The sequence below is a fragment of the Salarias fasciatus genome, chromosome 5 (assembly GCF_902148845.1).
Source record: "Salarias fasciatus chromosome 5, fSalaFa1.1, whole genome shotgun sequence".
Taxonomy (NCBI): Eukaryota; Metazoa; Chordata; class Actinopteri; order Blenniiformes; family Blenniidae; genus Salarias; species Salarias fasciatus.
In genome coordinates this window covers 30,921,659-30,976,658 of record NC_043749.1, presented here as the reverse complement: position 1 = coordinate 30,976,658, position 55,000 = coordinate 30,921,659, and the positions used below count along the sequence as shown (strand labels likewise).

The window sequence follows — 55,000 nt, the reverse complement described above, 5'->3', positions numbered from 1 at the left end:
CTCAAACATCCAGTGTCTCATCACATCACTGGATGAAGATGAAGATGAACCTGGACCAAGAACAAACAGACATGTTGAAGGATCAGTTTTCTCATCTCTGGCACTTTCTTTCCCACAAATTGAGAAGGGACGGTGACAGCTTTGGGATGGTTATTATGAGAGAAGCTCGGAAGTTGGAATCACACTGAATTTGCATGTCGATCAAACATTTAAAGAATGTGCCACAAACTCCCAATCCGATCTGGACGTCATACAAAACCTGCTGGTGATTTGGATTCACTCGACACTCACCGGGTGAAACGAGGAATTTCTGTTGCTTATGACAGACATTTTTCGTGCCTGATTAGCAAAAGCGTCTCTCAGTTCAGGAATCATTTTATTGTCAGTCGTGAAGCAAAAACACCGCTGATCGAGGAAACTCCAACTTCAAAAAGACTGACATGCAGAAGGTTTCCAAACATCTGCAGCAGCTCGACGGCTTTTTGGAGACACAACAAGATGATAAAATGTGAAAATTTGCAAGTTTTTTTTTTTTTTTTTTTTGAGAAAGCGGTCATTGTTTCAACAGATCTCCAGGCAGAATGGGAGAAATGCAGCAGCTGCAGGAAGAAGACCACAGTCCTGATGGAGGCTCGGCTCTTATTTCTGATGCAAACTGTTGAAGACTCGAAATGTTTCCAGATATTTTGCCGTCACGGGTTCTGCTTGCCGTTCGACGTGAGGCGGCGGTTGAAGTGGCGGAGTTGGGGCACGGTGGGAGGTGTCATGTGTCTGACTGAGTGTTTGCAGGAAGCACGGCAGCATCGGACCAGAGGAAGAACTCTGATCCCTTCACCTGAACGCAGGATGACGTTCCTGCACAAAAGAACAATCTGCAGTTCTTGTGGAGTCGAACCATATTTTAGTCCCCCTGATAAATGCAAGCTCATTATCCACCTTCATTTCACCAGCTTGTGTTTTTTTTGTTTTTTTTTTTTTCTTCCAGCAGCTCCAGGGAGAAATCAGTGTCTTTTGCAGCTAAACGCTCTCCAGCCTGCAGTCTGTCGCCGAGCAGGTAAGACGGAGCGGCTTGTCAGATCCTTTTAACGGCGAGCAGCTGCCTGCTGGGCTGAAAGCAGCGAAACAAAACACCAACGTTTCAGGCCAGACAGCCAAACAATAAGCTGCAAACTGGCTGAAGCGGAGAGAAGCTGCTGCAGATTCAGGTGATAATTCTCCGCTTCGGTCACTTACTGAACGGACGGGGCCCCGGAGGGTCGGGGGGGGGGCCCTCACCTGCTGCTGCTGTGTTTTCACTGGTTCAGACGCAAAACTCCAACTGACGAGCTGAACTGGAAAAGACAACCCTGACCAACACAAGCAGGGGTGCAAAACATAGGGTCCAGGGACCAGGACATGGGACCTTTAGGTAGGGGATCGCTCTTTTCAGCCTGAGCAGTCAGCATGTAGGACCACTCTAAGTATGATCAGAGAGCCGTTGTCATGGAAACGGACACCCAAACCGCCAGGAGAGTTTTGACTGTTCACTTTAAAAATGTTGTCGTGTAAACAGAGCTGAGTCCTGGGCGTAAAATAAGAGAAAGACAATCAGCGCTAGCATATGGACCAGACTGTGGGGGTCGGTTTGTGAAAGCATGAACGCTGCTAAATGATGCAGCCTGAAAGGACACAGAACAGCAAACGGCGATTTGAGAGAGTGGCTGTTGGATGTTTCACTGTAACTTGCACAGGAAGCATTGTTAAAAACCATAGTTAAATGAAATCGCTGTCATGAGGGACGTGCACCAGTGACATGGAAAACATTCTCATTTTTTAGAATTGATCATGCAGCAAACTCAACATCAGTTGACACCCTATGAGCCCATTTCACTGCAAGAAGCCTCAAACTTCTTTTTAAAGTTTGCAATCAGTTAGAATTCCTGTATTTCATCAAACTAATAACGTCAATTTAGTGAGAATTAACATGACGTTTCAAAGCTTTCGTAGAGTCTTGTGAGTCAGTTTACATGAAAACGGTGCTTGGAACTGAAAATGGAACTTTTGGGAGGAACTTTTTGAAAATGCTCTGTCTCCATGGAAACAGTGCAAAACTTAACTTTTCTGCACAGTCATCGTAAATAGTTCCTCCGTACAACAGCGGGATCTTAGTCGTTCTGTCCTCTCAGTGAGAATCTGACTCCTGACTGATCTTCTGGAAGTTTCCATGTTCTTCCTGAGCGTATGAGTTTTTCACTCCAAAAAGATACATTGAATTGCTTTTCTTCTAAAAACTGTCCCAGATGTGTCCTGCCTTCAGCCACGTTCGGCCTGCGACCTCCAGTCTTGAGTGATTTCATCCACTGCATTTCTATCTTCCACAGCATTTCTGAGGCGTGTGATTAAAGTCACGTCAGCTGACTCTCAAACAGGAGCAATAATGGATGTTTCTGTTGCTGGAAGTTGGTCTCCAGCCTCAGTGAGTCAGTCCCGACTCCGACTTGACATCAGTTTGAACCCGTTTGGACTCGACTCTCCGTCTCTCGCTGGTATCGAGTGTTATGAAAGAGACTGTCATAGAACGCTGCTGCATGTTGGACAACGCTGAAATAAAGCAAGGTCACTGCAAGCCCCAGTATTTAGGCTGAGTGTGATCTGCTTCCTGGTTTGCTAAGTTTTTTTTTTTTTTTTTTTGTGTGATTTTTCTCTGCACCCTCCCCACCTCTCCCTCCCGGTTCCCTCATCCTCTCCTTCTCTTTGTTTACAACACAATCTCTTCTCGACAGAGGACATTTTTAATAGTCTGCTGCGTCTAGCCTCAAACGGGGGTGGGGAGCGAGGGGGCAGGGGAGGGGGGGTGTAGACAGAGGGGAGAGTGAGGCGGGGGGAGACAGGGAGGTAAAGGTGGGGGGCAGACAGAAAGACAGACAGAGGGTGAGATAATGAGATAGAAAAAGGATGAGAGAGGGAGAAGTGGATTTGTTATTCTTGCAGGGTGTTGCACAGACACAGACACAGACAGACATTACCTCACAGAGCTGCTGCAGCGAGAGGGTGACAGTGTGTGTGTGTGTGTGTGTGTGTGTGTGTGTGTGTGTGTGTGTGCGTGTGTGCGCAGCCAGGCGGGAACCTGTTTATAATATCCTGAAGCACAGATTTTTAGTCAAATGTCAAGCCTTTATCGCAGAGTTTATTCTCAGAGAACAGAGATTTCATTTCAACACAACTTCTTATTTTCACAGCTTCGTTCTGTTCTCTTTTTGTGCCGAACAATAAAAAAATGTACCCAATATTTTTCTTAAAAAAAAAAAAAACAAAAAAAAAAAAACAACAACCCAAAAGAGACTCAGTAATGCAAAGAAAGCCAAAGTTTTGGGCTTGTGTTGTTAAAATGTGGAAGTGAGTGTGTGAACAGTGATGGATGTTTTAAAGGTGCTGTAGGCAGGATTCCACATCTCCGCCATCTTGCTTAGGGTTACCTAAGCAAGATGGCGATTTGACCCATCTAAGATGGCGATTTGAAACCCAGCACAGCCAATCCTGTCCTGTTTTCTCTGACATCACGCCCTTACGCAAGTTAAGCCCCTCCCACAAGAACGTGAACGCCCCTCGACCAATCAGGGTTAGAGCCTCAGGGGCTCTTCTTATTGGTCAAAGATACCTGGAGCTGTGGAGATTCCTTTTCAGCTCAAAACAGAGACAGATGGAAACACTGCGCCCTCGCGGTAGTGCAATTATGCTACACTCCTAAAGGATTATCAATGGATACTCTAACATTTAATCCAAAGAAAACACAGAAAAATTAGCATTGAGTAGCAAAATCCTGCCTACAGCAGCTTTAAAGCTCGTGTCCGGAGTTTTGAAAGAGAGAGGTTTTTTTTTTAATCCAACATCTCAGGTTCCGCCCTCCCTCTGCTTTCATGAGCGACCAAGCCACGCCCCTTTAATTGTGCACGCTATTATCCGTCGGGTGAAAATGAGAGCCTCCGAGTCCTACAGCATCCTCCATGTTGAGCTGTTTACGGTGGATGTTCAGCAGACAGTGGATATATCCGAGGTAAGCGGGCCGGCTGCTGCGTTGCTAACTCTCCTCTGCCTGGGCGAGCGGCCGTGCTCTCTGGCTGCTCCACACGTTGATTGACAACACGAGAATGCGGAAGCTCGAAGTCTATTGGCTGAAGCTGACCGGCGCTTTTTCGGATAACATGGGGGTCTATGAGACGAAGGCGGAGCTCATAAATAAATTTTTATATTGCTTTATGCTAATATTATATTGTAGTATCGAACCAGACTGACACATTTAAGCTCTGTTGAAAAATTATACATACGTTGGAAACGAACGGAAACTCCGGACACCAGCTTTAAGGGATTTGTGTGAAAACCTGTTTTCGCTCTCTGCTGCTCACTGACATTACTGGGGGAGGTTTCGGAAAGCTTTCAGGTTCACACAGCACCGTTTTGAAAATGATGTCCGTTTATACTGGTGAAGGCGTGGTTAGCACGCCGGGCCACTGGTGGGTGCTGTTGTTTATTTTTTATAATGAAACAACAGACAAGCAAGCTTTATTCCAGGTGACGGTCAGTTCTAAAAACCTCCAGCTCCAGGAAAATGTGGACGGGGAGTCATGAAACTCTGTCCATCTACTGAGCACGTGCAGAAGAACGAGTTACGTCGGCCGCGATGCTCACGGACAATCACAGCGCTCAGAAACTGTAATCGCTCGTCTACAGGAGCATTTTCAAAAAGTTCCACCAAGGGAGCTATGGTTGCATTTACAGTGGCTCCGATCGCTGCTGCGGTGTAAACTTTCTGAAACAAAAAATGTCAAAATGGTGCATTTTCACTTGAAACCTGGCAAAAATCAAAGTAACGTGAGGCATAAAGGACAAAATTAGAGACGATGATGAAAATATGACCACAACTTTCTGTGGTTTGCATACTGATTGTTGTTGATGGATCAGAAAAGGATGGGTCGGGCAGCGTCGACGTCCTTGATATTACAGAGAATTTCTTATTTTTGCTGTGAAAAAGAGAGAACTTTAAGTTTGTGAGATCAAACTAAACCAGACAGTTTGAAGATGTGATTTCTATTTCACTCTGTCTGGAGAAGCAGCGAAGATTAAACTCACACACACACACACACACACACACACACACACACACACACACACACACACACACACACACACACACACACACACACACACACACACACACACACACTCCTGTTTTGTTGTGTCCTGTCTGCTTCCACTCGCTCCATAACAGCGCCGTGTTATGTCTGTCTGTCTCGTTTAGCACAAGTGGTTATTTTGCAAGAATGCATCCCACACGGTTTTGTCATCCGTCCTGTGTCGCCTTCATATTAACAAAAAAGAGAAATATAACCTAGAAGACATGAAAAACAGACATGTAAATAGATCTTCTATATGTACTCTTTTGAAAAGTTCCAAACCCTTCTATGTCCACATTTACGATTCTGAGCGATTGCAAAGTGGGATGGAAACACCTGATCAACCCTTGAGGTGATTCTGGAGGCGAACTGAGATGCTCGAGACCCCCCCTACCTTTGACTCGTCCTCGTGACTGATAAACACTCGTGCACCTGCAGAGCCTTCAGTCTCCGGCGGTGAAGCAGGATATGAGCGTGGATGAAGGGCACCTGCACTTTAGCGTGGAGCGGGGCTCGGCGCATGAATTAAAAAAGGAACAAAAACAGGCTCCAGGCCTTCAAGAAGGCTTCAAGCCGCAGATGCTCCATTGAAAAAATGAGAACGCAGACACCTTGAAAAGGAGACAGAAATCATTATCTGATCAGATGTTCCTGTCAGCGTGGCGGATCCTATTCAGAGGCCGACACGGGAAAAGCTTGCTGGTCAACAGTTCAAACATTCTGACTAGGAAATGGGATAAAAACCACATGTCAGAGCCAGACGTGTCCACCCCGATGAAAACCGCTTTAAAAGGGCTACATTTACGTTGTCTGACGGCTGCAGCTCACGCACTGCTGCCATTTCCAGCTCCTTTTCTTCACATTCTGAAGTGAGTTTTTTTGTTCATCGTGGTTAATGAAAAGCAAATGTTGTCTGGTAATGTGGAAAATAAATACACTGCTATGTTATAATTATCATTTTCTTCCCACCTGGCATCCGAGACACCGCAGTCATTATTCGCAGGGCAGCCTGAGGTCTGATCACCGAGACATGAGGATCATTTAGTGGAGAAATCTCAGTGTTGTTCTTTCTGTGTGTAACGTCATCTGAGGCGAGGTATCCAAACCAGCAAAACACACTTTTATTAGTTTATATTCAGAAACACGTACAAAAAATACATATTGAAATACCCAACTATTACATGAGAATGACTAAATGCAGCTGATGTAATTCATACGTCTATTCACTACCAGATCTGATAGCTTTTGTTTCATAGTAGCCTGATCAGATTCTTTAAGCCTTTTTTTTGTATTAATGGTTTTGATTCTTATAATCAGGCCAGTGATTTCAAGTGACACTTCTGAAGAAGGCAGCAGCTTGGCAGCTGAAACATGTAAAGGTAGGCAAGAAATCACTGGCCTGATTACCAGAATCAAAACCATGAATAGCTTTTGTTTCAATTTGTCCTAGTTAAATCACATAATTAAAAGTAGAGGAAGGTGCTCTATGATCTGGATGTTAGAGGAGGAAGATGCTCTACAATCTGAATAACTAAATGACAGCTCTAATCTGAACATGGACGTGGCAGCAGAGGTCTCTGGTAAAATGTGACATATTATTAAAGTTTAATCACGGCGGCTACTGAATGTGGCTTCATGCTAATGTTAATTACAGCAGAACTTTTACTTTAACCTGGTAAAGTCAAGCTGTTTTCACATGTTAAGCCAAGACATAAAAGCCTGACCTGCACCCAAATTGCTAGTGTGGTGTTAATCCTGCACCCTAATCCCAGACGCCCCCCTCCCCCGTTACATTACCGGTGGATTGTCCTTCCTTTATGCTGTCCTTTGAGCAGGTTTGGTTCCATGCCGTCGTGGAAGAGCGGGATTGCTCAAGCTTGTCGTTTTTCAGTGCAGGGCTAAAGTCAGATTAGTGCTAGTCTGTCTGCCTGCTTTCACGGAGAAACATGTTTAATCCCTGTTTAATCCCACCTGCAGCAGGATTGGCCGCCGCCTAAAACTGCGACAGCTATTACCCAGAACACAAGACATCAGACACAGACTGCTGCACACCTGCACCGAGACAGACGGATACACACACACACACACAGGCACACACACACACACACACACACACACACACACACACACACACACACACACACCCCTGGTTGTTTGCCTCCGTCTTGGCAATTCTGCTGCTTTCCCTGCATGTCGAATTGAATTCAGAAAGAAGCTGAGAGGCAGGAGGATGAGTGGAACCAAATCTGCAAAGTGGGAGACATGAGAGGAAAGTGAGAGAAAGAAAACACTCTCAAAGAAAAGAAAACGTGTGGTAAGAAAAAAATGCGCAAACTATCCGTCCATCTATTAATCCATCAATCCATCAATCCATCCATCCATCCATCCATCCATCTATACATCCATCCATCCCGGACATTTTTATGAGAACATTGTTGCCGTCATACACACTCCAGCCACTAGGGGTCACCGTTACAGCTGGCCATTCCTGGTCCTAGACATCTGCAGTCCTGCAGGTTTTCAGAGTTTCTCTGCTTTTGAGTTTGAGTCAGTATAATAATGATAATATTAAAGTTTGTGGTACACTTTGTGCTGGAGACAAAGTGTCATCTGCCTTCAAAAATATAATTTTGAAGAAAACATTTCAAGTCACAGTGCGGTTCAGTTAGACTTTTAAGGAAGTCCCAGCAGGTGCTGTGACTCCTCCTCCAACCAAACTACTAAAGCTGGACTTCATGCACAACCAAGAAGTGAGGGGTGGGGTGGGGGTGAAGAACCTGTTCAGACAGCATGTTGTAGAGCAGGGCTACTCAACCCTGGTCCTGGAGGGTTTGAACACACCTGACTGCAATGAGGGCTCGTTACTGGGCTTTTTATCAAACATCACAGAGACATCAGCGTCAGATTGAGGTGAGCGAGAGAGTGGGGGAGAGAGCTGAAACATGCAGGATTATGGAGAAGCTGAAGCTGGAAGAGAGCTATATATTTCCATTTCTTTAATATCACCTATTTTTTACCAGGTTATTAACCTGGCAAAAGCCATATTGACATGTGCAGCAACGAATAGCTTCACATGTCAATCTGGGATTTCAATCCGTTCGGGGAAGGAGGGACTTGCTGTAGAACTCTTTGCGCTCATTAGACGGAAGGACACAGTGCGCCCGCCTAACCATGTTTGGTTTAAGCCAATCACCGCAAAGAAAAAACTTCTTGCTGATCGTTTTTCAAAGACGCAATTGAGGATTCATCCAAAACAGATTTAATCGCTGTCGGGACATCTATTGTTTTCGCTAGCCATGCTAATATTATGAGCAGTCCGTCGCTTCCTGCTTCCATCAAAGCTTCATTTCCCACCCTAAACGACAAGTGATTAGTCCGACAGAAAAAGATCCGAGCCCGAGCGCATAGGCGCGAGCGGTGCTAGATGGATTCTCGTGGTGTGTGTGACCAAACACCGTGAGAGTTCAGCTTGCCGGCAGGGTTATCAGGTTATTTGACCACCTGTTTTATGGTGACTTGCTGGCCAACAGGTGGCAATGAGGCATGAAGAGAAACAGAAACAAATGTATGAACAATAAAACAGAATCATCCATCCATCCATCCATCCATCTTCAACCGGTTATCCGGGGCCGGGTCGCGGGGCAGCAGTCTCAGCAGAGATGCCCAGACTTCCTGTACCCAGACACTTCCTCCAGCTCCTCTGGGAGGATCCCAAGGCGTTCCCAGGCCAGCCGAGAGACATAGTCTCTCCAGCGTGTCCTCGGTCTTCCCCGAGGTCTCCTCCCGGTGGGGCATGCCCGGAAAACCTCCTCAGGGAGGCATCCAGGAGGCATCCTAACCAGATGCCCGAGCCACCTCAGCTGGCCCCTCTCGATGTGGAGGAGAAGCGGCTCTACTCCGAGCTCCTCCCTGGTGACTGAGCTCCTCCCCCTGTCTCTAAGGGAGCGACCAGCCACCCTACGGAGGAAGCTCATTTCAGCCGCTTGTATCCGGGATCTTGTCCTTTTGGTCATGACCCAAAGCTCATGACCATAGGTGAGGGTGGGAACGTAGATTGACTGGTAAATCGAGAGATTCGCCTTTCGGCTCAGCTCCCTCTTCACCACAACAGACCGACACAACGACTGCATCACTGCAGACGCTGCACCGATCCACCTGTCAATCTCACCTCCATCCGTCCCCCACTCGTGAACAAGACCCCAAGATACTTAAACTCCTCCACCTGGGCCAGAGTCTCTCCACCGACCTGGAGCGGGCAAGCCACCTTGTTCCGGTGGAGGACCATAGCCTCAGATTTGGAGGTGCTGATCCTCATTCCTGTCGCTTCACACTGGGCTGCGAACCGCCCCAGTGCATGCTGTAGGTCTGGGTTCAATGAAGCCAACAGGACAACATCATCTGCAAAAAGCAGAGATGAAATCCTGTGGTCCCCGAACCGGACCCCCTCCGGCCCCTGGCTGCACCTAGAAATTCTGTCCATAAAATTAATGAACAGAACCGGTGACCAAGTTCAGCCCTGCCGGAGTCCAACATGCACCGGGAACAGGTCAGACTTACTGCCGGCAATGCGGACCAGACTCCTACTCCGGTCATACAAAGACCGGACGGCCCTTAACAAGGGGCCCCGGACTCCGTATTCCCGGAGCACCCCCCACAAGACACCACGAGGGACGTGGTCGAATGCCTTCTCCAAGTCCACAAAACACATGTGGACTGGTTGGGCAAACTCCCACGAACCCTCGAGCACCCTATGGAGGGTGTAGAGCTGGTCCACTGTTCCACGACCAGGACGAAAACCGCATTGTTCCTCCTGAATCCGAGGTTCGACTATCTGTCGGATCCTCCTCTCCAGTACCCTGGAATAGACTTTCCCGGGGAGGCTGAGGAGTGTGATCCCCCTATAGTTGGAGCACATCCTCCGGTCCCCCTTTTTAAACAGGGGGGCCACCACCCCGGTCTGCCAATGCAGAGGCACTGTCTCCGACCGCCACGCGATGTTGCAGAGACGTGTCAACCAAGACAGTCCCTGCACATCCAGAGACTTAAGATACTCAGAGCAAATCTCGTCCACCCCCGGTGCCTTGCCACCGAGGAGCTTATCAACCACCTCGGTGGCTTCGGCTTGGGTGATGGACGAGTCCACCTCTGAGACCTCAGCCTCTGCTTCCTCCACGGAAGACGTGGCGACGGGATTAAAGAAGGTCCTCGAAGTATTCCTTCCACCGTCCTATGATATCCCCAGTTGAGGTCAGCAGCTCCCCACCTCCACTGTAAACAGTGTTGGTGGAGACCTGCTTTCCCCTCCTGAGGCGCCGGACGGTTTGCCAGAATTTCTTCGAGGCCGACCGATAGTCTTTCTCCATGGCCTCCCCGAACTCCTCCCAGACCTGAGTTTTTGCCTCCACAACCACTCGGGCTGCAGTTCGCTTGGCCTGCCAGTACCTGTCAGCTGCTTCTGGAGTCCCATGAGCCAACAAGGCTCGAAAGGACTCCTTCTTCAGCTTGACGGCCGCCCTTACTTCTGGTGTCCACCACCAGGTTCGGGGGTTGCCGCCACGACAGGCACCGGAGACCTTATGACCACAGCTCCGGGCAGCTGCTTTGACAATGGAGGTGGAGAACATGGTCCACTCGGACTCAATGTCCCCAACCTCCCTCGGGACATGAGAGAAGCTCTCCCGGAGGTGGGAGATGAAAACCATGCTTACAGAGGGTTCCACCAGACGTTCCCAACAGACCCTCACAACACGTTTGGGTCTGCCAAGTCTGTCCGGTTTCGTCCTCCGCCAGCGAATCGAACTCACCACCAGGTGGTGATCGGTCGACAGCTCTGCCCGAGTGTCCAAAACATGCGGCCGGAGGTCAGATGACACAACAACAAAGTCGATCATCGACCTCCGACCTACAGTGTCCTGGTGCCAAGTGCACTTACACCCCTGTGCTCGAACATGGTGTTTGTTATGGACAAGCTGTGACTAGCACAGAAGTCCAATAACAAAACACCACTCGGGTTCAGATCAGAGAGGCCATGCGATCCAATCACCCCCTTCCAGGTCTCACTGTCACTGCCCACGTGGGCGTTGAAGTCCCCCAGTAGAACAATGGAGTCCCCAGTCGGAGCACTGTCCAGCACCCCTCCCGGGGACTCCAAGAAGGCCGGGTACTCTGCACTGCTGTTCGGCCCATAAGCCGAAACAACAGTGAGGCACCTGTCCCCGACCCGAAGGCGCAGGGATGCGACCCTCTCGTTCACTAGGGTGAACTCCAACACATGGCGGCTGAACTGTGGGGCTATAAGAAAACCCACACCAGCCCGCCGCCTCTCACCGCGGGCAACGCCAGAGAAGTGGAGAGTCCAGCCCTTCTCGAGAGGTTGGGTTCCAGAGCCCAGGCTATGTGTGGAGGTGAGCCCGATTATATCTAGCCGGTATCTCTCAACCTCCCTTACAAGCTCGGGCTCCTTACCCCCCAACGAGGTGACATTCCATGTCCCTAGAGCTAGTCTCTGTGTCTGAGGATTGGGTCACCGGGCACCCTGCCGTCGGCTGCCACCCAATCCACATTGCACCCGACCCCTACGATTCCCTCGGCGGGTGGTGGGTCCACCGGAGAGCAGAATCACATAGTCATAAAAAAGCAAAGTAATATTGACAGTATTCACTGTGATATATGCAAAGAAACAAGCGGTTAAAAGTGAGTGCAGTGATCCTTCAGTATTTGTTTCATGACTGTGGAAAGTCTGCAATTCTCCAGTCTTTTGCAGCAGAAATTTGAAATGAGGGACGACTGAAGGCGGGAATGAGCTTCAGGTATGAGCAGACGGTGAATCTACCAGAGCGCAGACCGCCGTGTGATCTGGGAAGACTGAGATCAGGCTGTGGAGTCTGTCCAGTTTATCAGGGAATCCAGGCAGAGCCGAATGGAGCTTCAGTCTGGAAGCAGAGAGCAGCATGGGAAATAACAGATCTGTAGATCACAGCTCCACAATCTGGGACTGGGAGCAGTGTGGTTTTAGTCGGACGTTGCATGTAAAGGAGGATTTCTTATTTTTTTTAAAAAAGCGATTTGGGATCCAACCTTCATGAGCAGAGCATTTATGTGAGTTTACTGTTCGATCAGAGGAGGGAATTTCACAGATGATGACTTGAGTCGACTGGAGTCTCTGTTTGATGACTTGTGGGAGCTGCAGAGGAAGAAACTGCGAGATAATTCTGTTGATAATCTCCACTTTATATGTGAAGGAGGATTATAAATGCAATATCTAACTATTTTCTAAACTGGAATTTCACTGAAAGCAGGAGAAAATAATTCAACTGATTTTCTTTTACCAGAAGCATCTGGATATGGACTCCTTTTATAAGTAAAGGTGAGAAATACGTAAATACCATTGTTTTGAATGAAATGTTCATCACGTGAAAATACCAACATTTCCTTCTGCATAATAATATTTACTCATTTAACATATCTTCCCTACTGATTTCATTTTTTATTATTCTTTTCTATTAATATCTTTTTTCTGGAGCACTGTTAAAGGTTTTGCTCTGGATTAATAAAGGTAGGACAGCCGGATGAGGTAGTAGTTAGTTCTCTCGCCTCACAACGAGAATGTCATGGGTTCAAATGCTATAAGGAGTTTGCATGTTCTCCCTCGTGTCTGTGAGTTTCCTCCCACAGTCCATACATATGTGACTTGGCCACAGTCTTGAAGAGACGTGCTGTATGTGGCATTTATGAGTTTCTTTTTTTCTGTTTAAAACTGAATGGAGACTGGAAAAAGCACGCTGGCTGCTGCTGAAGCTGTCCTATAATGAAGACAGTGCAGCAGTCAGGGAGAGACGAGGCGGATAAATAACGGTGTCGTCAGCATAGAGACGTACATGAGACTCACCTGCACCAAGGCCGATGTCAATGGAATAATAAAAATCAGCAACCATTCAGTTTGCTGCGTTCATCTCCTCAACATCATCTTACAACTGAAATCCTTTCTCGAACTCTAAACTTCTCTGATCAGATCCACTTTATTTTTCCTTCCACTTTTATCACAAATTGCTCCGTACACACAGGAATACTTAAATTCTGCCTGTTTTTCCATGATACATAACGTTATGCACAACGTGAATATATTAGCCTCTTATTATTCCCACTCTCTGAAAAACATGTTTCTGCACCATCTTTAATTGCCATTGTGCTTTCTAAGAAATGTTTGCACGACGTATGAAGGAAACCATTAAAGGCATTCCTCCTCTCCCGATGTCGGCACGGCACTGAGTTGGAGGTAAGTTGGTTAAACTTGTTTTCCTGATGAATTAAGTGACGGCGTGGAGGGAAAAGTTTCCTCTACAGGGGACCTCATCACTGGGATAAAGCAACCGAAGATTTCTGAGAGTTTCAGCTCAGTGTTTAGCCCCCGAGGTTTGTTTTCGGGTTTCTATTTTCAGTGGAAATGATCAAAAAAACCACGCTGCTGTGTGCACGACCTGCACAGCACCAAGCAACAGAAAACAGACTAAAGAGGCGACTGGATGCTGAATTCAGGGGCGTATTTTCTAAAATGAAGTTCACATTTCCATCTATGATAGATCTCAATGAGAATGAGCTGGTAGAGCGCTCAGCTCTCTCTTCCAGTTTCAGACCTCTCTGTGTGGAATTTTTCTCCAGGTAGTCAAACCGAGGCCGCGTTTACACCACAATGTTTCAAGTTTTTTGCATTTTACGTCAATAAGGAGAAGGAGTCCCAGTATTTTTGAAAAGTTTCACATTTTCTCTTGGAATTGTTGCCTTGTAAACTGAACCTGAGCTCCTCTCTGGCTTCCTCCTTTCATCCTGTTTCCTGCTGCACCCGTCCCTCTTTGGATAATTGATGTGTCCGTTGTCTTCAGGAGCAAGAGGGAAAAAACACTGCAGGCAAAATAAATAAATAAATAAATAAATAAATAAATAAATAAAAGCTGAGGCTAAAAACCAGACCAACTTAAAACATGAAAGAGTTAAAAAAAAAAGAAGAAAAAAACCCAGCAAAATTTTAAAAAAATGTGCATTAAAAAGCATAAGAAAACACACAGTGTGTGTGGATGGCTGTAACTTCTCCACCAAGCAGTGTGAACTGGTATCAACTATTATGGACCTTTTATTGATACTTTATCACTAGTCCAGATACTTTATTGATGCTTTATTACTTTTCCAGATACTTTGCTGATTCTTTTTCACTTTTACTGGAACTGGATTGATGCTTTGTTGCCATTACTGTCATTATTTTACATATTGTCGACACCCTCCCTTTCTCTGACAGTCTTACACACAATGATTAAACTATTGCTTTTTGAACCTGCTGAGCACAAAATTTTATCCAAAGTCTTGTAGTTTATTTATTATTGTTCGCTCAAACTACTGACTGTGACCTTTGAACCTGAGGACATGGTTCAGGCATCTTCTCTTTCTCTTGTCATCTGTGGAGTTTTAGGTTTCACTGAACTGACGACTGGAGCATTTAAAGATGGCTCTCATGGTGTTAAAGCTTAAGTTCTAATATATATTTTGACATGTGATCCTTTTCCTAAAAGACTATTGCTTTCTCTTTGGTGCATTCATGAAACGACGAAGCATTTGCTCATTTATCCCGAACCCGTCTTCACCGGGTGCAGCGAGCGAGGCTTCAGGCGACCTGCTTTAAGAAGCCATTATCCTCACAGAGAAAGAAAGCATCTTCTCCTGTTGAAAAGTCTTATAATTTGCACTTCTTTTGTTTCCCATGACCTCCCACCTCATGGCTTCCGTGTGTCGCCGCGGCTTTGTGCAGGCAGCAATTACTTCTGAGCAGACGACTCGCTGCCGCTGTGGTTTTCATGTCTCAGAGTTACAGCATTAACAGAACACACACAAAAAACAAAAAACCTGTGCCACGATGAGCCAAACTCAAGGATCTATTACTCAAACTGACCTTCCTGGATTGTGTTTCATCTTCTCACCAGTTCCTGAAAACACAGCCCCCCCCCCCCCCCACACACACACACACACACACACACACACACACACACACCTCTGTTTTTCAATGCATTGCCATTTTCTGTCTGAGTTTCAGAAAAGACGGTGATAAATAGACGGGCTCAGTCTCAGACGGAGTCAGGCGGGCAGAGAAAGAGCAAGTCCTCAACCCGATGATTCAGCCACTTCAGTCTTCAAAGGAAGGGTGCGATAAGGGGGGGGGGGGGGGGGGGGGGGGCACAATGGATGACCACACCTGGGTGTCCGTTGGGGTGACTCAGCCCTCCTCAGACGGTAAATTGACTCATTGCCAGTTTGATTATCGGCCTGGCGGCCGAGCCAAACCCCTCCACAGACGGCAGACGGATACAGGAGCTCTTTGTCTGGAGTGTGACTGCTTCCAGTCCAGCTCAGAGGACATGAGAGGCTTTTCATAATCGGACAGATATCGGGAAGAGGTGGTTAGCAACATTGCTTCACATGGTGGGTGGGTGGGTGGGTGGGGGGGGTGGGGGGGGGGGTGGGGGGGGGGGCATTCCTTTAGTACAGAGAGGAACCTTCTATTGTTTTCATTTTATTGGGACAGAACTTGAGTGGCTCTGGACCCCACCAGGCTTCATCTCCCCCTGACCACCAGGGGGCAGTGAAAGCCAAACTCACCGTGGAACTCTGGATGACTGATTCTCAGACTCGATGCTCTGGAAGCTCGTTTCATTTACTGGTTATCAGGCTGATATGTTTAAGTTTGATGTCTAATCTAAGATTCCACTGATTCACCTGGTTTTACTGTAGAGGTCAAACTGTGAGTTTGTCTGTCTGCTCAGTTTTTCACATTATCAGATCATTTTTAATCCATCCTGTTCGCTGTGATGAAGACATCAGCCTCCTCCCGCTCAGCCTCTCGTCTCCAAACGCAACATCACTCCTGTCTGCTCAGTCTTCCCTTTCATTATTCCTGCAATTCGCCCGGCGCACATCAGCCCTGACACCCGTCTCCACCCACCTCATCCTCTCCGGCGCGTCTTTTCTCCGCTTTTTATTGAGAATATTTTGTCATTTGGTTCAAACGACTCGATCCCCTCCAGTTGACTGTGTTCTCTCCTGAAGCTCCAGACGGCTGCAGCGTTCGTTTCTCAGAGCAGACAGATAGGAAAAGACTGTCATCTCCACCTTTTCTTCCAAACCTCTCCCTTTACGCTCTCGCAGCGATGTATTTTGCGTTATTAATTCGTTTCTGTCTGCATGATCGGTGCCTGCCTGGGAGAGTCCAGCTGGGCAGTAAAGAAACATGCAGCCGTAAACTCCAGCAGACCTCGTTAGAAAGTTGACTCAGATGAGACGCGCTGCTGCAGTCTGGCCCCATTGGTCCCCGGGGCCCGTCAGTCACACGGCTGACGCAACGCCGTCTGGCTCCACACACACACACACACACACACACACGCCCAGTCTCGTATTTCTATCCTTGTGGGGACCTTCCATTGACTCCCATTCATGTCTAGCCCCTAACCCTGACCCTTACCCTAACCCTAACCCACACCACAACAAAGCCTAACCCTAAAGAAATGTTTTTGCACTTTTACTTTTTTCAGTAACAACAACATGGTCAAGAAAACACTGTTTCTCCTACTTAGGACCGGAAAAAGGTCCCCACAAGGCACGTCGTTCCACGTTTTGCTATCCTTGTGGGGACATTTGGCCCCAACAAGGATAGAAATACGAGAACACACACACACACACACACACACACACACACACACACCACGTTTTCAGTTCAACTCGAAAAGTTCCACCTCGGAAAACGTTTCCAGGAAGCTGCGTTTTCGGAGGCTCAGAGCACCGCTGTCATGTGATCAAACACCCAGAACAAAACAATTCAGCTTAAATGAGAGGAGTTTTCACTGAGTGGTTAAAGGTGCATTAAGGAGTTTGCACGTTTTATGCGAAACAGCGGCCCCTGCAGGCCTTGGGCATAACTGCAGCTTAGTTAAACGCTATTGTCTGTGGCTTGCCTCCACGGAAGAGGGGAACTCCTTCCTCGCTCTTTTAGTGGCACTCGAGTAAAATTTAAGTTTCTTTTGCCTGGTGGGTCTGTGCTGGAGTTGTGGCAGTGCCAGAAGCCGGTCCTTTCTCACTTTCTGGAAGCTCCATCCTCAATACTGCTCGGTTGTTGCTCACTAATCATCTGGCAGAGTGACGGCGGACAAAACGAATCTTAAGGATATCAGGCCAGCCAGAGCGCGCATTACGTCACATCATTTCAAATTCTCCCCAGTGAGATAAGCTCATAAATACCTTTTTTGTGTCTGTGCGTCGACTGGCTGGCTCCCACTGTTAGCATCATAGTTAGCTTAGCTCAGCTGCTGAAGGTGAAGAGGAAACAGAGCCAGACTGACCAAAGTGGACAAAATACTCCTTCCAGTGGTCCAGGGGACGGCATATTCCAGGGGACCACTGGAAGGAGTATTTTGTCCACTTTCGTCAGTTCGGCTCTGTCTTCTCTTCACCTCCAGCAGCTGAGCTAAGCTAACTACGATGCTAACAGCTGGGAGCCAGCCAGTCGACGCACAGACACAAAAAAGGTATTTATGAGCTTATCTCACTGTGTAAATGATCGGGATAGGGCGTGGGTCCAAAATCTTCGGAGTATTCCTTTAACATCAACATTCAACACACAATCTGCATTAATTCACTGAGAAATGCATGCATGGTCCAGATTCTGGAATTCATCTGGAGTTTGCATGTTCTCCGTGAGTGTGGGGTTTTCTCAACTGAAACAAAAATCTGCTCAAGAAAGAATGGATTAAAATATTTTGATGTGATGACAAAGTACAGTTAAAATGACTGTACTCATCCTTAAAACAATGAAACCAGTAACAGACTGCAGCTCCTGAGCTGAACACACGGAGACACGTTGAAAAACTTCTTCCTTCATATCTTAAGAGTTTCTTTCTCAATAGATTGTGATTTTTTCAAGTTAGTCAAAGTAAACACCATGAAATACAATCCTTACATTTGATAAAACCGGGTTGAAATTTTACAAGTGACACATATTTATACTTGAAATTTGGACAAATTTGTACCTGAACATGCGCTCCAGTTGCCACATTAACACACAGCTCTGCAGCACTGCTGTCCACTAACATGTTTAAATCACACACACACACACACACACACACACGCACGCTCCACAGAACTCATAGTTTGGGATCTATGTCTGTAGTTGAAGTTCATTATTTGGATGTGTGGGATCAACAAACGAGGTGCAAACTGTGTTTTTGGGAGGAAAAATCAAAAGTTCATGTGTTTTTGCTTTAAAAAGTGTCTTTCATTTTCATGACTCTCAAAAATTGTAGAGATTCTGAACATCAGTGTGATATTTAACGGAACTTTTCATCAAGGATTCCATTCTGAGCCAATTGTGATCTAGGAGGTCATTTTTTTTATTGTTTTTATCTCCTTTTCAGGATGCTGAACTGCCTCAGAGGGTCTGCAGAGAAATGGGCTCTGCTGCGACACAGAGTGTTTCAAAAACCATCTTTCGTTCCACATTCTGTTGATAGTGAGCAGAAATTAAGTCGTTAGCCACGCGTTTGTCGAGTAATTCAGAGGATCAACTCAGCCTCCATAAGTAACGACAAAATAAGCAACTTGAGATCCTGATTGTTGGTTAAGAGGAACGTTTTGACATTTTGCCACTTGACTTGTTGACGCACGCAGCCAGCTTTACACGACAACGCTTCAAGAGGAAACACATCTTTTTTTAGTTTTCAAAAAGTTTCACCTTTGCACAGCAGAGATGCAGTTTTCCTGTTGGGCCACGAGTGGGCGCTGTTATTTATTTTTGGAAACATTAGCAATGGGATTTCAGGACATTCAGCTTTTTTAACCCTCTACACAGAGATTGAGCGTTTTCAGAAGGTTGCCTTTTCGCTAATTTACCCAGAAACCTTTGCTTTCCAAAAGTTCCACTTTCAGAACCGTATTCCAAAAGTTGCATGTTCAGTGGCTCTGCTCACCGTCTTCATGGTAACAAACCCTCAAAACGCAACAAAAGTTTCCTGTTTTCACTTGAAAACGTGATCCTGTAAGTTGCGTCTGAGTCAGAACGAGCTGGGGACCCACTTCTGGGTCACGACCCGCATGTTGAGCATCACTGGTGCTTTGGCCTTGTGTGTATTTCTTTTCTTCTCCCACATATATGTTCAAATTCATTCTAAAGAGAGCATGTTGGATGAAACATCAAAGCAGAGTAACTGAACTCAACGCACAAATTACACTTTTTTCCACTTTTAAGTCCAATTAGAATATTGAAAACAATTTGTTAACCGAATACCAGGAGATTTCTAGGACTGCTTTTACCTGTGATCCTGTCAGATCTCAGTGGGAGCGACAGGAAAAGCACTTGTGAAGGGGATGGAGATGAATGAAAGCGCCTGTCAGCGGGGCTTTTCGGTGCTTTCCCTCTGATCGGCGGTTTCCTCCGCGCGTCTGGACGCCTTGGCAGACCTGCGATGCGCCAAACGAGCCGGTGGAAATTGGAAATGAGGGAGACAGAAATCCCCAGAGACAGATAGAGGGAGGGAGGGAGGAGGGAGGAGGGAGGAGAGGAGAGGAGCAGACAGACTCCCCCCCGGCAGTTTAGTCGCCGGTCACTCGGCGGAAAACACGGATGCGTAAAAGCTGATTCCTCAAGGGGGGAATCGGACATCGAAACCAGCTGAAGTGCAGCTCCAGATAGATAGACAAATAGATAGATTAGATTAGATTAGATTAGATAGATAGATAGATAGATCGATAGATAGATATATTCGGGAGGAAGAGGAGGAGGAACAGACGGAGCGGAGGCTGCAGAGGGAGAGAGAGAGAGAGAGAGAGCGCAGAAAAAGGGAGGATTTTTGGCTGATCGGGGGAGTTTGCTGCGCTTCCTCTCGCTCTCCTCTCCTTCTTCCTTCCCCTCAGCTCCGGTCTTCGTCTCTTCCTTTCTTTCGGGGGCCTTTATGTCTGATTCTGGGAGACTTTAGATGTTGAACTTGATGGGTGTTTTAAACGCCACCGCCGCCAATGTCTCCTGTACTTGTAACTGCAAGCGCTACTCGTCCCTCCAGACCATGGAAATCAGTGAGTAACTTTACATTTATTCTTTTATTCCCCGCCTCTGTCTCTTTTAGTCTCTTCTCTCGGAACTTTCATGCTTCCCGGTCTGTAAATCGTGTCCGTGAAGCGGCTTTGCGGCGCATAAAGCAGCTCTTGTGTCTCCAGAAAGGAGGAAACCTCTTTAATTTCGTTTCACGCCGCTTCGTTGTCCCGTTCGTGACATTTGTGGGTCCGCAGAGCTGACAGAACGGCCCGGTTCTTGTTGTACAGTTACTTTGTGGCGTTTTTCATGGAAACGCGTCTTTTGCGCTTTGGTTTTGAACTTGAACCGCTTCTTATCGGCTCCTCTCAGCTTTTTGAACAGCAACCCTCCTCTTTTTTTTTTTTCTTTCTTTCTGATAAATCCCAGAGTCCCCGGGCTGTTTTGCTGCCTTTGCGGCCACTTTAACTCATGATACGTTTGATTTTTCGTGCGCGGACCGGAGAGGCTGCAGCGCTGCGCTTCAACTTTCCGCCCGCTCCGAGGAGGAGGCTCGAAAGTGGGATGAAAAACGGCGCAAAGCGGCGTGAAAGTGTGCGGACAGATACCGAGGAGGGCACCGGGAGCCGGGGACGGGGGGGGGGAGGCGGTGGGTCCGCCGGTGGAAACCGGAGGAAGCGGGGAGCTGGAAGTTTTTGGTCATTCGAGCAAAGCCAGACGTCTGTCTGCACGGGAGCGCGCGTACGTGCGCGCGCTTGGCGTGTGTGTGTGTGTGTGTGTGTGTGTGTGTGTGTGTGTGTGGGGTCATATTCGGAAATCCCAGTTGTTTCTATGCACATATGAGTGTGTTAATATTCATGTATGATTTTTATAAGTGTCTGCCGTGTGTGTGTGTGTGTGTGTGTGTGTGTGTGTGTGTGTGTGTGTGTGTTTGTGTGTGTGTGTCCAGTCTTTTTCCACTCAGGTCGACATTATCTGTTCACGCTGTGCTGTATTTGCGACAAACATCCGAGTTGATGGTGTTCTAATAACAGTGCTCTTTCTCTTGTCCCTAAATTTATGCTGCCTGTTTTTTTTTCCGTAAACTTGCACTTCTAGATAGTTAAACAGCATCAAAGCGACATGAAGTCACAATTCATACCTTCATAACCCTCTAATCTGGAAACATTTCCCCTCCACTCCACCATTTATTATGTTTTTCACACAGTAAATAGTAGAATTTACAGTTTTTACAGGAAAAACATGCTTGACATGCTGATATGTCCTAATTCTGTTTCTCACACCACGGGTTGGTTTCATGACAGTTCTGAAAGTTTTTAGCACCTACAACGTACAGGATGTGAAAACAGGATGTTAGGACTCTTCGCAGAACCGAAAGATGCTGTTTTAAGAGATAAGTGTCGACACTTTTGGTCTGTTTTGTTCAGTTTGTACTAATTCGATCATGTGGATTTCCCTCACATTACCTCACATCTCCATTTTGTTTTCTGTCACTAACACCTTGGAGTAGGATTTAATTCAAAGTGGAATTAGCAGCAGTCATTCTTATTACAGGTGGATTTGTGTTTCTGTCTTCTCTGGTTTTTCTCACACATATTTGAACAGAAAGGCGAGGAATTCAGTGCTTCAGTTGATGCTCTGTTTTGGAAAATGCAAGGTCAAAATCTGTCGTTTCAGTGATGAAAAAGCGTCTGAAAAGGTGTTTGGTTCCACGACATGTGAGGATTCTGTGCAAATCAACTGACATGTCATCTAAATATCAATTAATTCGACTGTTTTAAATGTCTTCTTCATAAACTGACAGAAAATGTTCCCAGAAAAAGCCGAGCATGACACGATGTCTCTGTGGTCTGACCCAGAAGCTCGCTCCTCAGAGATTAATCCCAAACGGCACTGAGATGATGACGCGACTCGCTGCCTCTTGAAAACTCCCGAGCCTTTTCAAAACCAATTTGTTACAGACTAAAAAAAAGAAGCATGATTCAGTGACTCCACAGCCCCCCCCCCCTACTAAAAATCAATTCATATTGCATCTATTTATTTTCTTGGATGGTGCAGGAGATATTCTGACGAGGGTTTTCATGGCTTTCCAGCTTTAAATGTGGAAGCAGAGATAATTGAAAAGCCGGTGAGCGACGCATTCGCCTCATCATGTGTAGGAAGAGTTCGAGCTGGTGTCGTCGGGCCTTTATTCCCCTGCACTGCCTCCTTGGCTTAACACGTCCCCCCAGCGCTGCCAAACCCATTTAAATAGGAGCAATGACTGAAGATTCACGGCCTCCACCGAGTCAGTCGAGGCAGAAGATGCAGGAGGAGGAAGTTAACTGCAGATTCAATAGTTTCACTGGAGCTGCGGGAATTAACAGCAGCCGGGACGACTCTGATAGATCCTTTCTACTGATATTCAATCTGCTGATTGTTTCTTTTGGTGAAGAGAAGAAACAGACTTCAGCACAAAATCATTTCCGCTCTGCGATCTGCTGTGATCCTCTCCTACAGTGAAGTGAACATGCGCTTCATTTCAGGACACAGAACACTTTACTGCATGACAGCGTGCAATGGATGGACTGATGGATGCACGAATGTTAAAAAAAAATAAAAAATAAAGGAAAAGGTTTGTGAAGGTATGAATGGATGAAGTGCTGATGAATGGTCTTCAGCCAAACTGGACCTGGATCATTTGGTCGTTCACCTGAGCGCATTATTCTACTGCAGATACAGACATTTCATATCAGACCTCGTAGGTATCTCGTTACTTCAGGTATCTGTCTGCACACAGGCTCACTCCTTTGGTTTCTTTCTTTCTTTATTTTTTGTCTCTCATCAAACAGCCTGATGATTATGACGACCTTCTTTCTATCAAGGTAATATGGAATCGATGGCCAGAACTTCAAGCAGTCCGTGCAACAGAGAACATTGCCTGGACTTGAAAGAGAAAGACCAGAGTAGAATGCAGACACACACACACACACACACACACACACACACACACACACACACACACACACACACACACACACACACACACACACACACACACACACACAAATCCTCTGTCTGAAAACAGACTTGATGTTTAGTCTGGAAGACAGAAGGAGGGAAACAGCGAGACCAAAGAGGGAAGCGGAGACGAGAGCGGAGAGACGGTGCAGAGAGGAGGGAGTGAGAAAAATATGTCAAAACTTTGGAAAAAGCGAACAAGGTGTCAGCGAGTCAGAGGAAGCCAAAGAGAAGAAGGAGACGGCAAAAAACACAGAGTTTCTGCGGAATTGGAGATTGTGTGGGAGTTGACAGACTGAAACTAATGATGCGTTGGTCTTTATTTAAAAAGAAAACAGGAAAAAAAAAGCCCAAGATGATGTTTAAGCTGCTTCAGCTGTACTGGGCAGTCGGCACCGGAGCGTGACAGCAGAGATGAAAGACGCCGGAGAACAAAGTTAAAACAAGATAATCCTCAAGATGTGATCAAAGGACGATGCAGACGTGATAAGAACAGAAGGGGTTCCTCTGGTTCTATTTTATTTTTTTAACCTACAAAGATCTTAAGAATAGATCTGGAGGCAAACTGTTTCTCAATGGAAACATCTGTATTCCTGCATGAGCTGAAACTCTTTTTGTTCATTGTTTCTTTCACTTTTCCGGCGTTCGCAGCTCATCATGTGTCCGAAAGGAGCCAGTTTAGCACCGAAGGAGCCTGTAAATGTGAGCGATGTAGCATCAACAGCTTGTGATTTGACACCAGCTTCAGCCGCTTCTCAGCGAACCGCGTGCCTTGCTACGGTCTTGGACAGCTTTTTCGGCATCACCTCTTGTCCTGGACTGCATGTCAAGTTAAAACGCGTCGCTTTTTCATTTTCGATCCGCGGTGGCCAAACACAACTCAAAGAGGTTGTAATTTGACATCAGCTTCGTTATATTCACAGCTCGTTGTTTACCTTAGAATGCAAGGAAAAGAGACATTTGCAACCTGTGCGAACTTCACTCAGACGTCAGATTCAGTCGTCTTGAAGGTTTTCCGGAGGTAGAAAGACAATAAAACCCCAGCTGTTGGTTCCAATTACAAAAAATTACCACATCAGACACTGTACATCTGTAATTGTAATTGAAATCTGTAAATAATTAGAACTGTCTCTCTCACAAACACGCAAACAAAAGGCTGTCTGGAAGTGAAATTAAACAGGTGCATAATGCTCCATTTGGCAACGGCGCCAACTGCCAAAAACTGCCCCCATTTCGCGGAGCTTCAAAGAACCACTTGTCAGATATCTGTACCCCGTTAGAGCCACCTGGAAATAAGTGCGTCCACAAAGAAACACAGATGGCAAAAAAACACTGTGGCAAGCTTTTTTTTTTTTTTTTTTTGAACCACAACTGAAAGGCAAACAAGGTAGCGAATGACTAACAAGCCAATTATCTTAATAACTCGGCCAATTTCTGGCTGAACTGGTAGCAGACCAAACAGAGCACTGGAATAATGCAGCATCCCTCCCTTTCACCGTATTGCAGCCAGATTTAGAGCCTCTGATCGTGAAGAGATGAGCGACTAAATAGCTACCTGACCGATCGAAAAGGCAAACTTGCCCAGAAAAAGCTAACAAACCAAACACTTTAGGAAGAAGCACCTCAAAAACACAGAGCTCTCAAATTAGTGAAGACGAACCGGCTAAAAACCCAAACTGTGAAGAAGAAACAGCGACTGGAGGCTCTGTTCTGACTGAATGAGGAGAAGATCAATCACGGGGGATGAAATAGTCGCACCAGTCCATCCGCTGCTGCTTTCACAGCTGGGTTTAAAGTCTTCACATACTTCTGCGTCTCTGATTGGAGATAAATGGAGACTTCCAGAAAGAGCTGCCAGAGACCCTGACTCACTTCTCACCATCATTTATCTCTCTCTGTGGCTCCGCTGCACATCCTTCCTTCATCTGGCTCTCACACGTTGTAATTGTAGGGTTTCATGTACCTGTTACACCCTCTGGCATATGAGAGCTTACACACACACACACACACACACACACACACACACACACACACACACACACACACACACACACACACACACACTCACTGCTGCACAATATGCAAAGCCACATCTGTTCAGAGCAGCAGACATTGCTAGTCAAAGCACATGACATCAGCATTACTCACAGGCTGGCCGCCTGCGTGTGTGCGTGTGTGTGTGTGTGTGTGTGTGTGTGTGCGCTGAAGTCATTGCCGCTATCAGTTCGCAGGAATCATTTCTCAGCGGCAGCTCGGGTTTCTCTCTCCGTACATTTGTCACTACATGTCTGGAGGTCGTAACACCGACACGTCGGCCGTCGGCCTTTACGGCCAACATAAATGTTATCTGCGGCGCATGTCTGCGTGTGTGTGTGTGTGTGTGTGTGTGAGTTCAGCTGCAGGCGAGCGCCGTGCATTTCGGTTTTTGAATTGGAGGAAAGAGGCGCAGCGTCCCGGAGTGGGCAGGAGGTGACGGCTCAGTCACATGTCGGCTTCTCGCTGAACCTCACTGAAAGCTCTTAATGATTAACGTATGAATCCTACCTGGACTTCAACATTCTCTTAAAATTAGGTTTGGGAAACACTCTTCTGAAAGTTTTTAAGTTTTTGAGATGAACCATCATTGTTCCGATCCGTTAGGACCTCTTCTCTCTTACATCTTGGTATCGTCTGCATATAGAGGTTGTCAGAAGGTGAAAACGATCCGTTTGTATTTATAGCTTCACAGAAATGTCGTTCTCAAACGTGAAGATCATCTGCGTCGGTGTCACTGTGTCATTCGGCGGCTGTCATGTGTCACTCTGTCACTTCCTGTTGAAGCTCCCATGAGACTCAGATGATGTTTATTTTAAGAGAAAACAGGAGAAAAGAGCAGCAGTTTGTGTTTGTGGTGTCAAGAACTTTGTCTTTGTCTGAGTCTGCATGAATGCTACACAAAGGGCCGTGATCATTACCACCGAGTCGCCACAGCGTCTACAGTTTCATAAATGTCAGGTATGGCCTCGGGATGTGGTGATGACAGCTATTTCAATATTTATTCTGAAAACACAGGAGTCCAAGAATCAGTCAGGATGTGAGACGAACGAACAGTGTGAACGAGTTCAGTGATCGAAGGGAAGTGTGTGAGCGGCTGAAGTGCCGAAAGTACATTTCTTATTATGTTTTCCAACACAGTTCAAAGTTATGAGGGAGCGTTTATCTTCTGCTTTGCTCTGCCTTTAACTTCTCTCTCTCTTTCTTTCACTTCCTGCCTTCCTCTCTCTCTCTCTTTCGCTCTCACTCAGTGATTCATGGAAATTAAATGATTGAGTCTGTTCTGGCTGGCCTCCTAGACTTATTATGTAAACCTCTCTGTCTGGCTGTCTCGATGTGAGTGTACGTGCGTGCGTGCGTGCGCGCGTGTGCATGCGTGTGTGTGTGCACGTGTTAGCCTCCGTTTGTCTATTAATTCCCTCTGTGCCAGTGTGTGCTTGTGAGTGTGGTCTTGTGATCATCAGCTGAGGGAGGATTGATAACGTTGATATCAATAATATCTTCCTACATCTGGTTTTCTGGCGGTGAGGAAGGAGGTCGATTCCATTCCGAGCCTGCTGGGATCTTGTGTGTGTGTGTGTGTGTGTGTGTGTGTGTGTGTGTGTGATTGACAGCTGCTGTCGTCCCAGAAACAGAAAACACTTTAACGGTGGTGTTCGATGAAGAGGCGACGCTGAACGTCCTCCCAGCTGCTTCCTCTTTGTTCAGGATGACACATGACACTGGAAGCCGCCCGGCGCAGCAACCTCGCTCCCATTTGAATAACTGGCTTGAACGCTCTTGCTGCAGGGCACGTCGGCAGAGGCGTCCGGCGCGCGCGATCGAGTCGTGCGAGTCCGACAAGTGGAAACCTGCTTCCTCTCCTTCATTCCTGACTGATCCGCTTCATCTCTGTTGTTTTAGCCGCATTGAATGAAACCGCGGCGAGGATTAGCTCGTTGTTCGATCAGCCGCCTGACAGGAAATTAATTTTTGTTTATATAGCAGCAAGTAGGCCATCGTCACCTTTTCTCTTACGGAGGAAATTCAAATATGAGCGAGGGAACTCCGTGGAGAGAAACGGTGAAAACCTCAGGAAGCATTTATTATGTTTTCCAGTCCAAACAGGAGACTTTCGTTTCCACGAGAACGCTGTCACTGACAACACAACCTTTTAAATGCGACTCCCAAGATGGAACTTTTTTTCACAAAAACACAACTTTCTGAAAACACACTCAATAATAAGTGATGGTCTAGCTCCGCCCACTGGAAGTTGTTCCATCCCAGATCTCTCTTTTTAAAAGAAAAAAATGAGGACAGATTGTTTAAAGGGAATGTTTCTTCAATGACAGGTGAAACATGGGAATAATTTGAACTAATTTTGAAGTAAATTTCTTACTTTTTGCGCTTTTAAACATGAAACTTTTCTGAAACGAAAACGCAACAATGAAGCGTTTTCTCTTCGAGCATCTTCTGAACTGCCTCAGTCTAGAGCAGCTTCTCTAGAAAATGGTTCAACTACAGATTAAAGCAAGAAAACATCAAAAAAACTGATTTAGTTCAGTTCTCATTCTAAAGTTTAACCAGTTTATTGTTTAGAAAGTGATCCGACTGAAGCACGTTCTCTCTACAGTTATTTTCGCGACGTGTTGGTGAAGAATGTGAGAACGTTTCAGCAGGTTTCTCTCCAGTGCTGCGCTCATTTCCCGACAGACGTCTGGAACCTGTATTTAACTGCAGCAAACCTGTTTCTTCAGTGAGTTTTCTTTTTTTTTTTAAATCTCACCCTGAAACAAGCGACGTGAGTGACTCCAGGACGAGATGCTCCTCAGCTGCAGCTCGTCCTCATCCTCCCTCTGGACCTTCTCCTTGTTGCGTCTCTCAGCTGCTCTTTGTTTCCTGGCCTCGACGGCGAACGCAGACGTCACCAGCGTTCTCTCATCATGCATGTATGTAGATGCATGCAGCGAGTGCGTCTGGGGGTCAAGGTCATTGACACTCCGGCGAAGGGGGTTGTGTGTGTGTGTGTGTCCTCTCTGCATATGATCTGCATAGGCGGCGGCGTTCAGCTGAGGCCCTCGTAGTCTGCTGGGTCCATATTGTCCCATTAATTAGTCTCAAGTCAGAGCCGGCTCTATGCGTCTGTCTCGCTGTGTGAATAAATCCATACAGAGACCGTCTGAGGACCGAGAGGCTGCCTCTATAAATAAAGCCAATGAATGTCTGCCTGCTATAGGCAGAGACTGTCATGCGGCAAAGTGGAAAAGATCGCCCTCTTGTTTTTCATTAATTAGTCTGAGGAAGAAAAGAAAAATTCCCCCGCCGAGCTGTCTGGTCTTCAAAACACTCGAATTGTTGTCTGTTTGTGTAGTTTGGAAAACGCTGTCTTGTCCTGCGTTAATTAGTCTGGGTCGGGGGGAGTCGGCGCAGGACCGTCTCGTCCTCTGAACGCTCACATTAACATCAGATGCACGTGTTAAAAAGAAATTAAAGGCTCTCTGGGCTTTTGTTAATTAGTCTGAGTCATGAGTCGAGCGTCTAGACTGTTAAGAGCTTCAGAATCAGCTGCTGGTGTGGAGCACATGGGGCTGTCTGTTGGCGGAGAGAAAAAACCTTAGATTACCTTAAAAAAACCTTAATTACATTAGACTGCAGTAAAGTTAGCTGTTTTTGGAAAACACCGGAGAGGGTTGTGTGTGTTAAGTGAGAGTGTGTAGCCAATTTGTGCGACTTCAGACAGTTTGTTGCTTTCCACAGATGAAATGAGAGAAACCCTACATACAGATGCTTTCTGGGATTTAACCCTTCATATGCTGCACATTGAAATTGAAAATTTCAGCCAAAGCATGTTTCTAAAGGTTAATTCAGGACTTTTAGGGACAGTAGAGATAAAAACCGAGTATTTCATGGAGAATTTTGGCTTCAAAATGTCAATTTTCACCACTTTTTAGGGACAAATTCACTTTATTGGATCATTTATCCAATAAATGGTGTAAAGAATGTCAAGTAAGCAGTGAAGCAGCATTTTAACCTCTTTCATCTTTTATTCACAGAATTCACCTTGATGTGGGGAAACGTACTTTTTTTTGTCTTTTTGTGAAAAGGCGTTTTGACAACCAACTGCACCCACTAGTGGACCGACAGGCTAACTACAGCATTTTCAATGTTTCTCTCATTTACACAAAAACAGGAGAAACATTTTGAAAACATTTTCTCATAAACTCCAAACTTTTCGGAAACGAAAAAGCAAAATCGGTGCGTTTTCACTGAAACTTTGTGGCGTAAACATTGTTAACCCGTAAATATCAGTTCGTGATTTTAAACGATGTGAGTTTGGGTTATTTTCATTTTGTTTATTTATTTTATTGATTTCCAGACAGATCTGCAGTTTGCACATGTGCAGAACGTGGCTTTCATTTGGGATTCTGATATTCAGATGAGCATGCAAATCGCCGCTGGCTGATGGTGTTTTTCTTTTGCATATGAATCCAGTGTTGGTGTGCATCTGCGGGAAAGTGAGACGGGCTCCCTCACCCCCTGTCTGTGGGGGCCAGAGGTCAAAGGGCAGGTCAGAGCAGGGAGGGAGGAGGGGTGTAAAAGGGTCATTGTCACAGTGGTGGGGGCTGGCTCTGAATCCTTTCTTGTTTTGTGATATTTCTCACTGCTTTGTGTGACGCTGCACATCCCACAAATGCATGTTACACACAGAAATATCTGGAAAATGAAGGTTTCCCTGCTCGATGTGCTCGTCTCTGAAACACATGACTGTGCTGATGGGAGAAATTCCAGGTTCGGAGTCGTACTTTCATAAAGTGTCAGAGCATCCTGACTAAACGCTGACCTGCAGCTGCTGAAGCCCCGCTGCAGGACGCTCGTCGGTGCAGCGTCTCGTATGCAAAGTGTTGCAAATATCAGTGTGAATGCAAAGCAAAGGACTTGAAAGAAGGACTTTTCCTGGTTGCATTTGCCTGCTTGTAAACACGGCGAGCGTGTTTCCTCATTTGGACGTGGTAGGTGTGTGTGTTTGTGTGTGTGAGTGTGTGTGTGTGGCGTGACGTAGTTTTCCCACGAGGTCTGCTGCGAGACGGACCGAGTCGTTAACAAGTCAGCTGGCTCTGACTGCGAGACACAGTCTAGACAATGGACACTTCAGTCTGCACACACACACCCACCAAAACACAGACGCTCATGACCGTGGGCTTGACCCCTGCACACACACACACACACACACACACACACACACACACACACACACACACACACACAGGGGCACTCAGAGATGCAGGGAGGACTGTGTCTGCCTCCTTTTGCCCTCTGGCTCATAGGAAACAGCTGGGACCACATCATTTGCATGGACACACACACACACACACACACACACACACACACACACACACACACACACACACACACACACACACACACACACACACACACACACACCACTCTGATTGCTCCTTCATGTTTGTATTCCTCATAATTATCGTTACATATTCAACTATTCTGGCTCAGTGCTCGACCTATTCTTATTATAACCCCCCCACCTCCACCACCTTTCCCTCTCCGCCTGTCACAAACACACACACATTTCCACGCAGTGAGCCGATGACAGTGTGTCTAGACAGAGCAGCACCCAGACTCTGTACTGCAGTTTGCATTAAAGACCCGATCCTGATGCGTTCAGAGCAGCAGAGGCGAGGGAAGAAACGCCAACCTGCAGATAAAACCTGATCACACTTCTGATTATCCACGTTCACATTCACTCGACTGAGACTCAGAACATTCACTTTGACCTTTGTTTCACACCGGCTGCTTGTTTTCTCAATTCCTCCATAAAATAAAACCAAAAAAAAAGAAGCAGTCTCAGTGTGTGAACGTTGGCTCGGTGTGCAGCACAGTGTTGACTGAGGAAAAGCAGAATGGAGCTGCTGCAGTCCGGGAAGGCGAGGAAACTCATGCAACACCCTCCGCTCCCAGAGAGCTGAAGCACAGGCAACCTGCAAATGAGCCGATCGGTGATCCATGAAAAGAAAGACCTGTGTCAGCAGAGCTTCTGGCAGTGTTGAGTCTCTGCTCATGTCCAGTAACGGCTGGAGGACGGAGCTGCAGACTGTCGGACAGTTACGTTGAGCAAACTGAGAAAGGTCTGAGTCGGTTGCGTCACCGTTTGCCGATAGCTCTGCCGGCGCGTCTCGCTCTGAAGCCCCGGACGCCGCATGTTGAAAAGACGTAACGCTTCCTGGATGTTGACTGAGTCGATAGAGTCTGCCGTCAATCATTCATCGGCTGAAGGAGGGGGAGACGGCCGCAGAGCGTGTGTTAGTGGGAGTCGTGGCGCTGACCTTGAGCGTGCACGAGGACCCGCGCGGGCTCAGAAAAACACGCCGCCGCGCGCAGCCTTGATCGCAGGCAGGTGTCTCGTCAAGGCCGAGGAAGGACTGCGTGTCTGGACCGCTCACAGGTGATCCAGACTGGATCAGACAGCACGGAGTCGTCTTACAGGAAGTGAAGCTTTCCTGAAACAAAGCCTGCCGTCGCACCTGAGCCCGACACATTTCTGGCTCCGTCCGAGTCGCATTGTGCCCGGCGGCCTCCCACACCTCGCCGAGCGTCGCTGCCAGCTGGCGCCGGCGCCGATACGTGAGGCCCGTATCGTTTTGTGCTCCCAGGGCAGCGAGCCAGATTCCCAGCCTGCGTCCCGTCCGGCCGGCCGGCCGGCAAACCTTCATGAAACTGAAAACAGGCGCTTCACACACAGATAGGTTATTGAAATGTGTTTGACTGATTGATCAGTTATTTAATAGACTGCAGAAACTGCAGAAATTCAAAATCTTACCAAGTTCATGAGTTTTGTGTTCAGTCAAAATGTCTCATCCTACTTGAATTAAGATGAATTTAAGACAGAGAGACTAATTTCTTGATTTAAAATTCTTATATGAAGATCCCTTTTTAAGTAAAATTGACTTGCTGCATGAACAGATAATTTCAGTAGTTTTTAGAGTAATTTTCATAAGTTAGTGTTGATATCTTGTATTTGGGCTACCCTTGTTTGCAGTGTGGACTTTGGCCATGATACCTGAAATTGTTTTTGTTCTTTCTGCAACACATTGATATGAATGTTTTAACTTCATGTCGTTTTTACTTGTTTCACTGATCTTACTTAAATATTTGGTGATAATGCAACCTTGAAATATGATAAAAACCAGTGATTGTATGGTGCTGATGAGATACGAAAACACAGGGAGACGTTTCTGAACACATTTCTGCATCTTGTTGTATTCAGAAAAGACATGGAATGCATCGATAGTATTTATCTATAGTAATGTCATAAGAAAGACAAGTTCTCATGCCTCTCAAAGGGAAACTGGGCTCTTTTCAGACAACGAGTGAACGCACTTAAACAGGATCAGGTATTGTCTGGCCTGGTGAGGAGGTTGTGGGTTTGAATCCGGTTTAGATCTGCAAAAAGTCAAAATCTTAACAAATTTTTTAAACATGTTCTGAGTGAAAATCCCTTATATTGAGGTACTTTTACTTTGAGATATGTGAAAAAATCAGTCAGTAGCAGAAGTGAAAATAGTCTTGATTTTAGAGAAGTTGTCTTAAAATAAGTGTTTTTATCTCACTGAAATATACTTTTTGAGTAGATTTATCTTAAATCCAGTAAAATGAGTCATTTAACCCATAATAAGTTTAAAATACTTGATAAAATTTTCAATAGTTTGCATGTTGTTGGCTTTTAAATTAGATTAGATTATTTCTCTGTTTGTGCCACAATGAGGAAAGTTAAGACGTTACAGCAGCCAGTAAGTATAAAAGACAATATTATCAATAAATCACAGCAACAGTAAAAAGTGTCCGATTGTTTGATTCCCTCCACAGTCGAGCCGATTCTGTTCTCTTCACTGAGTTTACATCAAGTTCAAGTCCAAAGACGCTCCCCTCTTCACGTTCTTCCACGTTCCGCCCTGTTTTCTCCTCCGGTTTTTTGCGCGACGCTTCGTTTGGGAGGCTTTGTTCCGCCGTGTGTGTTTGGGTTCCTGTGTGTGTTTGTTTAGTCTGAAGGAGAGCCGATCGCCGTCTCTCACACACACAAAGGCGGGAGGCGAGTCGAGTCGGTGCCGATCGGCGGCGACAAAGCAAGGAGCTTTTCAGGCTCTCCTGGAGGCCTGAAGCGTGAAGCTGCCGCCCTCCGCCAGGTGGGCGGGGCTCCAGCGACTCACCGCCGAGCGATAAAGACGAGGCATTAAAGGCTTCATGCCCGGCGACGGCGAACTGTCGGCGCCTCCAGCAGGTAGCGAGGACGCCTTTGTCCTCGGTGGTTCTTTTGTTCAGGGCTTTTTTTTGGAGACTGTCACACCTTTTGACCTTTAGAAATGAAAAGCAGAGCCTGAACTTTCACCTTTACATGGCAACTTTTTGAGAACGGCGTCAGTTTATACGGAAACGGCAGAAACACCGAAGACGCCACTCATTGGTTGGATCGTCCCGTTCTGTCCAAACAGGCCGTGAGCCGCCGCCGCTCTGTGAAGCCCAGTCTGAATCAACGCCTGGAGAAATGGATGTTTTCAAGAGAAATAAAATGTTTTTCTCACATCGAAATGACACATAAGCTTCTATTAACGCTCATCTAAAGAGCGTTTTAAATATTTTTCCATTTCGAAATAACCGTCAAGGTTATTCCACAGAGCAGAACGGCTTCCACGAGTAAATTTGTTTAAAATTTCCTTTCCAGCTGCCTGCAGAGCGGGAGCCGTGAGAGAAAAGCGGCTCAGATTCATCTGGAAGAACACTTTTTTTTTTTGTTCTGTGTCTCTTTTTGACTTTGTTTTTTGTGTTTTTACCCAGATTTTGACCCAATAAGGAAGATATGTGAGGGAGGTGTTTGTTATGATGAGCCTGGTTTTACTTATTATTCCTCTTCAAGATATTTTTGTCGACGCGCGACGCTGACGTCTTCGCCTTCCTGTGGTAACCCTGCCAACCGACGGCTTCTCCTCCATGGCAGGGTGACGTTCGTGCTGCAGAAGAAGGATTTTTGAAACATTTTCTTTTATATTTTGTTGATCTCATTATTATCAATTTTGTTCTTGATCCATAAAAATGACTCTTTTCTCTCTCGTGCGTCAATAATCCCCGTTAAAAAGCTCAGTTTTCACCTCTTTGACGTCAACTTTGCTCGGAGTCAGTCGGGAAAACACAACTTTCTGGAGAGCGTTGCTCTGCACATGCTCAGTAGACGGATTCAGAACAGATTCAGATTCATGAAGCGCCTGACTCTCTGATTCGACCGACGGAAATCTGGAACCGAGCGGCACATTAACACCTCGGGGAGGGTTTTAAAATCATGGAGAATAAAAAGGTTAAATGTTTGTCTTGGTTTAAACATTAAAAGCAGCCCCAGACAGCCGTCTGGCTGTGAATCAATAAATAAAGTAAATAAAAATGAAATAGAAGTCTGGCTGAGCAGCGAAATGGAACCAAAACAAAGAGGGGGGAAAGAAAGCTCTCAGACGCCATTTTCATAATGGATTAATCATTTTTCAGTGGGAAAAAAAAAAAGAGAAACGCTGTGAACGTTCACAGGTTTCTGCTTTTCAAAAGGCGATTTTCTTCTAATCATTAAAAGTTTCGAGACGCGTTTGAATCTTTGTTGAAGGGAGACGGCGTGTTTGCAGAGAGTTTCTGTGGCGTCTCCGCGTTTGCAGCCCTGACTTCCAGACGATAGAGCATCTTCCTCCGCCCGGTGAGCCGAGGTGTGATTGCAATCAGGCGGCAGATGCTGTTTGTGACGCGGCTGTTTGGAAGTGATCAGAGATTCATTGTTTGAACGGTTTTCAATCAGACCCTTTTCTCCCTCATTACTGCTCGTTTCACTCATTATTCATTAAAAATTCATTGTTGGAGCTTTCAGCCAGACTGGTTAGACAGACTGTGCAAGCAGCTTGTTGAATCTCAGGACACACACTCTGCACGTACACACACACACACACACACACACACACACACACACACACACACACACACACACACACACACACACACACACACACACACAGTTAGCTGTTAGCATTATTCACAATGACGACCTGTTTTCCACACTTTTCACTGCAGCGTGGTTTTCAGCTTTCACTTCATTATTACCATTGTTTATTAATGTGGAATCGATTTTCCTCAGATGCACACACACGTGGGCACGCACACACACACACGCACACACGTACTATGCGCACGAGCGCGGGGTCAGACGTACTTTGTTGTGTCTAGCCAGGTGTGTATCTGTGTGTGTATGTGTGTGTTTAAGGACCGGCTGAGCTGGTTTTGGTTTGACAAGGGACCGCATGTCTGTCTGGCACACACACACACACACACACACACACACACACACACACACACACACACACACACACACACACACACACACCTGCACATTCAGCATAACAGGTTTGTCCTTGAGTCGTTTTTCGCCCAGATTCCTCGCCGCTGCTGCTAACTGTCACTGAAACAAGACGCCGATTCCCCAAACCCGCTCCAGTGAATTACTGACATTTCTTCACTTCATCACATTAAAGGCATTTCATATCCAAAAGGCTTCAGGTCAGCATATCTGAACACTTAGCAATAAAAGCTGCATCCGGAAAGAAACGGCGCCAACATATGAGATGAATTGTTGAACAACTGCACCTGTTTGTCTTGATTTTTGTACCGATTAAAGGTGCAATAAGTCATATTCCGCCACATGATACCCCCCCCCCATTACTCAAACAAATGTTGAATTATGGGAATTCAAAAAATAAAGGCATCATTTTTATTCTGAGAGAAAAACATCCAACTTACAGTTTTTATAGAGAAAAATAATTTTTGTATTACTGCTTTCCGGTGGATAAACATCAGTCTCTCTAGTCCAGAGTAATACGCTGTTATGTTCTCTTAATCTGAGGCGTCGTCACTCGTTTTATGTAGATTGTTTAAGTGTGTTGAGGACGTGTCGTGTCAAGCGATCTGAGGTGCTTGCAGAGCTCGACCTTTGACCTCTGCTCAGGGTTTGAAATGATGAACGAATCTGGGAAGATGTGAGCGAAACGTGACGAGGATGGAGGAGAGTGGAGAGATCAGCTGATGGAGGCGGAGCCTCACTGACCAACTAACCTGGAGCACTGCGGGCGACAACACACACACACACACACACACACACACACACACACACACACACACACACACACACACACACACACACACACACAGTCCTCTGCTTGTGACCTGGCCCGCAACTTCCTTCTCTCTTTCACATTCAAATGAATACTGTGTGTGCTTGTGTACAAAGCGTGCGTGCGTGTGTGTGTGTGTGTATGTGTGTGTGTGTGTGTGTGTGTGTGCATCTGCATGTCCGTAGGGGTGTGTGTGCGTGCGTGTGTGTGTGTGCGCCAGGGTGCAAGACGACAGGGGCAGTCTTTTTCCTTCTGGCTAGAATTATAATGAGAACCACTCATGCACACACACACACACACACACACACACACACACACACACACACACACACACACACAGCCAGACAAGCAGCTGATAATGAGGTTTGATTTTCATATATTTCAGACAGAATGCTCTGCAGGTCAGTGAGTACTCAGAGCAGAGTGTGTGTGTGTGTGTGTGTGTGTGTGTGTGTGTGTGTGTGTGTGTGTGTGTGTGTGTGTGTTCTCCTCCTGTATGACTTTCCAGCTCTCACTTCTTCCCTTGTTAGCATCAGTGAGTGTGTGTGTCGCGAGGCGTGTCGCCGGTGTTTTGTTTCCACTTTGCGGATGTTTTTAATGTCGGCGCCGCTTTTGTTCGCCGCTCCGTCGATTCGTCCCATTCATGGTTTTCAGACGTTAGTAGGGGATATTTCATAAATCAGAGATCAGGGAGGAGTAAGACTTCAAATGCAACTTTGTGAAAATTCCCAGGAAAATCTTGTTGAAAAATCAGCCATTGGAGAGTTTGGAGTATTTTGATGGCAGACGAGTCTGTTATGAGTCTGATCATGAGAAAGTGTATCGCTGACAGTTTGAGTCATTTACTCCCTGAAGGTCATGTGGAAGGTCAGAGGTCACTGTGCTCTGGGACTGTGTTTCCTCCCGGACGGCGTGGCGGCATGGCGAGCTCCAGACGGGACTCACAGTTTAACATGGGAGTTCCCTGGATTAGCTCACTAAATTTAGACTAATGCTCCTCTGTCCGCTCAGTTTCCTCCTCCTCCTCTCCGTCTGCAGCGCCGCCGCCAAACACGCGCCGCTGAGAGCAAATCTGAACACGCAGAGGTGGAAATGTAACATAACAGAATCCAGACTGAAAACATGAGTTTTGGAGAGATGAACTCTCTGTGGAGCCGTCAGGACGGGGATCAGGGGTCCGAGTGAAACAGACCCGACCCGGCCTGACCTGGTTTCAGTGAGGAGATCCTGAACCGGGGCCCGGTCCACGGTGTCAGGTCAGGTGATGAACCGACGTAACGGGATCATCTGGGAGCTGCTCTGACATCAGGTGCCTTATCTTTAACCCGACCAGACTCCTGGCATCGGCCAGACGAACGCAGAAAGTCACCTTCGCTGCATGTTCCCCATGACGGAGGTCTTTATCTGGTCCCCCCGGGGTCCGACTGACGTGTGTGTGCGCGCGTGTGTGTGTTTGTGTGTGTGCGCGTGTGTGTGTGTGTGTGTGTGTCGGGTTTCAGTGAAACGTGACGGCGTGTTTGAAAGTGACGTTTCCATTTCCAGAGCGAAGACGCAATGAAAGATGAGAATCAGCAACGATATGGACAGAAGGATGAGGACGGATGATAACTGATACTGTCAGAGTCGCGCGTGCGCACACACACACACACACACACACACACACACACACACACACACACACACACACACTGGCAGACTTCCCTCTCCAGTTTCCCACTGTTGGAAACCAGCAGTGGGAGTTTCGTCAACCAAAATTCCCACACTTGTTGGCTGCACCGTGACCGTGGCTTCCAAAGTCAATGAAGCCTGTGTGTGTGTGTGTGTGTGTGTGTGTGTGTGTGTGTGTGTGTGTGTGTGTGTGTGTGTGTGTGTGTGTGTGTGTGTGTGTGTGTGGCGCCCCGTTTTACCCCCCGTAGCCTTTCTCATGGAAATTGGCGAGCAAATTGTGTGAACCTCTGACCTATAACTCTCTCTCTCACACACACACACACACACACACACACACACACACACACACACACACACACACACACTCACACACACACACACACACAGCTGTCTGTGCTATTTCTGACTACCCAGACTGTCGAGTCATCCGAGGACTGAGAGAGGGGGGAGGAATTAGCCAGCTTTTCTCTCTCCCTTGCTCTCTCTCTCTCTCTCTCTCTCTCTCGCTCTCTCTCTCGCTCTCTCTCTCTCTCTCCCTCTCTCTGCCTTTTCTCCTTCCTATATTCTACTCTTAATTTCTTCACTTCTTTCCTTCTCATCTTCTTTTTTCCTCCTTTCTCTTATTTTTTCTTCTCTATTCACACTTGTTCTGTCTCCTCTTCCCTTTTCCTTTTCCCCTTCCACCTCCTCCTTCTACCTGTCTCCCTCTATCTCTTCTCCTCTTTCCCCCTCACCCCTTCCCTCCCTCCCTCCAGCTCTGTCTGTTCTCTCCAAACCATCTGACTCGGCAGTGACCGCCGGTGACCTTTAGCTGAATGGAGGAGGAGGAGGAGGAGGAGGAGGAGGAAGAGGCGGCAGATAGACCCAGAGCAGGCAGCGGATGACAAATGAGCTAATTGCTTCAGATTAAGCGTGGAGTGTCTGCCCGGCTGCCTGCCGGGCTTCCAGCCTCCTCCTGTCTAGACGGCGGCGCAGAGGGAGGGAAGGGATCAGCTCGCCGCCGGACGGCGAACGCCGGCGCAGCCTTTTGTTTCTCCCGGTGTTCAGAAGACTGAACTGCAGCGACGGGAGGCGGTGGATGCTGAGCCCCGAGCAGGAGCGTGTGTGTTGGAGGAGACTCGTGATCCGAGTGCTGTTAGAGAAGATCCAGCGACTTCCTGATGTCTTCCATTGTGGGACGCTCATGTTAAAAACTGCTGTTATCCAGAAGAAACGCTGTCAGATTTATAGGAGACCCTGCAGATCAGAGGAGTCAAACGGGTTTCAGTTCAGGGACAGTAAGATGAAGCCATTATCACTTTTAAATATAAACTTTTGTGTCATGATGAAAAATATTTTGACAAAAAAAAAAAAAAACAACTAATATAACTGAAAATAAGAACAATGTCAACATGAGGACGGTTTTAATGAAATCTTTTGGTGTGAAATGCAGTGAAGAGTCTCCTGACAGAATGGCTTTCAAGCCCCATTTGCACATGATGCCATTTTTTTTTTTTTCCATTTTCATTCGAGAGGAGTTTATCAATTCCACTGCAGCATATCGAAAACGACGTTCATTCACACAGAAATGAAAAAAAAAATGCTGAAAACATTAGTTTTCATGCTCGTCGGTGCAGCTGTAGGTGAAGGAATCCATAAAACCTGAACAGCAGTGAAAACAAAGCGACACAGACGGGAAGACTGCAGCTCCGAGCCCGAACCGGGACGTTTTCCAGTCTCTCATTTCCAGAAGCGTGTCTCATGCGCTGACCGAGTCGGAGACAGCAACCAGCTCGTCCTGCTGCAGCCGCCGAGACTTTCCCCCCAGAAAATACCTGAGAGCAGTGAGCGCATGTCAGCTCATAAAGATCAGGGTGTTTATGAAGAAATCTAAGAACATGTTGCCTGTGCCGGACCTGAGGCCGGACCTGAGGCCGGACCTGAGGCCGGACCTGAGGCCGGACCTGAGGCCGGACCTGAGGCCGGACCTGAGGCCAGACCTGAGGCCGGACCTGAGGCCGGACCTGAGGCCGGACCTGAGGCCGGACCTGAGGCCGGACCTGAGGCCGGACCTGAGGAAGACAGGCACTTCCCTTCACAGTGACATTGAAACACTGATTCCACACATACATCTCAATCTTATGTCCAAGAATCCAGGAGTAAAGGAGAAAACCTAAAAGCGTGGCTCATGTTGAGGTTCTGATGCAGACGGATTTCAGCCGAGCAAACAGGAAGCCAGCGTTCCAGTTTGCGGCGTGTTGAGTGTGTTGAAGATGGTTCCACGGACTGGTGCAGTGAAGAGATTACACGGATTGTTTCACACTCGTGTGTGTGTGTGTGTGTATGTGTGTGTAATCGGGAGAAAAGTGACAGATTTCAATCCACTCTGAGAAAATGAAGCATTTCTGGAACCTTCCTCACACAGAAACTATGAATAATTCTGAGAGATCTGAAGACGGCGCCGAGATTTTTGGAGCCACTTTCCCCCAGAATCCTGTCTTCTCCTGCAGTGCAGAGTTATTGTGCGTCCTCGCTCAGCCGTGTTCTTAGCCTTAAGGATGTTTTTCTGCACAACACATTCGCTTTAAAAATAACTTCGCCAATGCAAAAAGAAAGAAAGAAAAAGGGTCGTGAACGTCTGAGGAGGAAAAGCAAGGGATGAAGGAGGAGAGGAGACGGATGAGGACTGACTGGGAAACATGTTTTCAGAAAATTGAAAAGCAGTGTGAGAACATGGAGGGTTATGTAATCTGGTCACGCCCGCTTCTGCCGGCTGGCTGACGATGTGCAGAACATCTGGATGGGAAACATGAGAAAATGATTTGGACTGTTTGGGTGGAAGGAGTGAGGTAAGAGAGGGATGACAGAGAGAGGAGAGGAGGAGGAGGAGGAGAGCAGTGATCCACCCGTCTCCACCCGTTTCATTCTCTCAAGTGGCCATTTTTTATCACAGAAGCAGGTTTCGGCCTTTTTTCTTGGACTGAATGTTTCTTGAGACTAGTTTCTTTAGTCAACAAGTCTAAAGCAATGTATTGCATCAACTTCCTGACGTTTCGGGGGGGCCGGTTCCCTCTGGCTCCACTGAGGCCCGGTTAAAGGTGCAATAAGTAAGAAATTTACTACAAAAACAGTTAAACTCATTTCCATGTTTCTCCTGTCATTGAAGAAACTTTCCCTTTAAACAGTCTGTCGTCTCCGTCAGTGATTGTCTTGGTCAAGTGTTTTTCTTTCAAACTAAGAGTTCCTGGATGGAATAACTCCGAGGGGCGGGGCTAGACCGTCACACTTCCTGCTTCCAGAGCCAATCAGATGTGAGTTCCCGAGGTTGCCAAACAAGCAGCGCATCAGTCTGTATTTTATGCTAGACGCGGATCGTGCGCGTGCGTGACGCATGTGTGGCGTCAGTTGTGTGCGTGTGACTCTGGCAGTGCACGTGCACGCCGCACGCCGCTAGGGCGACGCACCTGAACTGTCTAAACTCACTTAAAGTCTCTCAAACTGGCAACCTGAGCGACGCTCTCCGGGACGGGGTCATGGGGCTGATGTGAATATTCCTTATTGCACCTTTAACATGACGTTTCTGCTTGAAAAAGAACTCTGCTGCATTTTTGGGCGTCCGTTTACACAACAATATCACTCAGAGCCATTGGGGGAGAAAAAAAAAAGGTTTTTGGAAACCTTTTTGTACCCCGGGGGGGATGACTGTCGCAGAAACAACACAAACAGGAAAAACAGGAAAACACACACAGGCTAAATGTATTAGCTGTAAACAGCCAGAGCCGATCAAAGAGGATTGCTGCTGCTGCTGCTGCTGCTGTTAAAGGCGAAAAGGGAAAAGACAGAGACACTTAAACATACTGCAGTGCCAGTCTCACCATCTGTGTGTGTGTGTGTGTGTGTGTGTGTGTGTGTGTGTGTGTGTGTGTGTGTGTGTGTGTGTGTGGGCCTACTGCCCGCTGACAGCTTGTTCTCTCAGCTGGTGCAATCGTCCCACAACTTTTATTTTTTTTCTCCTCCTCTCTCCTTTCTTTCCTTTTGCTTATTTTTTTTGTTGTTGTTGGTTTTATTTCTTTTTTTCTTTTTTTTGAGCTTCTTTGCTATTTAGGATTTCTTTTTCATTCCTTTACTTGCTGTATATACATACTATTCTTTAAATATCATTTGTAAACACATTATTACAATACTATAACAAGAATTTCATGTCACATATATGGGCAGGATATTAACATATTTAACAAAATATCAAAGAATATTACCAAATAGAATAATTATATAATAATATTAAAGAATCACAGGAAGTAGAGGACAATTTTAAGATTATAATACAACAAACAGTCTTAATAAACTGAACATTATGGTCAGATAATATTAATAAGAGTAACACATTGATGTCCTGAGACTTACTATACATGACTAACAGAAATATATAAAGAAAAGAATCATTAATTTGTATAATCCACCAAACAGAAACGCTTAAAACCCAGCAATGAAAAAGAAAATGAGAATTTGCAGACATAAACAGGATCAGAATGAGAGTCATGGAGGAAGTTAAAGTGTTTTATCTCTGTAAATATGGAACTTTTTAACTCTTTGTGTGAGAAATCCGCTCCCCCCCCCCCCCCCCCCCTCATCATTATTCTGTCCATCCCTCTGACCCATCTGTCTCTCCCAGACGCTCCCACCTCTCCCCCTCCCCGGCCGCCCCGCCGCACTGACCCCTTTTGTTCTCAGCTATGGGGCGGTGTGTGTGTGTGTGTGTGTGTGTGTGTGGGGTGATGGTGGAGGCTCTGGTCAGCTGTTTCCTCCCTACGTGTGAAAGTCTGCCCAGTGTGGGAATGCGTGTGAGAAAAAGTTGCAGACAAAGCTGGTCTGAGGCTCAGAGAGTGTGTGTCAGCCGCTGAGGACGCACACACACACACACACACACACACACACACACACACACACACACACACACAGAGCATCGCGGCGTCGGCAGGACATGTAGCTTGGAGCTCCGCTGCAGCTTTGGGACGTTTAGTTGCGGTTGTTCGGCTGAGGATGCAGCCTCCACCGGGGACGGCGCACCACGACGGCTGCGTCCAGACGCAGCTCTGCGGTGAGTTCCCTCCTCTGCAGCTCCACCCGCTGCTGCCCGGCCTCCAGATCACCTGAAGGCTGCTTCCACCCTGAAAACAGAGACCTGACCTCTGGAAATCTGTCCTCTGCACAGATTTAGGGGCTTTTTGTTGCAAATAATGTGGTCAGCAGAGGAGTTCAGGAGCTTGTTCTCTATAGAAATACATCAGGTTTAGAGACTTTTGAAGCTGGAAATGGTTTTAAATATAACACATTTTTCTGAGTTTATTCTTAGGAATTGAAGAGAAAAGCTAAACTTATTGATTTCAGCTTCTCAAGTGTTCTTTTTAAAATCATTTTTGTGATTGTAAGGTGAAACTCTTATTGAATGGAGGCACTTGAATGCATCTTGGGTGGCTGTAAATGTTCGGCTCAAATGGGTTTGTGAGGAATGTAAAACAGCAGAATATATAAAGTCTGATTGTTTTGAGACATGTACTGGTCAAAGCATGTATTTTCTAAACGGATCAGATCAGTTTCTTTGCCTCAATCTCTAATTTCAGTTTGTTTGTTGAAAAGCGGAAACATAACTACTGAAAAACTGTCCCTCATGTTATTAACTTTCACTAGATCAGTGCTGTGTTTAACTGTTTGTTGCAGGAAAAGCATTTCCCATCCAGAACAAGTGTTTTTATTGTTATAATAACCTCTAAACACAAACTTGACATTGTTAAGATTTAGTTTAAGTGCATTTTTGAACTTTGCATTTGAAGATCATGGTTGAAGAGGAAGTTAAAGACAAGGATAGATGGTTGTGTTGCAGCAGTTTGGATGCTTTGTTTTAGATTTTCTGCTAAATTAAATCAGTGAACTTTCCAAGAATGGCGTAGTAGAGATGGTAAACGTGCAGTTTTAATAGGTTTGTTTTGGATGCGTTCAGGTTCAACGCTGAAAACAGGAGCTGTTGTTGTTTCTACTGCTGACATTTAAAATGTGAAGATTTCACTTGTTTAATGTTTCTTGTGGTGGAAATGTGTGGATGAGCAGGAGACATCTGAATGTGGTGTGTGTGTGTGTGTGTGTGTGTGTGTGTGTGTGTGTGTGTGTGTGTGTGTGTACTGTCTGGTTCTTTTATGTCTGTCTGACTTGACCCTGACCTCTGCCTGCTCCCTTTAAAAAAAGTGTGAGAAAAACACTGTTTGTGTGTGTGTGTGTGTGTGTGTGTGTGTGTGTGTGTGTGTGTGTGTGTGTGTGTGTGTGGTGGTGTGGTGGGGTGGAGGCAGTGATGGGGCAGTTGGGGCAGACAGCCTCGAAACAAAGGTAGCCCTGTCTGTTGTGTGTGTGTGTGTGTGTGTGTGTGTGTGTGTGTGTGATTGTGTTGACATTTGACACTTTTTTTCAGCGACAGTCAGATGTAGTTTTTTCTCTCATTTGAACCCTTTAACGTTCTCCTCAAACCTCTGACTCACATCTTTCTGGGACTGGAGCTTCCCGGTCCTGACTGCAGCGCTCAGCCTCGCTGTTTTACAATTTATTACCGATATATTTGAAAACAGCTCATCTTCAAGGGATTTGGTGGAAAATATTTTTCCTCCTGTCCAGAAAAAGAATCCAATGAAATGTGAAATGATGTTTTTTTCATATCTTGATGCTAAAGGGTTAAAATTATTTATTTCATATTGGGATTATAAGAATTTCATGTAAATTGTGTCAAATTAAGGCATTTCAAGTGAAAACATTGGAGGGAAGTTTGGTGTTTCCACAGCAACGCTTTGAGAATGATGTTTGTTCCCATAGAAACGGCAGAAATGCTAGAAGAAGTGATGCAGTTTTCATGTTGCTCCACTTGTTTTCCACGGCTGTGGAGCCTGAGCGTTTTCGGAAGGTTCTCCTTGTTCGCCGTTTTCAAAAAGTTGTGTTTTTGATGGCTCCAAGACAACGTTTCGCTCCTGAAAGTTTTGCGTTTTTACCTCAAAATGTATAAATAGAGCTTCTCTGTGGAATTTTGTCAATAAAACTCTAATTGTTTTGTTTTTTCTGTCCCAATTTAATTAACTTTATATGATATTCAGCACTCGCTGACGATGGTCGCCATTTGTGACTTAAAGCCAAATTTAGTGAGCAAAGAATAAAACTGCTGGTTAGGCGTCCAAATATTTAGTTTTGGGCTCCAAACCCCAGTTTTAGCTGAAAATCCCCGAGTTGAGCTGTGAGTGGTGTGATCTTCGTGGGCGGGGCTCCAGGGGGTTTGGGGAACATGTGGATCAGCTGATCGTTCTGCAGAAGCTCCTGAAGCTGTTTGGTTTCTTGTGTTTGTCTCCAGCCAGTGAGCTAAATGTTTGCTTCTTCTTCTCCTTTTTTTGGTGTACTTCTGTGCTGTCACAGCGCCACCTAAAGCCCCGGCGTAGGCACTACATCTGTTTGAGATTGTAAACAAACAGGTTGGATGCTGTGGCTGAGAGACAGGAAGTCTGTCTCACAGCCTGTGACTGATTTTATGTGTGTGTGTGTGTGTGTGTGTGTGTGTGTGGGGCCCCCCGCTGACGCTCTGTTGTCCCTGCAGCCCAGCTGGAGTTCGTCCAGATCCTGGTGATCGTGGTGGTCATGATGGTGATGGTGGTGGTCATCACCTGCGTGCTCAACCACTACCGCCTGTCGGCGCGCTCGCTGCTGTCCAGACACGCCCCCGCACGCCGGAGACACCTGCCGCTGGCCAACGTGAGTCCAACACCCGAACTCTGCTTCTTCAATACGGTCTCCTCTGAGAAATCGGCGTTTCCTGTCCTCAGAAACACTGATTTTAGATGCTTTTTCACATTAGAATTAAAAACCACTGCTCAGAAACACTGACAAATCAAATCCTCCTCAGTTTTCTTTAAATAGCAGCAGTTTTAATGTAGCCACACAATGGCTTTAATCGTTTCAATGAAATTTAGTGGAAGAACCAAGAGATCGGTCTGCTGCAGATTGAGTTAGTAAGAGAGGAAAGGATGGGAGAGAAACAGCAAACTAACCACTTTACTCCGACTCGACGGGGGTCGAAAGTTCAGATCAGAGACTCCAGCTCCACAGTGGGAGATCCTGCAGGAAGGCACAGAGAAAACCTCAGATACCGATGTCTGAATGTATGAGCCTAAACCGAGAGCAGCTTCACACAGAAAACGGTCCAGTGTGACTGAATCAGCCAGGATACTGAAACAGAGACACGGTGGAGGAGAGTGCCGAGTCCTTGGAAACACATCATTTTTGTGTTTTCCTTTCAGAAAAGTCTCAAATCTACATTGAATCTAAAGATGTTAAATACATGCTGAGGAAACTCGTCGTTGACGTTTTTGTTGTGATTCCAGTTATTTACGTGGACTGAGCAGTTTGTCGGCGTGGATTAGTCACGTCGAACACTCTGACTCATCGATTTCCTCGTTACGGGCCGGAGGCTCCTCCGAACTCATGACTTCACCTGAATCACAGTGTGTGTGCATGTGCGACTGCCGTGCACGAGCCAGATGAGTAAGGATGAAGCATAAAGGAGAGCGAGGGGGGAGGGAGCCGTGGATCAGCTCGGGGGAGTCGTACTGTCCTAGTTAATTTGGATTAGCAGACAGACACACTGACACACATACCGGCGGCCGGACTGCTTCTCACGCAGGTTTTCTGCTCTCGGAGCGAACTGGAGGCCGAGACTCTGAATGCCGGTTTCACCGGCTGCAGAGCTGAAACGCAGAATATTTTCACTCTAAATGCATGAAGCTGCACGGTGTGTGTTCAACCCCAGCCGAGCCCTCTAGTGGTCCAAAATCTAACTACACACACACTTAAAAAAATCAGCATTCAAATCTGCTCAAAATGTTTTCATTGACTGAGATTTCAGTCCTGTTTGATTGAGTTATTCCAGCCTGGGAATGCAGATGAAGAGAGGATAGTTGGCTGCAGCTGTAAAGGGCCATGAAATGAAAATGTGCCTCTTGTCGTCCTGCAGGAGGGAAGCCTCTGGTCCTCGGAGTCGACGGGGACGTCCAGTGGCCTCAGCGACGTGAGTTCAGCTCTAAAATCACTGTCAGCCTCATAGTGTCAGGAGAGGCTTTGAAAGTCTAAACAAATTATGTAAAATAAGACGTGCTGCTGATATTTAGACTGACAGGATTTGTACAGATGGAGATGAAGCGGTGCCTCAGTTGGTAGCGGTGCTGACGTTCAGCTGGAGGCAAAGTCGTAAACATGTGAGGAAGTTTAACGGACATTTTCCCGTCCCGCCCCCCGCAGCACCAGGTGTACAACCCCCGGCCCCCGGAGCGAGGCGTCCACTCCTCGTACCTGCAGCGGGAGCCGCCGCCCCAGCCGCCGCCGCCGCAGCGCTTCCAGCACGCCTACGCCCCGAGCCGCTTCCAGCCCACCTACCCCTACCTGCCCCAGAGCCTCATCGACCTGCCGCCCACCATCTCCCTGTCGGACGGCGAGGAGCCGCCGCCCTACCAGGGCCCCTGCACGCTGCAGCTCAGGGACCCCGAGCAGCAGATGGAGCTGAACCGCGAGTCGGTCAGAGCTCCGCCCAACAGAACAGTGTTCGACTCCCACCCCATCGACCCACCCCGGTCCTGTCTGCACGCCAGGTAACCCCCCCCCCCCCCCCCCCCCCCCCCCAGCGAGCTGCAGGAGTCTGATCCCTCTGCCCCCCGTCGCCGCTCACCCTCTCCGCTCTGTGTCTGTCAGTCTGCAGGCTCCTCCTCCCAGCATGCACTCGGGCGTCAGCGTGCTGGAGGCCCAGAAGGCCTCGTCCCGGCAGCAGAAGCAGGGCCCCGGAGTGGACGGCGCCCCCCCGGCCTACAGCGAGGTGATCGGGCACTACTACCACCCCGCCTCGCTGCCCTCGTCGCACCACGGCCACCGGACTGTGTCGGCCCCCCAGGCGGCGCCGCCGCCGTCCTCGCTCATACACGGCCTGCTCCGGCCGCCGCCGCAGCAGGGCGGCGTGGACAGCAGGAACACGAGGAACGCAAAGGAGAAATCCCACAAGCCCCAGCGGGTGTGACGAGCGCCGCTTCCTCGGACCTGAAAGAGAAGAAGCACAGCGGCTTCTCCCTGGATAGAGATTAAAAACACACACACACACACACACACACACACCTGGAAACCACATCACTCCTGCCCGAGCACAGACCCGGGAGTGCACCTGCCACTCCACATGACGATGACGATGATGAAGATGTCAGAGACGAGGGGACGACGGCGGACTTCCCCCCTCCTCCTTTCAGACTGATCTCAGAAACATTCACTCCTTCTCTTTGTTTCCATTCAGCTTGTTTTGTCTCTTTGGCGCGCCGGCTCCAGAATCCCGGCGACACGTTGCAATCTTCTTGGTTCTTCCAGGTTTTTAGGATTTTAGGTGGGTTGTTTTAGCGATAATCGCCCCGTTGGCCGGTTCCTCCGGATCCTTCCACGGAGAGGCTAGACGTAGTTCTGTTATGTAGCACAGCGCCAAACGTCCTGGAGCTCAGCGTTCTGCCTCGCGCCGACCAGCCGGCGTGAGGAAACCCCTTTGATTTCTATTTTAGAAGGTTTGCACAAGAGAAGAACCGGAGAAACCTGCAATATGACGGGCCAGAGCGGCAGAAGTTGAGGGTATTTTTCTAAACTTGATGGATTGTTTTTCTGTTTTTCTTTGTCGTCTAGTTCTAGAAGAAGAAGCCAATCTGCCGGGTGCCAACGTTCACCTTGAACATTTTGCAGCGTACATGTCGACATGTATATACGTCACGCAGTATATATATATCCACGCACATGTATGGAAGCCGAGAGCGAGAAGCACGATTTTAGAGTTATTTATATAAATGCTGAAAAGAATTGCACTATTTTTTAGGTATGCGCGGATGAAACGTTGAAGGGAGACTTTTATTTTGAAGGAGCTCTGGTCTGTTGAGGCGTGAGAGAGAAAACTTACCAGAGGTTTGGCACACGGTGCACAGCAGCCGCCATCGGGACACGTTCAGGGGAAAGAGCGTGACTTCGGTCCCGCGGACTCAGACAGACCATTTCTATACCATTGATTTAAAAAAAAAAAAACTAAAAGAATCCCTGGTTTATGCAAATGTCTGAGTCCCGTGTGAGACCAACTGCAAGTCAGCATCCAACCTGTGGGCCCAATCAGAATCTCTCTTTCTCTGTCTCTTTCTCTCACCCTATTGGCCGAATCGTTAGCCAATCCCAAAGCTGGCTGTCACTACCTCGACCAAACTATTCAAGCTCAGGCTTGAGTTCACCTTCAAGCCTGAACCAATCAAGACAGTGTGTAATGTATCGTCGCGTGTTAGACTTAGACTTCAATCCTGACGTGTGATTTTTACTTGAATGTCCGATCTTATGTTAGTCGGTTGAGAGAAAACAGACCCGTGACACCCGATGCCCCCCCCCCACCCCCCCCATTGCTCAGGAAGTAAGCCAGTCGCCCACCAGGCCCCACATGTCCGATAGGCGCTGTGTGTGCACTGCTGTGGCCGTTTCCTCCAGTTTGTCCTGAAGTTGCATCCCTCCTGCCTTTTTAACATTCTCACAATCCACTCTGGTAAGTTGGCCTCTCTTTCTTTCTCTCTCTCTCTTCCTCTCTCTCTTTCTTTCTCTCTGAGTCGCAGGCATCTCTGAGCACTTTATTGCACCAGGAACGAGACAACAATCTCCCGTCAGCCAGCGTCGGCCTCGCTTCACCCCTCAGAACCTAAAAAGCTTCGCTTTTAGTCGATTAGATTCCATTCTCCAACCTCTAGAGCTGCACTTTTAAAGAGATGCAAAGAGTCGTGCGCCAAAGCTTTCAACACACACGCTGTTCTTTATGTAGCGATGTTTCAGACTCAGTCTCCCTTTCCTTAGGTCCTCCAGATGTTTCTGTTCTCATGCAAAAGAAGAAAATCCAGACGGTTTCTGATCAGTTTTGACGTCTCGCCGTTGGAGCTTTGGCCCAAAACTCTTTGTGTGTTCAATGCAGCACAAGACCGGTTGTTGAAACTAGACACAGCGGCGTGTTGAAAAGTGACACGAGTGTTACCGGCAGTTCGTCTTGTGTCGTCTTTTTAAGAGTGTAGAACAGTTTGAGCTAATGTAGCTTAGTGTTAAAAAAAACAAACAACCCTCTTCTTCACAAACTGTGAATTCACGTGAAGGTGCCAGAAGCTAGCGCCCCCTGGCGTCCAGTCTTTATGCAACAGCGCCCTCCACAGGAGCCAAATGGAACTGCAGCCAAAACTCCCGAAGCTGGTTTGGCTTCGTTTTACAGTCTGACCGGAGGAGAAAATACGACGTGGCAGGACAGACCGATGGAGAAGGTTTAATCACCTTTTTATGAATTCAGCAATGTTAAAAAGCAACAGTTGGGTCTCGTGTCGTTCAGCTATAACAGTTTAAAGACAATTTAAAGAACTAGCTAGATATTTTTTTCAAGTGATTTAGATTAAACCAATGTTTCTCATGTCATAGGATCACCAAAGGTTTATCATTAGGAATACTTTTCTTTAATGATGTTGCTTTTAATCACTTCAATTTAATTCCAAGTGCATATTATGCTCTCCTTTTCATCCAGACAACTGAAAGACTTTGACCTCGTGGCCTTTCTTTTTAAGGACCTGTAGATGCTTATGCGTTTAATTTGATGCCTGATTAAATCTCAGCATCTTTTTCCACTTCTTCAATACTAAAACCATATTAATCAAGCCACCTCCTATCGTCTTTTCAAACGGCGTTCTTTCTCCTCTGGTTCTGTGCTGTAAATGATTATGAGCACTTAACAAAGAATAAAAAAAAAAATCATCACATAAACAAAATTTAATCTCTTTGACCCAAAGCAGCTAAAGGAACAATGATTGGATCAATCAAAGAAATGAATCTTTTTTGAAATAATGAGCCTGGTCCTGTAGGCTTAGCTATTTATTGACCGTTTTTGCCTTATTGCCCCCCCCTTGGTTCGGACCAGGCTGTTCCCTCCTTTTCTTTAAGCTTTGGTCTCCTTTATCAGAGGGTTTGCAGCGGGTAGGAGAAGCCTGGGTGAGACCCGACCAGGGCGTGAAACTAATTCAGCCTGATCGCTTGAGACAGAAAACAGGAAAGAATCAATCTGTCGCTTCAGGGAAAAAAAAAACCTTCGCTGGCTGACGATACAAAATGAAGACAGGAGGAGGACGGGGACACAAATCAAACACCCATTCAGAGTCATTTCACTCGTGCTGCTATCACACCGTGAACACTGGTTTGTTTACATGCAGGTTTTACCAGTGTTTCCTCTCAAGCCTCACATGAAAAACGTCTCACATCGCAGGAATTCTCCGCTTTAAGCCGGCGTGACGGCAGTTTAATCCACAGCTAGTGTCACATTTGCTGCTATCGCAGCAGATTGAGCGCACGGAGACATTTCCCAGAGCCGTGCGTGTATGTGTGTGTGTGTGTGTGTGTGTGCAGTTAATGTACACCAATGTGGCCTGGGAAAGACCTCCAGCTGTCTAGACAGAAACTAAACACACATAAACACTCACGCAGGCAGACTAAACAAGCTAACCTAGACCTTATACACACACACACACACACACACACACACACACACACACACACACACACACACACACACACACACACACACACACGCTCACAGTCTTTCTCTTTATGGACCACACATGCTTTATCTCACACACCTGGACTTCCTCCAGCCCCCTCCTCCTTCCTCTTCCTCCTTTGCCATTGACAAAAACAATGTACATGTAACCAACATAGTTACCAAAAATGTACATTGTCCTCTTCCTCCCTCCCTTCTTCCTCCCTTCAGTCTTCCTGTTTCCTCTTAATCCCTCCTTCCTCTTCCTCCCTCCTTCCTCTTCCTGTTTCCTCTTCCTTCTTTCCTCCTCGCAGTCCTCCCTCCTGTCTGAGCGAGCTCTTCCTGTTTCCTAGAGATGCCTGCCGTCCAATGACAGAGCTCCTTCCGGCGGTCCGGCGCTCGCCGCCCGCCGGCCGGCCGACCCCTCCTTCAGTCTCCTGTCGTAAAACGTTCATCAATATGTTGTTGTTGCTTTGTCGTACAAGTGTGCCTGCCTGCGCTGAGTCTGGGCTGTCAATCATCCCGGCCGCGCTGCCTCAGACGATGAGGATGATGAGGATTGGATGATGGTGGTGAGACTGATGATGATGATGATGAAGATAGATGTGTCGATAGTGATACCGCAAAGATCGTTGCAATACACCTACTATTTGCCTTTTTGATAACATTAGTTCTATTTTAACGTAGTGTGCTAAATGTAAGTTGTTCTCTTTTTTTTTTCATTGTTGTTCTTGTTGTTCTTGTTGATATTTCTTCACTTCGGAACGGGGAGGGGTGGGGGGGTATTCACTTCAATCACATTTGAGCTGTTTTTGTCTTTTGTAAACGTTGAGAGTGTGAAACTACCTTCCAACACGGAAACCCGCAGCTGACAGGAGAGGACGTGTAAATAACCAGAGAACGGACTTCTGCTTTCAAGTGTCCTTTTCCACTTTAAAGAGCGTGCAGCCGCCCGAAGAGCGAAACGGAGGGATCTGATTGGCTGCTTCTCGACACTCCGCCTCCTCCCCTCTAATCACTGCTCCGCTCTCGCTCCACCTCGCGTCTACTCATGTGCCTTCCGGTGTCCGGCGAGAGCAGAGACTCACACTCAACCTTCGGGACACTCGGCGCATTTAAAGATGAGTGAAATCACCTCAAGCGACACTGAAGTCTCGTCAACGCCCCCTGGTGGCCGGCCGCAGCACAAACCCTGCCTTATTAGCACGAGTGACTCAGATGTCAAAAACCAGACGTTTGAGTTTGTTTTTTTTGTTTCTTCTGAAGGTTTTTGATGCTTTTGTTTCTTTGAATTTGGATTTTAACGGTGTTGGAGATATTTTGCTTTCTCTTAAGAACTGTGAACCACTCATTCATCTTTCTATGCAGTCTGTTGACATGTAACCTTGGCCGGCATGAAATACTCAAAATTCAGAAAGAAAGATTATAATCATGGGATGATGAAAACAGAAAGCCTTAAATCAGCGAACCAATCTTTCATCTGCTTTCCAGATCACACGAGAACGTCACTCGAGTTCACTCTGAGATAAAACCACTTCAACTTCTGGGTGTTTTTCTTTCATTTATCACTCTTCTAACATTTTTTTCCCCGTTAAGATGAAGTTTTTCTCAAACCACACACAACAGATTTGGCTCTGAGGTTACCATTTCTGCATTCCAGAGATGTCGGAAAGTCGAGAATTTTTGCACACACCCATGATTCACCTGTCTGGGAATGTATTTATGTCCCTGAACGCATCGCATTATCAGAACGCTGCGACTGACTGCGACACGTAGACACAGTAACTGTTGCACAGGCTTGTATTTGAGCGCCGAGGCATCGTCCGGCTACAAGACGCTGCAAGTACCGGCGACTCCTTCCAAACCGATGGTCCCCGAATCAGCTCTCACATCAGAGCACGGTTTACTCTTCACACCATCTCCAGACTCAGTCCAGATCTTTGAACGAAGAGAAAAGAGCGTGATCGATGGTAGAAGACTGGATTCCAGCAGTGTGGAGTCAGCGGTTCCTCTCTTTCTGCTCTTTGAATCAGCGCTGCACGGCGCCTTTCCTCTGACAATGTTGAAGAAAAAACTGTACCTACACTTTCTTTTTTTTTTTTTTTTGGTTGCAGTATGCATGCGTGCATCTTTAAATAAGACTCCAGGACGCAGGGGTGGTGTGATGCTCGTGACCGTTGCAGAAGTCTTCCACCAGTCTCTGAGCTGTGGTTCCTGTGAGCTTGGCTCATGTGGGACTGGAACGAGAATCTAATCAGCTTCAGGACAACAAGATGAGCCCTCATCAGCTGTTTGGGTTTTTCCTGTCGGATTTATCAGCAGGCTTCGCAACATTGAGGGTTTCACTCCAGTCTGTTATCCGTCACTGCATGGCTCAAACACACACACACACACACACACTTATATAGAGGCCTACGTACTCTCAATGGAAATAACCGCTTCTTTGTGTATTAAGACAGTTTATTTTAATTTATATTGGATGGTCTTCGTGTTGCCGGGTTTGTTACGTTGTTACTTTCTTTCTCTGTTACAAACAGAAGACAATGGTTTATTCGTTGTTGTCACAAAACATGGTATGAATCGGACACATTTCAGTTAGCCTTCGATTAAAAAAAAAACAATAAAAAAGTTTTATAAATATGTCTGAGTCTCCTCTGGTTGGTCTTTATTCATTTTCTAAGGTGTTCAAAACTTTACACAAAATTTCAGGTTTTATCTTTTCGCAAAAAGAATAAAGCTAAGAAATGTTAAACAATACTAGTGGTGACTGGTCTAAACACATAAGAATGAAATCAGAAAAGCACAACGAACACAGGTCTTATTACCACTGGAACGAAGGATCACAGTGAAAAATATCAGATCATGAATATTTAATAAACAGTGCAGATGTGTCTCATAAATAACCAACCAAGCATTCCAAAATAAAGTCAACAAATGCATCTCTTCCTTATTTAAGACCAAACTTTTTAAACCCATGTTATTCCTGCATAACTATTAAGTAAATTTGCCAATAGGTCCCACAGAAAACTGTGTCAAATACTCAAATACAGTATGTCCCACAGTTTCAGAAAGCAGACAGTTTTAGTTGTGACGCGGTGGATCCAGCAGGTGGCGCACTTTTATCTGTTTTGAGGCTGAATTCATGTTCAAATCCTGCAGCAGTGCTGCTGCTGACAGCCACGTGTTTTTACACAATACTCTTAATTTCTGATATTAGCCTCTTTCAAACGGGGTTTTCTTTCCTCACACAGGTGAGAATCATGCATATGAGGCTCACCAGACACTCTAAACACCTGGCCTGGCA

General features: G+C 46.6%; 1 protein-coding gene across 1 annotated transcript; it reads left to right on the top strand.

The window, feature by feature from the left end:
• The first annotated feature begins 19,784 nt into the window (after positions 1 to 19,784).
• Positions 19,785 to 51,284, top strand: pmepa1 (prostate transmembrane protein, androgen induced 1). The gene is made up of 5 exons (XM_030092037.1): positions 19,785 to 20,249; positions 45,694 to 45,848; positions 47,107 to 47,160; positions 47,391 to 47,737; positions 47,838 to 51,284. Exons 1-5 carry the CDS (start codon positions 20,153 to 20,155, stop codon positions 48,154 to 48,156), a joined length of 972 nt encoding a protein of 323 aa, XP_029947897.1. The 5' UTR covers positions 19,785 to 20,152; the 3' UTR covers positions 48,157 to 51,284.
• Positions 51,285 to 55,000: the final 3,716 nt, after the last annotated feature.

Coding starts and splice junctions, on each gene's coding strand:
- pmepa1 (XM_030092037.1), top strand. CDS start 20,153: ATGTTGAACTTGATGGGTGTTTTAAACGCCACCGCCGCCAATGTCTCC. Junction 20,250..45,693: donor CCTCCAGACCATGGAAATCA/GTGAGTAACTTT, acceptor TTGTCCCTGCAG/CCCAGCTGGAGTTCGTCCAG. Junction 47,161..47,390: donor CGTCCAGTGGCCTCAGCGAC/GTGAGTTCAGCT, acceptor CGCCCCCCGCAG/CACCAGGTGTACAACCCCCG.